General features: G+C 38.2%; 5 protein-coding genes across 5 annotated transcripts in view; 4 read left to right on the top strand and 1 right to left on the bottom strand.

The window, feature by feature from the left end:
- Positions 1–7,868, top strand: part of LOC306761607 (gap junction delta-2 protein-like) — a gene marked incomplete at its 5' end in the record, with an annotated part of 16,874 nt that extends 9,006 nt beyond the window's left edge. The window contains one exon of the mRNA XM_079247856.1: positions 6,801–7,868. Coding sequence (XP_079103982.1) covers positions 6,801–7,665 — 865 coding nt within the window. The 3' untranslated portion in view covers positions 7,666–7,868. The remainder of the gene's footprint in view (positions 1–6,800) is intronic.
- Positions 7,869–21,467: 13,599 nt separating this feature from the next.
- LOC306761018 (transgelin-like) lies at positions 21,468–27,036 on the top strand. Its single transcript, XM_079247091.1, has 5 exons — positions 21,468–21,603; positions 25,347–25,533; positions 25,648–25,819; positions 25,954–26,056; positions 26,179–27,036. The coding sequence occupies exons 2-5, from the start codon at positions 25,354–25,356 to the stop codon at positions 26,327–26,329; spliced, it is 606 nt and encodes a 201-aa protein (XP_079103217.1). The 5' UTR covers positions 21,468–21,603; positions 25,347–25,353; the 3' UTR covers positions 26,330–27,036.
- Positions 27,037–35,003: 7,967 nt separating this feature from the next.
- On the bottom strand, positions 35,004–41,227 carry pafah1b2 (platelet-activating factor acetylhydrolase 1b, catalytic subunit 2). The gene is made up of 6 exons (XM_079247196.1): positions 40,999–41,227; positions 40,237–40,318; positions 39,172–39,261; positions 38,354–38,470; positions 37,869–37,991; positions 35,004–37,060 (listed from the first exon to the last, which is right to left on the bottom strand). Exons 2-6 carry the CDS (start codon positions 40,315–40,317, stop codon positions 36,782–36,784), a joined length of 690 nt encoding a protein of 229 aa, XP_079103322.1. The 5' UTR covers position 40,318; positions 40,999–41,227; the 3' UTR covers positions 35,004–36,781.
- Positions 41,228–45,946: 4,719 nt separating this feature from the next.
- On the top strand, positions 45,947–54,743 carry LOC306761305 (myelin protein zero-like protein 2; the record flags this gene model as incomplete). Its single annotated transcript, XM_079247430.1, has 5 exons — positions 45,947–46,007; positions 52,314–52,483; positions 52,859–53,069; positions 53,400–53,565; positions 54,563–54,743. The coding sequence occupies 5 exons, from the start codon at positions 45,947–45,949 to the stop codon at positions 54,741–54,743; spliced, it is 789 nt and encodes a 262-aa protein (XP_079103556.1).
- Positions 54,744–61,494: 6,751 nt separating this feature from the next.
- On the top strand, positions 61,495–67,799 carry scn4bb (sodium channel, voltage-gated, type IV, beta b; the record flags this gene model as incomplete). Its single annotated transcript, XM_079247217.1, has 5 exons — positions 61,495–61,579; positions 66,000–66,163; positions 66,247–66,466; positions 67,346–67,475; positions 67,703–67,799. 5 exons carry the CDS (start codon positions 61,495–61,497, stop codon positions 67,797–67,799), a joined length of 696 nt encoding a protein of 231 aa, XP_079103343.1.
- Between the last annotated feature and the right edge of the window lie 4,290 nt (positions 67,800–72,089).

Below are 72,089 nucleotides of genomic sequence, written 5' to 3'. Positions count from 1 at the left end.
CTTTCACATTTTATTTGATGTATCTCATCTTATTCTTTCTGCACCTCCGTATGTTTATCTACATTTTATCATGAGACTGAGTTGCCCATCATCCTATCATTATAATAATTTCTTAGCAGTAAGGATTTAATTTATGGAATATTCTGAAATCATATTTTGATGCAATCAGCAAAATGTACTGGGGGCATCTGAAGAGAAATGCTGATGTGATTCATTTGAAGTTTTTTTTTTTAACTTTCATGTTGTTTTAGATAAACTTATGCATAATGCTTCCCTCTCTTAGCTGAGATTGAAATGAAAGGAAGGGATTTATATGAAAGGGTAATTTTAGATGACATAAAGACAAATGAGTTGAAGCAAAATACATCTGGTATGCGCTGCAATCTCATCATGGATGGTCAGGCTGTGCAGTGAGATGTTAGAAAAGCTGTGTGCGGATTTTATGTGATCACGGTCTACACCATCTTTGAGGGATTGCAGTACAAAAGGTGCAATAAAGAAAAAGAATGACAGCAAAACCCTTTTGTTATCCAGTTGTTTCCTTTCTTTATAATCTGAATTTAGATGTTGGTTTTATTTGATTGTCAGACTGAAGATATGATTGCTTCAGATATCTGTGAAGTCTCTCTCACTTAACTTTCTCTATTTCCTCTTTATCCTCTGAAATACAGCTAGAGACAATTTTCTTCAGAGATGCTGAATGAGGTAGTGACATAATTATAGCTCTGCACGTGTTGACTTTGTGATGCGGCAAAGGAAACAAGCAGGATGCAACGGCCTTTGTGAATTTTGTCAGAGATCTCCAAGTCAGCATCTTTTAGAAATATTTGAACAAGTCAGGGGTAACTAAACCTTTGCAGCCGAAGGCATGCAAGTTTAGCTCGTATTAAAGTATTCGTCACGCCTACTCTTAGCGGCCCTGCAGACATGCATGTCTGTCTGATACGTGGGCAAAGCTTTACAATACTAAACCAAGTTGAGAGAGGAGCTAGGATGAGGGGAGGGAGAAACGAAATGTCTGCACTCTGGTAATAAAGCTGCCTAATTTCAGGGCCTGGTAAGGTCTTTATTCATTATGAGCTGCCATCAGCAATCAGTGAAGCTTATTATTGAGAGCGTATGGGCGGGAGAAGTATTTTTACCCTCGGTTTCTCCTCACAGATAACACCATGATTATTCAGTCCTTTGGAGGTCTTTTTTAGTGCCCCCACATGTGCAGAAAAACCTTAATTTGTCCATTACTCATTAGACACTTGAGAAAAAATATATTTATTTACTTATGATCCATGTGTGAAAGCAAGTGAGTGTATTTTCTGATGCATTTTCTCATGTGCTCAGGGCCACTGTTCCCCCTGGAGGGTGGTGGCAGCAGCTGTTGTATGAACAAACTTAGGCATATATGTGTGTGTGTATGTGTGCATGAAAGCCTCTGGGAGAGACAAAGCTTGCATGTCCAGCCAACACACCAGCTGAAAAGCAGCTACCATTAGATCAGGCTATGCACACAGGTCAATCAGTTGCCTAGAGAGCAGTTTGAAGGATTATCCACGCAATGAAGCTCCATGTTCTCGTCATTACTTTGGCGTGTCCACGAGCTGCTGTCGGCCTTTGCCATTTCTATAAATGCCAGCCGTCACTGATGCAGAAGAGAGAGAGATGAAAATTGGAGAAGAAGTTTCACACGTGAAAACAATCCAGGGATGCAGACACATTCATTTTCTGTCAAATCCTATTAAATCTCATGAACAGCGTAAGTGCTTTAGGAGGTCTGTAAAACTGTGATCATTAGTCTTAACTTGAAGCAAGTCTTCTTGCGGTTAAATGAGGTGATGAGAGGGAGACGCGATGAGGGATGTGGGAGATAATTTTCCAGCCATTTAAGAAACTTTTGTTTAGAGGAGCAATAATTATAGAACCATCTCCTGTAGTGTCTGCAACTTTATCATTTTTATGACTTAGCAAGAAGATTTGTTTTCATTTCTCATCCTCAGATTAAAACCACTTAGAGTTTGAAGCTTTTTCATAATTTATAATAGGATATTAAATATTCTGCAGGTTCAGGCTTCTGGGCTGAGCTGCCCTGACCTGCTCTAACTTACAGTATTGGCTTGTTATTCTGCAGGACTTAAAACACTGATGTTTGCAGATAACCTCAGTGCACCGGTTTCTGCTAATGCAGCAATCTGCCTCATGCTGATTACACTGTTATCCAGCAGTTGTGTCCACACATACTCTGACGCACACAAACACACACAGCGCTCGATACATGCAATGCCTTGGGATTTTTTTAATGACAAAAATTGCTACAGTGCACACTGAATGGCCAACTATCCACAATACTGCACTAATGAAAGTCTACAAGTACATCTGAGAGCACCAACTACTGAGGTGAAAAACCGCAGTAACCAAACTGCACTCACAGAACGTGTCGCATTGCAAAATGACTCAGAAGATTGTCAGAAATATTATCAGAACGCACCAGGAAACTTCAGACATGTCACTGATTTAGTGAAACTGAGGCTAATTCAGCATTTGCTCCATTTCCAGAGGCAGCTGACAGCCTCTGCATGTACCAAGGTTCAAATATGCAAAGATGTTTTGTTCCCAGACAAACTGCAGAGAGAAGAATGAAATTAGTTTGATTTTTATTTTAACTTGATGTTTTATAGAGCATGAACAGGCAGGAGACACCAAAAATCTGTTGTAGCGCATTAAAAGTTCATGCTATCTTTAACATGTATTAGATAACAGAAAATCATGACGCCTGGAAAATCATTTTCTGTGAATGTAAACCAATTTAGATTTTATTTAGGGAAAAAAACACAGCTAAGTTCAACTTCCTTCTCACTTGTTGCTTGCAGGTAATCTGGAGTTTGCTTATTCATAAGTCAACACACATATTTTATATAATTTTATTTTTCATACTAAAATTAAAACACAGTTGAATGAGCTAAGGTTGGACTTAAAATAATTACATACAAACACAATGATAGTTTTACAACTTATGTGTTTTTTTTTTTTTTTATTTAATATGAAAACAGGGAATAAATCCTTTTCATGTATTTGTTTTTACAGGCTCCTGAGGTCTTTTGGTGATTAAATTTTTTTTTTATCTAGAAGACTTCTGCTCATTTATTCACTTATATAAAACGTTCTCAATCAGATTGACTTTGTTAATTTTATTCACTTTTTTTTAAGGTTTTCTTTACTAATTTGATAAAAGTTATAAAATAACAATGAGCATGATAAATATGGAATTATGATTCTGGAAATGGAGCAAATAAAATAAGATAAAATAAAATAAAATAAAATAAAATAAAATAAAATAAAATAAAATAAAATGATAAAGCAGAAAATGTAAACTTCAGTATTCCCACAGCCACTGACTGTTGGAGTAGTGGTCCCTCGAGAAGTGGGTATACTCTAAATTTTTCGCCCTCGTTTTAATAAACAAAACAAACAAACAAACAAAAAAATAGCCCAGAAAAAAAATTGTTTCATAAAAAGTGACATTTAAGACTATTCAGTTCACCCTAAAAATCCATCCGTATATTTGCTCACTGTCACATAAATTCTGCTCTTCGGTTTCAGGGAGGAAGAGTTATGAAATTACTAACCCGATACTGGCACATAGAGCTGGTGAGAGACAGGCTCAGAGACTTATGTACATATATCTTCATTAGGTCTATGTTCAAGCTAAAGTTCATGCAGCTGATGGCTAACTGCACCAGTGTAGCATCGGTAACCTTAGCTGAGCTGCTGGGCGACATAGTCTCATGTATGGGAACATTTGTAATTTTAAAAGCAGCATCACAGGGAGCTTAGAAGTTTAGAAGTGGGTATACTCTATGCTGACTGAAAAAGAAGTGGGTATACTCCGTATACCCGTGTATACCTTGGACTACACCACTGGTGTACAGTGTGCATTAGTAGAGGAATAGGGGGTTCAGGGCTCACAGATAACAAGGATCCTGCCTCACAGAACGTTTTGCCTGTTTTCAAGTTATTATAGAACAGTAGATGATTTGTTCAATTTTTATATTGCAGACAATCCATACTATATACATTTAAAGTAAAATGTGAACTATTTGTTAGACGATCTACAATAAGATAATTTTGGAGACAGTACAGTAAGTAATGCAATACTTTCGCCACAAACACCCAATCCAAACTGCAAGCCTTTGTCTCTATAGCAACATATGTATGACAGACAGGCTTCGTGACATTTAGTCAGTGTTGTTACTATGCAGTAACTCTCACTGGGCAGAGAGTAGCAGACTCCTTGTGGTGCAGAGAACCATCAATTTCAGCCCTGCAGTCAGATCCACTGCTGTCAAACCAGCAGATAATAATCGGACTCAGTGCAAAGAATCAGATTGTGGCTGTATATCTTCATGTAAAATACATGAACCATTTGGGAGTCCAAAGGTGTAAGAGAAGCTGCATTATGTTGTGTTTTAAACACATTGGGAGCCAGTGTAGCATACACATTTGCAGCTGTTCTGAACATTCGAACATGTTTGCCATTTTGCACACACATGGATGACTCTTTGTCTTTGTCTCCGTGTCCTCGCTTTGTGCATGTGTTCGCAGGTGGAGCAGTAACAGTCATAATGTAGCACTCTGCTCTATTTTAAGTTCCAGTTATGTTAGCACATTTTCCACAGCTCTTACCTTTACCTGCCTTCCACTCTGGTTTAACAAGCTGTCTGCTCAATCCCTTCATTTATAGACATTCATTTTTTCACTTCACAGGGAAACACTTGACAGTTCTTTTCTCCCTTCAAGAGTCTAGACCTTTTCTTTTTGGCTGCTAATTTGCAGGTTGCTGTGGTTACTGATCTTTAAAGGCAGATATGGAATTTGTTTGAGTAATAATAACAATAATCAAAAAAAAAAAAATAATACAAAATTATTTTCAATTTATTCATTTAATTAATTCATTAATATATTTGGCCTATACAGCTTAGTCCAGTCCCTGGTGACAGTCATGGGACACCTTGAACAGGTTGCCAGTCCATTGCAGAGTCCGATTGATTCAATTTATGATTAAAAACATCAAATAATGCATTAGTATATTCATTTTTAAAAATGCAAAGCCAGTGTAGCATTCACATTTGCAGCAAATGCTTTCTGTCTCTTCATACCACCTTAATGCCGCAGTCTTACCACAGTTGCTTTTCACCCCAAGTATCCTAATCCACCAGGTACATTTTTCCATCTGTTTCTGTCAATTCAGTTTTCCTGAGTGGCTTTTTTGAGCTTAGAAACAAGTGTTTTTAAAGTAATTAACTCCACAGAGGGAGCACGTTATTGTCTGCATTGTGGCATAAATATCGGGGAGCCCCCCAATGCGCAGGCTTTCCTCACTCATTAGAAAGAGCTGACAGTGCAGCCTTAAAGCCCCAGTCCTCCTCCGCAGTGCCCGTGCTGGATCGACACCAGAATGTAACAGTACAGCACATCAGTCTCTCAGAGGCTTTGAAAAGCAGCTGCACTGCTCTTTAGCTCTGCTGCTCCCTGGACACAGCTTTCTCTAACTGCAGCAACGCTTTAATCGTGATCAATGGGAGGTCCTAGCAGGTTTTGGTGTATACTACCTGTGTGGTTCAGCAAAAAAGCTGATCATAATGACGTGTTATGCTATAACCCTGGGGAGAGCACGTTGCTGTACTTTGATGTGGGTAACTCTTTTCTTTTTTCCATATCCGAACTGATTATACAGATCAAACCAGGGAAGCTCACAAACTGCAACAGTTGCCGCACCCTTACACAGTGTCTCTCTCTCTCTCTTTCCATGAACCATTTTAACACAGTATTTCAGAAAATGACACGATGAAACAAAATTGATTCGGAACATTTTTCTATATTTATTGAGAAAGTCGCCCCCTTTATGTCGTCCTACAAGCATTGAGTGTATTTATGTAGGAAAATTTTAATTATTTAGCATTTTTATGAATACTTCACGTCTCCTGATTTCAGGAGATGTGAATGTAGTTGGTGCTTTCATATGTGTTTATATGGTGATGGTCTGCAGTTTGACTTACAAAGCCAGTCTGGACTTCATGCAGCTATTTTTAAACACATTCCACCAGGTTTAGCCAGACTCTAACCACCTTTGACATTTGTGAACCACAGGAGTATTTAGATGTCTTTTTCAATTAAAAATACTCAGTAACTATGACCATATCTGTGCAATCACGTGTATTAAGGTAGAGCTTCCCTCATTTCAGTCTAGAAGTGGTGATGCGTGTGGAATCCCAGCTACCCCCTTGCAAACCCTCATGTTTGTAGCCTCTTGTGATGTGACACAGTATGTACCTGCAATGAAGCACGACTCCACTGTCTTATTGTTTTGCTGCAACAGCTGGATGATTAAAAAAAGTGCAACGTGCGTGCATGCACATGTACCCACACACACTGAAATACACACATGCAGAAATCTCTGCGCCTTTAAACAGAGCTAACAGTACCTAATAATGGTTTTTAGTCAAAAGAAGATTTTCTTTCAAAAAAAAGATCTGACCTTATAATATATATTTTTTTATATCATAGTGACTACAGTAAATTTTTTTTGTATCTTTTGTGTGAGGAACAGCAATGAAAAAAACATCCAAACAACACCCAATCATTTGTTAGAGTAAACTGAAACAGGACATGCAAGGAATTTGGATAGTCAAAGTAACACCCACATACTCCCTGCACCTTTCAGCATTGCTCTTTTATTAACTGATGCTCTTTTTCTCCCTCTCTTCGTTCCCTCCTCTGCCCGTTCCTTCTCTGTTTGTCTCTCTCTGCAGGATCCTGCTGACAGTGGTGGTGATCTTCCGTATTCTAATAGTTGGAATAGTGGGCGAGAAGGTGTATGAAGATGAACAAATCATGTTCATCTGTAACACCATGCAGCCCGGCTGCAACCAGGCCTGCTACGACAAGGCCTTCCCGATCTCCCACATCCGCTACTGGGTGTTCCAGATCATCCTGGTGTGCACGCCAAGTCTGTGCTTCATCACATACTCTGTTCACCAGTCTGCTAAGGCGCGTGATCGAAGCTACTCTCTCCTGCATCCTTACATGGATCACCATGGTCATGGTCACCATGGGCGCCATCATGACCATCACGCCCGCAAGCTTCATGCTCGCAACATTAATGGCATCCTGGTGCACCCTGAAAGCAGTAAGGAAGATCATGACTGTTTGGAGGTCAAGGAAATCCCCAATGGACCCCGGGGGCTACCTCAAACACACAAAAGTGCAAAAGTGCGAAGGCAAGAAGGTATTTCCCGTTTCTACGTCATCCAGGTGGTGTTTCGCAACGCACTGGAGATCGGCTTCTTGGCTGGGCAGTACTTCCTATATGGCTTCAACGTGCCAGGGATGTTTGAGTGTGATCGCTACCCATGTGTGAAGGAGGTGGAGTGTTATGTGTCTCGCCCAACAGAAAAAACAGTCTTTCTGGTCTTTATGTTTGCAGTCAGTGGCATTTGTGTGCTGCTCAACCTGGCTGAGCTCAATCACATTGGATGGAGGAAGATAAAAACGGCCATGCGGGGTGTGCAGGCCCGAAGGAAGTCTATCTGTGAAGTGCGAAAGAAGGATGTGTCACACCTGTCTCAGGCCCCAAACCTGGGCAGGACCCAGTCTAGCGAGTCAGCTTATGTCTGACAGAGGCTTCTCTGCCTGGGAACTCGAGGACCATTGAAATTTTGGAGAAGAGTTTTTCCCCGGCGTGCTCAGTAGAGCAAAAAAAAAAAAAAAAAGAATTGAACTTAAAAAAGATGAAAAAGAAAAAAACCAAATAACAGAGAGACAAACAAAAACTGGCCATTGTACCATTATTCAGGAGCACAGACTCTTGTGTTGCCACAGCTGGACATTATTACTCACAAAGCAGACTTTTTAACACTTTGACATGAAAAATTAGCTTCTTTACAAAGTGAGAACTGTGTTGTAGTCACACTTCAAACTCATAAAATGAGATTTCTGCTCTGCCTAGGAGACACTAGGTGCCTTCAAAGAATCTAACAGATGAAACTGAGCAATTACAAATGATATTAAAATACTGTAAAGATAGTCTGAAGTTGAGCTATATGAAGGTTTTTATTGTTTGCCTTTAATGTAGGTTGGATAAAGATTACATATAGTGTATATGTCCATATGCAAAGGGTTAAGCGTGTGCATGCATACGTATGTGAGCGTGAAAAAAAGAACTTGTGTCTGATTAAGTCAGACAAATGAATGCTGAACTAATCTGAGCTACTGAAAGATAAAGTTGTCTGTCACTGTCCACCATGTTTGAGAAAAATCACTTAGTTGAACAAACTAAAGCACCTTTTTTAAACAAACTCCAAAACTATCATCACTAAAAGGATCAACGAAAACTGGAATACAATATTTGTTGTTGGTGATGCAGATTTTTCCTGGAAAAAATGTTGCCGTACTCCACGTTTGCTTTGTGTCTTAGATTTTAGTTGGTTTTTTTTGGAGTTACGTGTCAGTCAAAGAGCTGGCATGTGATGCCTGGGAGCTTTTACTCAAACAGATGATGCACTGTCCATGAGTTTCATGTTGTTTCCTTCAATGTGTCATGTCTCTGCATTGCTTCCAGCACCTGTAAGACTTGCTTTTTACTCTCAGGAGCCACTGAGAAAAGTTTAGAAAAAGCGTGCCGGTGTCTTCACCTTAGATTTGTTAAATGATTGCTGTTGAAAGCTTATGAATGGAATAACTTACAGATATTTTCAGTAAAACAGGAAAAGTAATACAACCACAAATATTACATATAACCTCAAACCTTTTCTTTTTTCTTTCACAAGCAAATTTGGTGCCATATTTCAAAGTTACCTGTATATAGATGAAATGTAGTAATTACATTTAGCCTTTTCCCTATGCTGTGGAGATGGGCTTAATGTGGGGGGGGGGGGGGGGGGGGCGGGGGGACAAGGGTTTCAGAGGACCTGAAGATTAATTATAGATTTTCAGCTTTAACAAAATGTATCATTGATGTGCTTTTTGTTATGCCTTCACCCCCTAATGGAGACTCTATGTTCCAAAAAGTGTTTTCCCCATCTTTGGACTTGAAAAAGGCATGTTAATGAAGCATTAATAGAATGGATAGATTATGATATGTAACATAAAAAAGAGACTGTTTAATTTATTTGCATCCCGCTCCTGTTAAATGTTATACTCAGCATGCGTTAAGATGAAAAATATAAAGAGAAGTGAACAAAGAATCTTATTATGGGAATCCTGAAAGTGATAACTTGAAAGGTGCCACAATTGCAGCAATAATATTATATAGTATGTGGAAAAAATATGTAAATAAATGATTATGCAGTGACTTTGGTGGTGCAGTTTTTTCTTTGATTGTTTTATATGTGTATATATATATATATATATATATATATATATATATATATATATATATATATATATATATATATATGTATATATATATATGTATATATATATATATATATATATATATATATATATATATATATATATATATATATGTATATATTAATTAATATATATATATATATATATATATATATATATATATATATATATATATATATATATATATATATTAATATATATATATATATATATATATATATATATATATATATATATATATATATATATATATATATATATATATATATATATATATATATATATATATATATAAAATATTGTATCAATTGTAATTTTGCACAGATGTGCCATTAGTTGCTTTGAGTGGATTGGATCGTCTCACTCTCAGAATAAGTGCAAATACGTATGTGCCATTTGAATGCATTTTATACTTTCAAGAATCCAAGATCCAGTAGCTTGGCTCGTCCTCCTTATGTTGGTCACCAACCTGGTCAGATTATGTTGTAGGATGAAATTCCAGTCCTCATTAGGAGTTGTTAAAGGTCAACTGGTAGGACTGTGTTAGTTACTCCAGAAGGAGTGTGGAGTTGGGTTGAGGTCCAGACTCATGGAAAGCCATTCCATCCTCTTTGCTCCCAAATTCAGGAGGTGCTCTGTAAAGTTCCTGTCTCTCTGTGGGTAGAGTGTGTTTTCATCCTGTTGGGTCAGAGACTGGGATCACTCCTGGCTTTAAAATCTCATTTTGATATGAGCATCTATGCATTCAGTATCAATCATGTGTCAGCCATACATCTGTAACTTGCAAGCACCTGGCAGTACTTCAATCCCAAAACAAGAGTTGATAATGACAGGAAACTATGGAAGAGGATTTTGGTGCATTTTTGGGGGATATTAATGTTAAGCTGTGTTGCTCATTCCACAGAGGAACAATAATCACATATTATTGAATGTGAAGACTAATGAGGCCTTCCAACGACTAGTAAAACAGCAACAGTATTATTACAGTTGCAAAATAACTGACCAAACACAAGTTTTTTTCATTTTTTGTACCAAGTTTTTACCACCTTCCAAAGATGTGCATGTTTGTGCACTGTTATTTTATAGTAATTGGTTCCTCCAAACTCCAGGAGTGAGTGTGAGCATGAGTGGTTGTTTGTCTCTCTGTGCGATAGCTTGGCGACCTGTCCAGTGTGTCCCCTACCTTTCATCTTCTAATTGCTGGGATAGGCTCCAGCTACCCCTCAACCCTGAAGTAGAATAAGCAGTGTATAAAATGGATGGATGAATGAATGATAAATACCAGAAAAATGTTTTTGTATATTTGGTTAGCATTTTAGAAATCCAAATAAGGATTGCATTACAAGTAGAAATTGACAGGGATTAGGATTATTTATCTGATGTCCACGTACTAATTAGATATATTTACTTTACCGCATGTGTGGTACACAGCATGATACAGCTGTGACATAGATTATGCTATATGCTTTTATCTTGTTAGCCCAGTAAAGAGCGCTAAGTACAATGTTTTGCTTTAGCTTCACATAATAAAACCTGCTTTATCATTTATTATTCACCACAAAAACATGATACATGTCTGAGAACTATGTCAGTAAAACTCTCTGGGCTGGTGTTGATGAATTATACATAATTTATCAGTTCATTTCAGGTGATATAAGACTCTCGAGTAAAGTAAGTTTAATGTCGTGACTTCTGTTTTTACAGCGAACCTGTTTCACACTGACACTGCTTTTTCACAGACTCATTGTGACTCATATGGTAGGCAGGTGAGTTATTAGATGGGACCTGATAATTTCAGTAATGAGCAAGGTTACTGAGGGAGAGAAGAGAGAGGTGTGGGGGTGGTGAACCTTTTAGCGTTATTAAAACTTCAGTCGGTGCAGGCGGCAAGTGGCCACATCCTGGGAAATACTGAAAGCAAAGTGGGCCTAGAAGAAGAAAGAGACAAGGGTGAAGAGGAGGAGTGTTAATAAAATTGATTGTCTGATAGGACGTAAAGTAATCAAGGTTGTGGTTATTCATTCACTTAAAGGCCACACAGTGTTCTTATTGACATATGGATAGCTGTGATTGACTCGCCGTTGTACATGATACAGCCCAGAACAACGTTCAAACACGCACACACACGGTCCATTACCGCCTAAACAAAAGCACTGCTGAGGATGTGACCAGGCCGGTTGCTGTGGTGACAGGGGGGCAGTAATGATGTTAAGCAGCGCAGAGACAACAGCAGTAAAGGGCTGAAGCAGCACTGCACCACATCTCCTGCCGTTACTGCACACTGCCACATCAACCTAGAACACACTGGAGTGGTGAAAGTTAGACGCATGCTGTGCTTTGCTTTCTGCTGCAGTGCTGCAGCAGCAGTATGAGTGTGAGCTGAATAAAAGGTAAGTATAATGACCACCTAAAGATAGTCTCAGATGATGTATAACCTGTATTCAATCAAATAACTTGGCATAAAGGCTGGACGATTAAGCAGAAAGGGACAGTTTTAAGAAGGTATAATACTCATACGGAATTGATCATTTATTTAAAACAATGTGACTTACATGTGATTTAATTTTAAAAGCACTATTGTTATTAAGTGAGATGTTACTGAGCACTTATGTACAATCACATTTGTGTTAGCTACTGAATTCAACATAGCTGCCTTGTGCATTAAAAATAACTCATTAACAGCTCAGATCACAGGAATGATGATGAGGATTACAAGGTGTAAAGATTTTAAGAAAAGACTGTCTGGCACAGATGTGCAGATGTGCTAGATTACAAATACAAATTGTTAGATTCAGAAATATATGAAAAATGAAGTTAACTGTTAAAATCAATAACTTTCCTGATTTAAAAAAAAAAAAAGGTTAAAAGATTTGGGGTATCCACATCAAAATCACAGAAAGGATACAGAGATTATAACCTAAAATGTACTGTTGAACCCATACCGTCATAGAGCCCAAAATAAAGTAAAAGCTCAAACCCTAAATAAAGTAAAAGAGGTCATCCTTAAAAGCTGGCTGGAAGAGGAAAAATGATGTCGCTTCACTAGGCAAATGGACAATGACCCAAAACTTGCTCCATATGCAACTCAGGAGTTTTTGAAGTGGAAGAAGTGAAATACTCTTTAAAGGCAAGTCAGTCCATACATGATGGAGCTGCATTTTACCGGATGACAAAGTAAAGACAGAAAAACAAACAAGCAGAAAAGTGAAACAACAAAATCTTTTATCTGTGTTGTAAACTTGATGATTGATGTCACTAATTTACTTTGGACTGCAGTTAATGTAGTGGGAAATCGGCATAAGAAGAAGGGAGTAGAAAGCAGCTTCAGAAAAGCTTCAGTTCAGACGGAACATCTCCTCTGTGGCTCTAATATTGATTGTTTGGATCATCTGAAACGTGGATGAAATTAAGCAGAATCTCTAGTTAACATGTCTGGATATAATGTGTTAGGGTCAGATGTAAAGGTGGAGGAGGGGTGCTGCTTTATGTTAGGAAAACTGTTTTACAGGTTGCTTCTATCGATCGATCAATCGATCGATCGGTCGATCGATCTATCTATCTATCTATCTATCTATCTATCTATCTATCTATCTATCTATCTATCTATCTATCTATCTATCTATCTATCTATCTATCTATCTATCTATCTATATTTTCTCTAACTTTTTTCTTTAAAGGCTCCCAGTGGCTGTTTTATATTTCCAGCACTGTAACTTTTTTCATGACAATTCCTTGATTTTTTTTATTTTTTATTATTGTTGCACTTAGGTATTTCATTATTTACTGTGTAGCCATAACCATTGCACATTTGAAGAACACAAGAACATTAGCACTTCATTACAGAGACTTTAAAGTGGGGTTTATTTACTGTACACTGTTTTATTCCCCCAAACTATTTTATTACTGCTATTTTATAGCTTTTATTATTTGTAGTACTACATTACTGTTGTTGATGTTTTTATGTGTTTCTTTTATGGGATAGAAGTTGGCAACCTGCTAAATCCAGCATACTTATGGCAATATTGTACATTTATTAATATGCACAATTCTATTCAAATAAATGTTTCCATTAATAAATGATCTTCACGGTCTTTCTTCAGCATTGTGAAAGCAGCAGAGGTAAGTACTCAGACTAGAAATCACTGAGATGAGTCTGAGCATTGTAGCAGGGCAGACAGGTGAGTACTGGCATCTCATAAATGGACAGAAAGCAGGATTAACCTCAGAGTTAAAATACACACAGGATTAAGAGATGGACTTGGAGGCCACCTGTGTGCCGCTTGGACAAAGTGACAGAGTGGAAAAACTGACCAGAGTAGATAAATTGTTAGTGGGATGATGTGACAGAGTCAGGCAGACAGCCAGCTACACGTCGGAAAAGTGCAGAGAGAGGAGGGAACAACCAGAAACTAAAGGTCAAAAGGGGAAAAACACAAGCAGAATGGGAGAATATTTACCAGACCCAAACATGAACCCATTTTTTTGGTGATCTCCAGTCTCCTGGTGGTCCTTGTCAGCAAAAGATTCTTGATATTTCATTATAATTATCTGGATTTATTCAACAGCTCGTGTGCTCTTAAAAAAAAAAACAAGTTTCTGCAGATGAAAGAGTTTTCATTTCTATTTCCTCCCAATTTGGATGCAAATCCCCTAAAACAGAAGCAGTGACTTTATACTTCATTATTCGTAGCATAGATGTGGTTTAATAGCTGAAGTGACGCCTGAAGTGTCTGTCTCAAAATATGTTGGACTTTGCTACATATATGTAGACTACATGAATAAACTGCGTTGAAACTTTCTGAAAATCCACACATACATCTGCTCACCTGAAGGTTGGCCTTGCTTTCCAAAGCTGCAGCGTAACACCTTCTCTCAGGCAGTAGCATCCCTCAGCAGAGACCAAAATGTCACCATTTTCCCAGCAGACAAGAGATGTACAGTGTTTCTCAACACAGCTGATTACCACAGCAAAATAACATTACTGAGTGACAACGCCTCCTAAGAGGCACTGACTATGAACCCCAACAGGAAGCTTGCTATTTATGGACTCTCTAAGCTGCACAAGACAGGAGTCCCACTCACACCTGCCAAATATAGTAGAAACTAAACAACCACTTGACAAACTCATGACACAGTCAAGTGATTTTCTCAGGTCGAGACTCACCTCTCCTACATCTGCAGGCTGGGGGACACTTTTTTTGAAGACAGTCATCTAAACCCCATCTAAACCCTGGTTGTCAGGGACCAAACAGTAAAGTCATAAGGACACAGATGTAGTTAAAAAAAACCTGTTAAAGCTGAAAATCTATAATTAATCTTCAGGTCCTCTGAAACCCTTGTCCCCCCCCCCCCCCCCCCCCCCCCCCCCCCCCACACACACACACACACACACACACACACACATTAAGCCCATCTCTACAGCATAGGGAATGAGTAAACTAACCAATCTTTAAAAGGGGTCAACTAAACATAACAACAGTCAGTGTCGCTTAAACAGATCAACTCAACTGAAGAAAACTGAACTTCTAGAGCACTTTAGCCAAAACAAATTACACAGTGAGAAAAAAAAATGAGCAAACAAAGCTCAAAGACCTAACTAAGCTAAAAAAACCTAGCAGCACATGGTAGCGCTTTATGAGCTGGCGTTCAGATTTAAGACTCCTCAGCCACGCCTTTCATCCTCCAGGTAAGGAAACCATGTGGGCCTTAAGCCATCACAATGGTCTTGGGATTCATTTTTTATTGCTTTCACCACTAAACTATGTTCACAACTTCATCAAAGCCTTAATGCTGAGAGGAAGATTTTAAGTTTAAGACACTGATAACAAAAATAATGCACTTACATGTGTGATACCGCATCTGGAAGCTAATCTTCATGACTTTTTTGTCCAGTCTTCTTGTTTTAGAGTCTGAGGTCTGATGATCCCTTTTGCTGCACAAAAATGCTGCTGTTACAGCTGGTTGATTTTCTTTAGTTCACTTGAACTATCTCTTGTATGTAGATCTTGATTTTATTCATTTACTTTCAAAAGCAATTACAAAAATTGGATTACTTTTTTTTTTTTATGTCCATGGGGCAAGAATTTCAGCTATTTAGATGTTGTTTAAATAACTCCTTTACTTTCGTGTCATATTCTTAAGAGGCACCATCATGTTATATTTTAAGAGATTATTTTGTCACTCAGAAGGACCAGAGAGACAATTTCCTCTCTGAGGCAGATCAATGACAAGCTTCAAACCGTAGGCTTTACATAAGAGATGGATTTAGTGACCGTGACAACAGTTTCATGAATAAACTGCTGTGTTGAAGTTGCGTGATTGACATTTGGAGTCACCGTCTTGATGGGACAGAAGTGCAAATATTTGGACAGGATGCCAGAGAAGAACAGGAAATATATTTTTGAAGAGGAAGATATGATTTGATTTCCCGATTTGATTTCAAAACAATAATAATATATATTTTAAAAAAAGGCTAATAATTATTACTGCTGCGTACTGATCAGGAGGATTGGATCCAGCAAATGCCACAATAATAACTGGAGAAAAAATATGCTGAGATATCATGGAGGGAATTGTAGTATTTATTCCAGGTAGTACTTGTTTACTGGAGCAAAAGATGTTTTGTTGGGGGCTTCAGCAGTAGGACATCCTTGTTCGTTTCAGGTGTCCCGCTTGCCATGTCCAAATTTTATACACAATTCATTGTTGCCACGATATATATTGTCTTGATTTTCCAGTTCAATCTTGACTTTTTGCTCCGGTTATCATTGCTTCTCAGCTTTCCTCTTAAACAGTTCAAACAGTTCTAACAATGTTTGTTGATCATGTCATATTGATGATAACGTTGATACTTTAATTGTTTGTAGTCGATTGTTGAATTGGCATTGTTTAACCTGTTACAGACACTCAGCCTTGCCTCTTCATCAAATGATCCTCGTCTCTGTGACTTGCTCAGCTGATTGATTAATATCCCAGTGATGAAAGAGAACAAGGAGGGGAAGCATTTCATTATTCCTCTCCTGTGTTATTTTAATATTTCCCTCTGCCACTTCACTCACTCATAAAGATGAAATTGGAGTTGGCTGATTCCTCTCTGGAGCCTGCTCTGCTTCCACTCTCCTAATGGCTCTGGCCATCAGTTTGTGTCAGTCTTTATTTTGCTCTCTGCGAGTGACTCCTTTTGTGATATTTCTGCTTGGCACAGTGTCTCTCTTCTTCCTCCCTCTCTGTCTCCATCTGGTCCTCTCCTCCTACACCTGACACATCCCTCTTTCTTTCCACTGTTTCCTCCACCTCCATATTTTTATTCTGCCCTCCTGCCATCCTCTGACCTTCTCTGTCCTCATTCGTGTGGACCTGTTCTGGCTCGCCTGGATCCTTGGGTAAAATCACTGTTCCTTGCACACATTCCTCTTTCCCACCCAGTGATTCCTCTCCTCCCTGTTTATATCTTTCAGAGGCATTGGAACCAAATCCTGCCTTCAGATTTTCTGTAAGAAAATCCCCTCTTTGCTTTCTTCTTGTCTTAACTGTCTTTGATTCAGATTATTCTTTTTTTTTTCTCTCATCAGAAAAGGATTTTCTTGCTTGCTCACAAGAACTCCTGAAAGTTCTCCAGCATTAGTGTTTTTCTGTTGCTCTTGTGTTGATCTCACTTTACCCCCCCCCCCCCCCACACACACACACACACACACACACACACCCCACCCCACTTGATAATCCTTGAAATATGACATAAATAGAGCACACAACGTTTATACTTTGCCCAATTAAAATATTCAGAACGGCACATTTTATCCCTCTGCAGACTCTAGAGTCAGTCATGAATGTTCTCACTGGATTAACTGGGAGAAAGTTATAATGCATGACTTAAAAACACTCTCAGTAAACCGCCAACCAACCCTGAAGTGGCTGAAATGGTCAATATGGTCAACATTGTTAGGAGCCAACAACCGTGGAGCACTTACTGCATTGAAAATAAAATAAAATAAAATAAAATAAAATAAAATAAAATAAAATAAAATAAAATAAAATAAAATAAAATAAAATAAAATAAAATAAAAACTTAATTATGTGAAAATCTGTGAGTCATTTGATGGTGTTTAGTTAGTCCTACATGATATCTCTGCTTTCAAAGCCATGATAAACTGTTTAAGGCTGTTTCATTTTAGCCACTGCAGAGCAAACATGCATTAAAAACAACCGATCATGCTGCACCCATAAAGCAGCAGTACATTCTGACAAATGATGTGCCTCTGTTTTTCATTTGATTTGTGTCTGTGTCAACCAAGATCAGGAACAAAGGCACGGTAAAACAGTGCAGAGCTGACTGTAATAAACACTGTACAGACTTTTCTTTATCCCAAAATTTTTTATGCAATTACTGTAAACTGGACTCAGTCCAATACAGCAGATTTTTTACAGAGTTGCTTTACTCTATAGCATCTCCTTCCACGTCCACCCTACGGTTTGCATTTCTTCCCAAAGGATCAATACAGAAGTCATAAATTAGCTTTAATCTGATCTTATAATTACAACAGCAAACATGTAGCTGGCACTCATTATCTGAATGCAGTGTGTTTTGCAAGTTGAAAAACAGATATTTCCATAGCAGCCATGAAACAGACAATAAACATAATGGAAAAAAAACATGAAAAACGTATTGGTTTAACACAGAAATGGCAGGGTAGCATCGTCTAATTATGAACTTAACCAAGTAATTACTGCAGGGCAGATGATTATTTTCTGCACAACTGGCTGCTAAAAGAGAGACAACATAAGATTTATATGGACATTTAGGGGTCACAGCTTATAACGTCATGAGTGTGAATATCAGCAGTAACACCCTTTAGAGAAGACCAAACTGCAAACTGTAGCTCCAAGAAACAATGTAGTTGTAAACAACTGTTTAATCAAGCAGGATAACCATGTTTCTTCCATACACCTGAGGTCAATCTGTACAAATATAATTCCTGTAAGCTCCTAAAAGAGCTGGACAGCAGGCGGTGTTCACTTGGCAAAGATTCAAAGGCTTCCTTACAGCTGACAGTAATTCATACTGATGTTCCCCTCTGTGTTCTACTGATGTTTAGTCCTAATGGATCGAGCACAACTGGACCACCTGCAGCCTTAATCTACAACACTTTATTCATCCACATATCTTATCATTGAACGTACTGCTGCACACTACTAGATGAAAACGTGATCCTTTACACATTTGTTAATGCAATCAGCATGGAGCGGGCAGCTTCAGTCATTTTTTATATATCAATTATCCTGATAAATATTTATCAGTGTCATTTCTTTAAGATAAATGGAAAAAGGCAAAATGTGGAGAATTCATTATAGATTCTAAAATGATTTAAAAACAATTGTAGCAGTCGTTGCTACTTATTATCTCAGTACACAGCATCACTTCTGACAGTACAGTCATGTTAGCATTTAGCCTCATGATGGCACCTAGCCATTAGAACCATTACAGAAATATGCCAATAAAATAAATGTCTCAAACAATAAATGGGGCTAATGCTTATAAAAAATGTAAAAAAGCAAGCAGAATGCAAGTTGCAATGGTTCTACTCCCATGATAATCATAAAGTGAGTCATTATTATTATTATTATTATTATTATTATTATTATTATTATTATTATTATTATTATTATTTATTATTATTGTTATTATTATTATTATTATTATAAAGGTCTTTGCATGATACAGAAATATTGTCTTGTTTATATTTCTTGTTTATACTTTGTTAACAGTACAAAATATACCCTGTTTTTAAGGTTAAAGTCAAAATTTACCCATGGAAACTTACTAATTGATTTGGAAATAGTTATAACAGCCAAGTTATTAGTACTACACAGTCTGTAAACAAAGATGGGTGGCTAAATCACTCAATGAAAGTAAGCTTTGGTGATCACCAGACTTGTATCGTGAAGACCACACCATCTTTAGAGTTGTGCTGCATTGTCGCCATAATGGTTAAAAAAAAACCAAAAAAAAACCAACTTTTTATTATTTATATACATTCTTCTAGACTTTTGTCTCCTCAAAAGTCAGAAAGTACTAAGACAGAATTGGGATGTCAGTTAATGTTTTGGTTTTTGGTCCTAAAATAGCATTGCACTTAAATTATTTAACTCAGAGAATAAAACAACAACAAAACCCTGCACCACTTTTCTCTGACTGTCACCTGGTCAGAGGTTCACCCTTTCTATCTGTAAAGCTTTTTTTTTTTTTTTTTTCTGTTTCGAGTATTACACTTCATTGACATCACAGTGTCATGTCCACCAGGAGGCTCTTTTCAATTAGCCGTTTTCAGCTTCGACATCAACACCCAGCAGGATGTCTGTTTACCTGAAACAGGAAAAAAATCTCTGCAAGGGTAAGCATAAAGGGCAACTAACCTTGTTAAGCTGTTCTCATTTGAAAAAAATTTTGTAAGCCACATTTTTAATGACATTTTCACAGTCACAGTGTGAATAAATCTGCATGCAAACAGACAGATGGGTGGACACAGTGTATAAACACTGGCTAGTTCTTTCGCTGGTGGTTTGCGGTAGCACATTTTGCAATGATGACACACATAATGGGAAACAATTAGTGTTATCTGCCACCCTAAGCCACCAGATGTTGCTATAGTACAGGAACAACCTGTCAACCTGTCAGTGTTCAGCACAAAAAAGCTGAAAAAACAGCATTGGGCACTGAGGTCCTTGATAAGTAGAACTTTAGAGGGTGTAATCAAGAATCATATTGAGTAAGAAAGATTAAAAAAAAAAAAAAAAAAAAAAAAAAAGAAAAAAGTAATTGTTACCAAATACGTTGAATAAAATAGTGTAAATAAAGTGGTTGAAGGTGTTTACCTTTTGCTAACAGCTCACCAACACGTGGAATTTCTCATCTTTGTGTCTACTCAGCTTTTGCATGTTGCCAGATGAATTTTCCCACACAGATCTGAGTTTTTTTCTTTGCTTTAAGATTATTTGAACTAAAGCCACCATGAGGAGAGCCATCTATTCTGTTACCTAAACTTTTAAACTTCGGCAACTGAATGTTACAGCAGAAGCAAAGTTAGCAGCTGGCTGACCTTTTATACAGTTTCTAGACAGGAAAAAGGAAACGTTCCTTAAAAAAAATTTAAAAAAAAAAAAAAGAAAGAAAAAAAAGGCCTTTGTCTTTGTGGTTAGATATCAGACCCCTGTCTGAACTGAAAATAAATCACAGTACATGAAACCAAACTTATTTGACAGAAATATGTCCTAGCATTTCTTAACACATACATTTTTATGACTGATGGGCTCAGTCTATGACTTCACACGCTGCCAGCTTCTGACAGCGTTATCGCGTCTGATTCCATCATTTCATGTGAAAAGCCTGTCAGGTCCTGACTTGCTGCCGCCATCGGTAGTTGTCAAGGTAGGAATGCTTCTCAGGGAGTGTTTCTCCTTGTTGGCATAAAAAAAAAAAAAAAAAAAAACTGCCTGAAGCTTTTCTGCTTAAAGTCTGAACAAGGGCAGGAGTCAGTTCCAGCTGTCAGGATTTACATGCTCAACAATCAAGAACAGATTTCTGGTGTCCATGATCTACTCTTCCTCCCATGACCCATTATAACAGTGAGTAAAAGAGAGGATTCACACTTCACCGCAGCCTCTTTCAGTTTCAGGCACACTTAGAAACCCACAGCTCCATAAGTTTGAATAAAGTCAAGAAATAATCTGAAACAGGTGTGTCTCTGCTTTCTAACATCTGAACCTCGCTTCCTTGTGTTCCTCAAACTTCACTGTTCTGGGGGATTTTATCACCCGCTGCCTCCCCTCCTCCCCCATAATCCTGTCCTGTTCTCTAGTGGTAGAGGGAGAAATTTGAAGAATTCCTTTCAGTGACCACACCATACTCTCAAGTCACATGTCCTGTTTTTCCTTCCCTTCCTTCTCCTAAATAAGGAATTACAATTTAAGGGGGAAAAGGAGAAAGAGGATAGGGGCGGGTCATAGAGTGTAATAAGAGGGCCTGAAGGCGTATCTTTCTCTTGCTCCGTCTCTCAGTTGAACGTGGTGAAGTCATATACTTCAGACAGGGGGAGTTACTTACATTGGCTGAACACTCTTCACAGAGTTGTAGAGGAAGAAGACGAGCAGGAAGACTGCAACACGAGCCTGGACCCATCTGTACTCACCTGAAAGCTACTAAACAAAGTAAGTAAACTCTTCATATTTTCCTCCTGGTCTCTTCATCAGTCTAAGCTTTCATTTTCAGTCAAAAGGTTTCTTTCCTGTCTTTGGTACTTGTGGCCAACTCTATGCAGGAAGCATGAAACAGAGTATATCATGTCGCACACCCCACCCTTACTCTTGTCCTCTCTTCCACATGTTAATCATACACAGACTCCAACTAAGCACTGGGTTAATGTTTACTTGTTCCTGTCTGGATAAGATACCATCTACATCAGCCTTTACATTCTTGTGTTAGTGAATTTAGCTTCTTATCTACCTTTTTCTCTTATGGCATGTGGGGCCCAGAGGTTTCAGGGGAAGTTCTGTCTAACCTCATCTCACTGCTGTTTAATTATATACCATTTAGTCACTGGGAATATCTTCTAATGCCAAGCTGCTGGTTCAGGAAATTCTAATTAAACTTGCGGCATTTGACAGTCACGTATGTGTCGCATGTTTCAGGTACGGGCCCACATGACTCTGTGAGTTCTTATCTTGAGTGATGAGGTTGAACTGTACTTGAAAGGTTCGCTGTGAAAAGGGGGAAATTGTTCTGTGCTTGATCCGTTACATTGCAATGATAGAGCTCAGTCAATAATACTGTTTTCTGAGCATCTGTTGCAAGAAAAGTAAGTTGTGAAACACTTATCTACGGATGTTTCCCAGTCACCATGATGTGAAAGTTTGGGTGTGGTAATAATACAAATGATGTATGACAAATAGAAAGAATAATGAATTGAACTGCTACTAAGTAAGGAAGCTGAACAGTGAGTGAAGTTGAGAGATAGATTTTTCCAAAGCAACAGTAGATATAAAAAAAAAAAAAGTGCTACAGCATAAAGATAAAGCTGGGAATGAATAAAAAACTGTATAGATCAAGTTGCGTGAGACAGAGAAAATACTTTTGTGAGGTCAATATGAATGAATTTACATTGGTATTTGACTCGAAACAAAGAAACACATTACCATTGAGCACATGGTGGAGTAATACAACTAACAATAAACAACAAGGCATAAAAAAAATGTCCTGTAAGTTGCATGAGTTATGTAGAAAAAAAATTGAATTAATGTGATTATACAGGCATGTTACAGAAGCTTGAAATCTAATTTAGTGAATAGTGACATGTGATAGTATCACTGGATCTCAAAAGTCCAGATGTCTGCAGAAAAACTTTAGAATGATAATCGGATTCCAACACATTCAGAGACATTGTGGACACATCCAGCTTGGCTGCAGGGAAATACATTGAGCTTATACTCTTTGAATGAATATGTAAAAAATGTCACTGAATGCTTATTGATAGAAATCCCCACAGTGACCTAGCACACAAAGCCTGGTGTGGGGGTTGTAGCTGTGGTTACAAGATGTTCCAAGACACTATCAGGCCACTCCCAGCTGAATTTTAACATCCAAAATGTTATGTTATCTTCCAAAAAACTTGGGAATTATGCACCTGAACACATACACACACACACACACACACACACACACACACACACACACACACACACACACACCTGAGCACTGTGTGTCGCAAATGTTAGATATGCTTGAGAAATATAAGAATAAGGTATGATTATATTTGAAGGCTGTGGACAAAAGGGTTAATCTCAGTGAGAGTTTACAACCTTTCTTAGTCATTGCGGATCACTCATTCAGATATGGCCTGATGTTTGCAGCTGCAGGGCATGCCAGGACACCACAGATGGAGCTCCTCTGATTGAGAAACAGTTTGGATGTTTTGTTTCACTGTTGTTCACTGGAACAAATGGGTTTTAAATAACTTGGAGGACAGGAAGACATTTTTCCTCCACAAGTATACAACCCCTGCAAAAACAGATAATGAAAAGAGACAGTGTAAATATAAGCTATTGCAGCTGACGACTTGTCAGACTCTCAACACTTATTGTGCAAGACTGACATGCCTCTGTTTTGCAAGGGACAAAATAGGTAGGCTATTCTGCCCTGAGGGGATAAACATACCTCACACCTCACAGTGCATGTTAAGCTCAGTTTCCTGTAAAAATACTAAACATGCACAGTTTCTTATTCCTACAGTTCCAGTGTGTGTTATTTCACTGCATGGAAATAACTCAATTTTTAAACCATTTCTCAAAAGAGCAACAAAAGCAAACAAACATGAAAGATGAAAACATCACATCCTAAACATTTGTTGCATGCACACTCCTGGGAAGGACATAAAGAAAAATACAAGCTTTAAGATTTTAGTATTACTTAAGAACATCTCCATAAGTTATCTGCGTTTGTAAAAGCTTAAAGCATGCAGTACTGTGCAACGCATCCAATTGCATCCAAAGTGCATCACTGTGGTTAACACATACACTGATATCGTCGCGATTTAACTGGCCGGATTCAAGGTTTTTCTATTTTGTAAAGGCCCATAGTGAGCAACAGTGCGCCGTTTCCATGGTGAGCAATAGTGTGTTGTTTTGTTTAGATTCCTATATATACATAGCTACCTTTGTCAGGAACGGGGGGGGGGGGGGGGGGGGGGGGGAGTGACAGCTGAATGAGCAAACAGGATGCAGGGAGCAGGGCGGTTCTGCTGAAGCCAACAGGAAGTTCATACGGCATTAATAAGTGAGATAAGCCAACCAGTAATTACTTACAGAGAGCAGCGGGGTCATAATTCAGCAAGATGTTCAGCACTTTAATTTATTTGGTACAAAATGTCTTTGTTAGATAATTACACTGGCGTGGTCTGGATAATGGAAATACCAAACATTGGTCTGATTGTTGTGCGCAATATAATACAATAAAACTGAGTAAGTTCTGTGGTGTCGTAGAAAAGCAGACACGGCTGGTTATTCCGTCCTCAATTCTTCACCGGCTTCTTTCTCTATTCCTTAATTCTCTTCTTACAAAGATAGCTAATTTTATTACTCATAGTTAGCTTCATTTGAAAATAAATTGAAGAAAGCAGCTCCTGGCTGTACCTGGTGTTCAAAATAAATGCGATTGGTATCAGCCTCATAGCTCGCGATGTGCAAGAAATTTAATGGTGGTCCTAATTAGGCACTCTAAATTTGTTCACTTAAAATATATACCGTATATTCATGCACATATAAGGAAAATAAAGCCTAAAAATGTGTATATTTTGTATGTTGGAAAAGTGGGTTGGTATGAGCAGGGCAGGAATTGGCCTGTGAATGCAAATAAAACATACATTTGACTGGTGGTACTTTAAATATCTCTGTAGTATGTATGTAGTGTCATATCTCTGATTGTATTATTCTATTTACTGTGGATTTACTTTTGATTTACACAATCACTAACACACAGACATACACACACACCCACATGCAAACATTTTCTCTTTTTCTTTCATGTGCACACATTCGCAAGGAAGCTAATTCATTACGGTATTTTTATCTTTATAGTTTATTGTATGTTTTGATATTATTGCATGCCTGATTCTATTTTCAGTTTTTCTATTACATGTGGAATGTTTTTGTATTGTATATTTTTTAAATGTTAAGGTGAGATATCTCATAACCCTATGAGGTGTTTTTATCTTACCCGCACAATCGGTTTTCTTGTTGTTTTTTTTCTTTTTCTTAGATCTACAGTTTTATATTGTTCAAATAAATAAATAAATAAATAAAATGCTGCTGCTTCGATCAAATGTCCATATTGAATACTATCAGGGAGCAGCATTTACTAAGGTACTAGTCCATCTAACAGGAACATTCCCTCCCTACAGGATAAACATGGCAAATAGAGGTCCTGCTTATGGTCTGAGCCGTGAAGTTCAGAGTAAAATTGATAAGAAGTACGACCCAGAGCTGGAGGAGAGGCTGGTGGAGTGGATCGTTGCCCAGTGTGGCTCTGGAGTTGGTAGGCCTCAGGCAGACAAGACCGGCTTCCAAAACTGGCTCAAGGATGGATGTGTGAGTGTTGTATCTGCACTACCTGAATTATCAGGATGTGATTAGCTGAGTCTCATCATAGTTTGCATTGACTGGAGTGTATAAAAGATATTTGCTCATTCTGTGTGTTTCTAGGTGCTCTGTGAGCTGATCAACAGCCTGTACGGAGCCAATAAGCCAATCAAGACCATCAAAAGCTCAGGCATGGCGTTCAAGCAGATGGAGCAAATCGCCATGTTCCTTAAAGCTGCTGAAAACTATGGAGTCACCAAAACAGACATATTCCAGACTGTAGATCTCTTTGAAGGTAAAAAAAAAAAAAAAAGATTTCCATTCTAAGATTAGAGCAAGATAAAGTTTCTTGTTGATTTGCTGCAGAACTAATAAGGAATTGAGGAATCCCTGCATTTGTGTTCATACGAGGCTGATAAATATCCACAGGCAAAGACATGGCTGCTGTCCAGAGGACCCTGATGGCCTTGGGCAGTGTGGCTGTCACAAAGAGTGATGGGAATTACAAAGGAGATCCCAGCTGGTTCCATAAGTGAGTTTGAGCATTTTTACAACTCATGTACTACAAATCTTTCTCTGTCAACAGATGAAAAACAAAAAAAAGTGTGAGGAATGAGGCTGTGGATATAAAAATGTTTGTTTGTGTGCGTGCAGAAAAGCGCAAGAGAACAGGAGAGATTTCTCAGAGGAACAGCTGAGCGAGGGCAGAAATGTCATCGGCCTGCAGATGGGCACAAACAAAGGAGCGTCTCAAGCTGGCATGACCGGTTATGGACGGCCGAGGCAGATCATCAACAACCCCTGAACCAGAGCGGGGCTTAAACTGTCCTCCTTTTGCCCTCTCAGATGCATGTCAGCAGGGATGGAGAAACTCTGACTCTTACCCAGGCCGCAAGGAGAAAAATATCCTGTTTCTAAGACTTAACTGGACCAAAATAGGGACCAAAGAAAACATGTGCACATGAGACACAGACTTCAACTGAACAGCTAAAACATTTCGAAAGCTTTGAACATTCAATGTTTATGGCTACCACCGGCTCTGCTCTTTGTGAAATCTGTCTTATGAGCATAATTCCAGTTTTGCATACTTTAAGTCATTACCTTAAAATCTAATGTCCCTCAAACCATGAGACCTCATTGATTTATTTCTTTTCACATCATTTCAGCACAGATACGGAAACTCATCTGAAAAATCCAATAGTCATTTCTCTTTGTTCTCCCCTTCATCTACATTATTTGATTACTGTAAAACAATTAACAGCTCTTCTGAACTCTGAACTGTACAAGGTAGTGCATTCAAGGACAGTCCAGACTCTGAAATTTCCATCTTTTTTAATGGATGAATCCACAGCAATAGCCCTTATTTATTTCATCCAGCATTCTTTTTTGCTTTTCATTCATCTGCCCCGGTGTCGTCCTTCTGACAAAATGGCTATCAGTTCTCAGATGCCAAAGTGTCCTTGAACGCTCCACCAAGGATAATTATAGAAATGATACAAATGCAGCAATAAAACAACCTTGAAAGGAACATCATGTCAAGGACCAAACTGAGCAAATTATCACTTATTTAAGTACTGAGTCTGCTGGTTTACTTGAATGAATATGAAGAGTGGGTGTTTGGAAGGCAAGATGTGTGTGTGTATGTGTGTGTGTGTGTGTGTGTGTGTGTGTGTGTGTGTGTGTGTGTGTGTGTGTGTGTGTGTGTGTGTGTGTGTGATGTGCTGTGGTCTCCAGTAACACACAGCATTTGAAGGTAAAGGGTTACAAGTCCATCAATCAGCGTAGTCAGCTGTAAGTCAATTTAGAAAGTAAAGTGTTTTTACTTGTAAAGAATGAAAACAATCCACAACTCTTCATAACTCAATATAAAGTCAGTATTTTCTCAGTTAACAAATGTCTAATGAAATAATTGGAGAACTTTATTTTTAGTATCATAGATAATTTATAATCAAAATGAATTTGAAATAAAGTTTAATTAAGGCCTCAGAGAGGTGACTTTTTTAAGCATTCAGTAATCCACAGTGGCAAAGACCTAAAACCTGAACTCAATGAGAGATCAGCAGATGTGGTAACATTTTACTAAAAAAGCCAAACTGAGTGTTATGTATGAGTGTTATGATATACTGGTCGAACAGACCAAGAAAAACTAGGGGGAATAAAAGGAAGACCATTGTTATATTTTGTTAATGTGTTATTTATACTGCTTTTGCTCCTGATGCTGTCTAACTTGGTTATGCATGAACTGACCCAGAGGAAGACCAGAGATGAAAAGCGAAGCAGAGGAGAACATCGTGCAAAGTTGGGTTGATGATGATGATGGAATCACAGGAGATTAAGGCAACTGAGGTCAGCGGGACAAGAGGTTAAGACAGAGGAGGATTTAAGAAATGAGAGCGTTTCCAAAAAAGGAGTTCTTATTGAATAGAGAGGGTTAAAAAAGGCTTCCCCTTCCCCTTCCTCCTGACCCCCAGTCTGTTAACAGGATATTGTATAAGCACAAAGGGGTATTTTACTCTGTTGTTTAGTCATTACAAGCTACTATGGAGATGATAATGTGCATTGAACAAACAGTTTTCTGTCCAATGGCATGAAACATTCTTAAAACTAGGATTTTCTCCTTTAATAAAATAATTTTATTTCTTCATAATGTCCAAAATAATAAAACTTGCCCTGCTGTTGAAGAAGCTGCATCTGTTATTGTTGCAGTGGAAGCCCAGACTATTATTATGAATAAGTCTTTATTATTTCAACACATATATTTATTTCATCACCAGTAGACGGCCGTGCTTTGGCATGATGGAGTTGTGTGGAGTCTCATTGGTCTAAATATACACGTGGCCAAGTTGATCTCACTTTGGATTGTTGTTCACAGGGTTGAGCATTGTGTGATTGCAACAGGAACACTGTTTGTTGATTTGTCATGAAATCTGAAAGCTCATAGGATAAAATGTTGGTAAAGTTGTTGTAACAGAACAAAAAAGTGTAAAATGTTGTTAAAACAATACTTTAGATTATCTTATGAATGAAACGTTATAAACTCGATAACACGGAAGAGATCACTCAATCATTCCTGATTTTTCTCTTCTTATTTAAAATCTTATATAATGAGTTATTTTTTCCTAAGTGTGTAGGTAGAAATACATCACAGTAGAATGCACTCTGCTGCAATACAGGGAGAGCTCTAAGGTTAGAAAAGTGACCTTTTGACTGGAGAAAAGCCAGTTTAAGTCCTTAGACTGCCTGGGAAAATTAGAATGGGGAAGCCGACTTAATGTGTTCTCATCCTTCAGCAGCTTCCAGTGTGCTGTGGTGCAAGGCACAGCGCTGTTAGGGAGGAAACTCTCGTTGCTGCAGTGCTGACAAGTGAAGGCTGACTCCACTGATATGAGCAGGTCATTTAAAGGTTTTCAAAATCATTTAACTCAGAAGATTTCCACATTTTTGTTGTGTCTTAAGAGGAAGTGTGCAGCATGTACAAACAGTGAGTCCAAGATAAGCAACTTCTAACATGTGACCTCCATATAGTTTTCAGATAAAGCGGTTTCTCGTACTTTCAAAAGCATTTGGATTAGTTAAACTGCAGGGACAATGTTCAAGACTTTAAAACTGTTTGATTAGCAGACCAGAATTAATGCTACAGTTGATACAGTTAGAAAGGTCAGACATTGAGTAATGCACTGAAAGATGGTGTTGCACCCCAAATCCTGGCATCAACCCCATAAATTTTACCTGAAGTCTTTCAGTGTAAAAGACTGTATAGATTGACATTCACACCTTTGAAAGCAACTCAAACAGTCCTTAAAATACTGCCCTACAAACAGGGTAAACATAATGGGATGCACATTTTTTGTTATGTTTCCACATACCAGATAGCGTTATTTTCAAGTAATTTGTTTAAGAAGCCTGAAAATAATAATAAAAAAAAAAAGAAGGTAAAGGCAACTTTCAAACATGATTATTTTTTCTCTTCCTTGTCAATTTGCTGAAACTTTAGTTTTTTCACTTTTCAGCCAGTTTTAGATGATAACATTACTTGTTAAGAGTTAGAAAATGGTCATGGTGTATTATCATGTATTATTTTTTACAAAACGAGTGTCACTTTTATGACATTTAGCTGGTTGCTTTGGATACATGTAAACAAAACACATTACGACAACACTTTGCACTTCCTGTAAGCAATGACACCATGTATTCTGAGAAAAACTGGTACGTGCATTTTATTCAAATGTCGTTACAGATCCTGTATCTGCATGAATGAGCTTATGATTCATGGCCACATTCTGGGGAAGTGTGTGTGTGTGTGTGTGTGTGGGGGGGGGGGGGGGGGGGGGTCTGTGAAAGTGGATAATGATTAGATTCTATTGTAAGCATTAGCAGCTCCTCAAGTCCTTTGTTTTTGAAAGGGACAATAGTTAAAGTAACACATGCTGGAAGCATGGTCAACGAGGCCTTTAACCAGCTGTTCTTACAGTCTAACTAGCACAAATCCTTATGTTTCAACTGAAAGCCTCATAAGTATAGCTATTATGGTTGCTGTAGGTAGTGTCTGCCATGTTTCAAGATCTCAAGCACTGAATTTGATAACAACAATTCCTGTAACAGAACTCACCATAAACAATTGGTGCAAGTACTTTGTAGGCTTGTTTGACTTTATTCACAAAGTCAGGAAAGAACATGAAATTAAGAATGGCACTGCCCTTTAGAAGTTAAGTGTAAGTGAGTTATAATGGGTAGCAAAGAAAAGAAGTTCACAATGTCAGTGAATTACGTAATGTGTTTGCAGCAAGTTTAATCTGGTGGAAAAATAGAATCATTGCTATCATTATTATACATGCTGTAGGCATAAACTGGCAAATGTTTTAGATTGGAGAGGGATCAGAGCTCACAAAGTGACACCACAAAAGCTTCAGTAGAGAAACGATTACCACAGGCAAAAAAGCTGAAGAAGTGAACAGGACAGCTTGACCCTGACCAAAGACCTGCTGAATTAGCTCCAGGTCCAAGACAGTTATCGAGAGATGCAGCACAGAAATCAATGTGTGTAAATGAATGTCGATGTCCAGGTCACAGTGTACAAAGACCCTCTAGAACTCTTCTGGTGATCTTACATAAGATTTAATGCAGTTAATCTGCATCTATCTTGCAATCTGTGCTCTTAATTTATTAATTTGAGCAGATTTGTGTTTTAAAGAGTATAAATTCAGACATGAGAGACTTTTTACTTCTGATAAACACTGCATCCATAGCTGAGGTTAACATGGAAACTGCATATGTGTGACTCAGGCATGAACGTAGCTGATGACAAACCACCATGCTGTGATTGCCTGTGGGGTCAGCGCTGCGTGTGTTGGCATGTGAATGATGAGGGAGAGAAAAGGGTGACTCACAGGAGTATCAGGTGAAAGTGGTGGGTAATGTGTGTTGGGAAACAAGTGTTTTCCCCGCTGTTGGTTTGAGGCCAAATATTCATGTCAGAAAGATAATCCATCAGTTCAAACTTCATGAAAAGAGACAACAGTGCCAATGCAGAGGGACAAGTTGAAAGCTCAGGAACGGCATTTCCATCTTCTCAGCTCATGTTGAGAAATTGCTGCCCAGGCCATTTAACACTTTGTCATTAAGAGTTTCCGCTTATCACCTAATCACCTAGTCTTGCATCTTATTGTCTCCTGCTGTGAAAGTGTAAAGTGCTTTGTTACTGTAGAGGAACCGACCAGTTACAAACCAGTGAACATGATGTGGTGTTTTCTGTATAGGATTTGAAACTGGTGCCTTTTGCGGGGGTTTCCATCTCTCTGTGTCGGGCGTGTGATGGACTGACGACCTGTCTGGGGTTGACTTTGCCTCTCGCCTGATAGCAGCTGGGATAGAAGAAGGGAGGCCTTGGAAGAAGCAGACAATGGATGGATGGTCTGTTGTGGGGACAGAGCTCACAAGGGCCCTCATCTGGCAGATCCAGGTTCTGACGTGCACTGTAAACACACATACTGAAAACAGAACTGAAGGATCTCTAATGATAATATTTCCTCTTCTGTTAAAAACATAACTTTTTTTTAAAGTAATTGCTTTTTTTCTTTTTCAGACGTATTTTTTTGTGACAGCAGCTTCTGCTTTTAATTTCCTCTTGGATCCTGTAACCTTGTTGCAAAGTTCAGACATGTGACAGAAATCTTTAACTTTTGGAGCATTTAGAACATCACAAAGGTCAGAGCAAGATGACCAAACGAGTACCATTAACCCAAAGTCTTATCACGTCATCAAAAAGATGGATTCCTTTTGTTTGTTTGTTTGTTTTTTTTGTTATTATTTTGAGAATATTTTTCATGAACCTGGCTTTCATTTCATGCAAAGCAAAGGAACAAGTTTTCTGATTGCTGACAGTTGTGTATAACCATTCACATTATTTACATAATGTGACCACTATCACCACCATACACTCACACCTACCTCAGAGTCAAAGTATAATAACTTGTGTCATTGTTGGAATAGTGAAAAAATAACCTTTTTCCAAGATGAAATATTAAACTAATACAGAGAAGCTTATTGGAACAACAGCACCATTCATCACACTGAGCATCTTTGCACAACCACGGTTCACCGTGAATGATCAGAAGTGTAGCAAAGCATTTATCTTAGCTGGTTTTTAATTTTCTTGCCCTCCCAGTTCATGTATTCTACAGTAAGTGGAACAGTTCACATTTAAAAAAGGTAATCTGCAAAGTTTTCTAACACAATATGTTTCTGAAAAAGTTGAGAAACTCATGAAGCTGAGTCTTTTAGATTTCCTAAAACAATTCAACAACAATGTTTCTCAAAGCAAATTGTAAATAAGTTTGAAGCACCGTTGGCTTGGGACTGAGGTCATTTTAAAAACAAAGTGGAAAAATGTCCTCTGGGCTGGAAAATCATACTGTGAATGTCTTTAAAGAAATCACTAGTCCAGTATTGTATTGTCCAAGCTAACCATGAAAGGAGCCATTTAGCTTGTTATCAGTCACAAAAGTTTAATAACAGCCATGATTGTATGAGGATGTAGGCATGTAGAATTTGCACATCTATGAAGGCCACTAATGCTGAACAACACACACAAGATGGCCTGGGTGGTCTTGGTTGGGGGTAGCCCTTTGTGTAGAGGCTCCATGAGAATATCGTTTCCTTATCTGGTGCACATCTGGTGCAAATACACCTGGCCATTCATCTTCTTTTAACTGTTACAGGGCAAATAGGGCATGGGTGGGGGTGGTTGTGGGTGGGTGAAAGGGGATGTGTATGTGTGTTAGTGTTTTATCTATTTTTATCTATTTTGATGTAAATTGTTTTATAATGTAAATCATTTTGTATTGTTTTTAAGCACAAAAAGTGCTATACAAATAAAGTTTTGATTTGATTTGATTTTGACAAGTCGAACCAGTGACTTTTTCATTCGTCATTCCAGTAAGACAAACTACATTCTGCATGCATTAACACAACATGTCTCACTCATAAAAGCTGATTTTACATAAGATGATAAAATCAGAATATTGATTTAAACTTTTTTTTCCATAGGTTTTTTGTTCCCGTCCTTCTAATTTGAGTGCAAATCAATCCCCAAAATGAGAAAAGATTATTTTATTGCTTAATCTGCTTTCTGGCTCAATTTATCATTCTCCGAATATAGAAAAGGCAAAAAAGGCTTCAGATCCAGTATAAAATTAAAATAACATATTTGTTTCTTAGAAGTAAAGTTCTGGATCCTCCTTGTTGCCAAACACAAGGATCTGTTAAAATAAGTGTCAATACCACACAGCAGGGGTGGACTGGGACACATATACAATCATGTACACCGCTAATCTTTGAGCTTCCTTAAACATGAATATCAACCATGAAACTCCTAAAAGCCACTAAAACTAACCAGTTAGCACACAAGAATCACTAATAGTAGACATGCTAAATACTTCCTTAAAGTGGCATGAATGAATGAAAAAGTATATACTCCAGCACTGATATATGTTAGAGCAGCATTTCTCCTACTTTGTGGTAATGGAGAAAGAAAATAGATCTAGCATCAGAAACAGAAATGGATCAGGTGAAAACTCTTTCCAGTTAATGTGTAAAAATACCATACATGTGTGTCTCTTTTCTGCATCATTTGTATTATAATGATGCAGTCAGCTCCAGTTATTGGACTCTGGTAAAGAGGCAAACTGTTGCATTATGATTAACATTCGGACTTAAGTGTAGGCTGAATAAATAAACAATCTTAAGAGGTGTTTTATTCTGGTATTCTTCCATAACACATACACAGAAGATGCCATTTTGACATAAAAATACCCAGGCAGATGAATAAAAAAGAAACAAAAAACAATAATAATAATAATAAATAAAGAGCCGATCCCTGTTACTGTTAGTAATGATTGTTCATATAAATGCTTTCACTTTCAATGTGATGATTTAGTTCAGAAAGACATCAGTTAAACTTGCTGTTGACAGAATTAACTCGGTCATAAAAGGACAGTTTGGCGTGTTGTCATCAAAACTGTACACAGCTAGCATCTTTCCCTGCCAACTGGCTCGTACAGATCAGACCTACTGGGCTTTAGGTCTATTTATTCAGAACAAACCTGAGTGACGTGAAAGCAGTGCAGCTTTCATCGGTCTTCATCGTCATCATCCAGAGCAACTGATGGTCCTGCTGCCGCTGAACTGCCAATCATGTTTAGAGATTCACTGCCTTATCTGTCTATCTATCTACGCACAGAAATGTATATGCAAATATTTGGATATGTATCTGTGTGTTTATGGGTTGAGTATATTTCTATCTTTTATCTTTATTTCCTCACATTTAAATTTTCCCTATGTATGTTTTGCTTTTGCAAAACACCCATTCCTGTCAGTAACATGATCTCATATTGTGGAAAAAAAAAAAAAAAAACATACATGACCTTACATGTCCCTTATGTTGCATGTGATGACAGCTCTGTCCAGATACAACTTTTTATTTCCTGTCTGCTTGTTTAAGCTTAGATAAAAATCAATGAGAAAGATATATATGAGCTAAGGCTTTAGCAACCAAAGTGTTTTATAACGTACCAGCATTCATGTTCTCCACAGCAGGCCCAGCTGTTTAATGAGGGTAACTCAACATGATTCTGAATTATAACATTTCAGACAAACTCAGTATAGGCAAATAAATTGAGCAATAAGCAACTCGGACAAAACCACAAGAGGCAGTTGGTAGTTTTGAATTTACTTTTGATGAAATGCTTCCCTCTGTTGGTGATTGTGCAACACTTTCACACAGTCAGTAGATCCTCCCCTTTTCCTAAAAATTAAATCACTCAGTCATATGATGCATACTCATTTGCAAATGAGTTGGAACAGAAAACACATGATTCAGTCTCTTTTCCTTTTATTGGAATGTTTTATCTTCATAACATGTCAACAAGCCAAAACAGTGCAAATACTGTATTACAGCAAACAGACATTCACGATCTGACCCCTTCCACTTCCTACATTTCTCAAATTTCACATCTTATTTACAACTGGGGTCGTTTCTAAACACTCACACACCCAACTTACATTATCCAGTATCAGACATACTGTACACAGCCGTCCTCATGAACACTTAAGGCACACACATAAACACAATTTATATCTAACACGTCACGCGAATGCACAGAGCTTAAGACAGCAGCAACGATAACTTGATGCCCAACAAGACTCGAGATTCAAAACTCAACTGAGCCGTAAATTAGCAGCTGCAGCGTAAGCTCACAGACTAATGGTTGGCTTTACATGACCTGCGATTGCTTTGTAGAATTTAGCATGATAATATTAAGGATGTTAATTTTAATCATGTGGCTACGCTTTTTCCCTAAAAACATTTTGTGACTATATCACAAGGAGCAAGGAGAATTTCATGTCGCAGGGGTCGGTGTGAGTAGACAACAAACAGAACTGAAGAGGAAGTGGGAAGTTAAATGACAAGATGGTGAATTCAAGGAGAAAATGTCCAAGTTTTAAATGGAAGGGAGAGAAAGGAGAGCCTGTGAGCTAAAGTCTAAATATGTACGTGCCTGGCGTAATACTATACCATGGAGGAACAGAAGATGTGCAATATAGGAAGAAAGCAGCAATGTAGTCACCTTTAACAACCACTTGTTTGCTCATATTTCCATGAGTTGGCAGAACTCGGTTAACTGTGTAGCTCATTTTTTTCTGGAATTAAATAAAGAAAAATCACGACTGTTCTGGACCCAAATCTTCACATGAAATTCCACAAACACCACACTGAAACCACTTGACTGCTGGAAGTGTTTGGAAGACCAATAGATAATGCCACAAGTAGAATGAATATTGCAACATGAGTGAATAATATGCATGAATATGTAACACTTGTCGACTGCAATTAATACAGAGCTCTGTCCACAACAAAGCAGAGCTTTAATTGTGCATTTGGTGGACGGTAACGGCGAGTTTAAGTCGAAGCTGTGAGTTGCTTAGTATTTGTGACCTTTAGACAAGCCAAATGCAAAGCTCTAAGCTTTTTTTTTTATTATCATTTTAACTGGCTGTTGTAAAAGGACAGTTTTAGGACTGTACAGGTAAATATGTGCTTCCTTTGTGGATGTGAATCTGAAAGTACACAAAGATGAAACTAGTGATGCTTCAGTAAAATTGTGAGTTGTTTTTTTATACAGTGATACATACTATTGTTTACATCTCAGCTGAATTCCTCTCCAACCCTTTTCATAAATGGAGCCACATACTACTTTGTGACTTTTCTACTTTTGACTATGTTTTCTATTTGATGACTTGGACCTGAAGAAGCTCACAGGAGGTCATAAGCTTTAAAAATTTGGTGTTGCAGAAACATTTCTCTCGTTTTAAGCCTTAATTTATCTTTCAAACTCTAAAAATGATTGTATGACATCTCAACCTTAGGTGTGTTGTGGGTTTTGTGTCTAACAGCAGTTCCATATGATTTTATTCATATCTATGTGATCCAAAGAAGCCCGGCTTTGATTAATCTTTTTTTTTTTTTGCAAAACAACTTAGTGCTGCAACTAGTTGCCTGTGTCTGTGGTAAGGTCTCTCTCTCCCTTTAAGACATCTCCACACCTACTTGTCTGCTTATGACATTCCTCCTATATCCCAACAAGGACCACCCTCCAGTCCCAAAGGTAGGCCCAAACTCCTCTAGGTACCAGAGGCATGTCCCCCCCACACCAGCGGGTGAGACATATCTCTGGATCGATGTGCTTTTTGGCCACGGCCTTCAAACCAGCGATGGCCGTCTCTCCTCTGGCGTTTCTTCCAGTATCTGAAGCAGCAGGTCACTAAGGGGCTTGGCTATAGAGCAGTAGCCCGCTGATGTCAGGTGGAGGTAGTCAAACATGTCCTGTGAGCTAATGGTTCCATCTGAGTGGACAAATTCTCTGCTCACATCCAAGAACTGAGCCTGAGCCAGTCGTGGCACCGAGGCACGCAGTAGGTTGTTAACAGTAGCATTTTTCTCCCTCAGTGGATTGGGCCGCTCCCCTCGAGGCAACAAACTCTGAGGATCACAAAAATATTTCACCATTGACTTGTCAAGGGATTTTAGATGGTTGCTGTACAGCAAAATGTAATTGTTGCATTAATATTTTGCAGTGACTACTACATTCATTTACACATATACAATCAGGTGAAAGCAGCTAATTTACCACTGAATCATTTCTACATTTTTTTTTTAATAACTGAAAACAAATTAAACAGTTTTCTCATCTGATACAAAAAGTATGCAGACATTGTTTTATGTTTTTCCTTCTGTGCATTTTCATCTTAACAGGTGAATAGTAATTGATATAAGTGCAATTTCATCTGCGAGAACTTTGAGAGCCCTCATCCCTGATTCATTTATGATCCGGAGATCTGGGATTACATACAAGGATCAGGGAAATGTTTTACTTGTCTGGACTTGTGCTTATTTCTAAACGTGAGGCTTACAGCATAGAGCATGTATAAAATGCATCCAGAATGCATTTCCATCTTTTTATTCCAATCATTTTCAATCTAACCTCTAACACAACTGTAAATATGTTCACTTCAAGCAAATAACACAGAAACAGACGTCACTGATTCACTGTTCAGTGAGTGGGTAAGAGGGAAAACATGGTCGAGAGCAATAGAGAGTAAGGAGAGGAGGGCAATCATGAACATTAATTGGCAAATTATGTAAATAAGGAGTTATTTTAAGATTGTTCCAGAGCTGCCACACTAAAATATAATAAAAGCACCCATGTGTCAATGTCACTGTCACTGCAGTCTCCAGATCATTCCTCCTCAAAAGAGAAAGAAAACACAGGATGTATTACCAAACTTACCAGTACAATAATCTTTGCCTTGGGTAGACGGGAAGAGAGAAGTTGTGTGATGGCAAAAATTCCACCTGCAACCTGCTCTGCTGTGTGTTGATAATTGTTGGTTCCTACCCACACCACCACCACCTGATAAGAATATATACATGTGATTTACTTTCACTGAATACAGAACAAAGTAAATGAGACATGATAATAGTTGAAAATAACATTGTTGTGCAATTAAATGAAAGAATACTGCAGTGTTTGTACCAAACAGTGAGCATTGTTAAGTTGACTCCATTTACATGGTGCCTTTTCTGGTTTTCTTTCAGAGGAAAAACACTCTTCCTCCACCCCAGTTAGGATGAACTCACCCAGTGCTGCTAAACTTTCCTGCATGTGTAACAACTCCTTGGACAAAAGAGCACAGCACTATGTGCAGCTATGTTGTTTCTTAATTTAAAAAAAAAAAAAAAAAAAAAAAACACATCTCAGCTGACTGATCTCACCTTGGGACGGATGTTTTCCAGTTCTCCATTTTGCAGCCTCCACAGCACATTACACGTGGTGTCTCCCGCAATACCAAAGTTGAACGCATGAAGAGGAGAGAACAACTCCCTCCAGACCTGTGGATAGCAAACTATAAATCTACTTTTCACAGCACAGCAGATTTCACTGGTACGAAGAAAAACATGTAACCAGATGTCCTGCTTTGATTTGGTTCCAATTAATAATAATAATAATAATAATAATAATAATAATAATAATAATGCATTTTATTTAAAAGCGCTTTTCGAGTCACTCAAGGACACTGCACAATAAAAACAGGCATCAAACCAATAAGAAACAATAAAAACAACATAGAACTGTGGGACAGGGTGTTTACAGGGAGTATGCTTTCTTGAACAGGTGTGTTTTGAGGATAGATTTGAACAGATGTAAACAGTCAGTGTTAAATTACTGACATAATCAAATAATCCACTGATACACACTGATGCATCTGAAGAAATACACTGACATCTAAATGAAAATATAAAATAAAAAATGCGCTCTTATGTTATTCTAATTCAAATTGGGTACAACTTTACATATTTATCCATATAGCTACCTCATTATAACTGTCCCTACATTAAGAATATTAGAAAGGATGGAAAATGAGCGTAAGTGAATTAACCGCTGGGCAGTGTTTGAGATATTATGTAACAGTTTTTATAAGGGTAATAATGTAACTGTTAATGCTTTAGTCATGTCTAAAAGCTTGGTGAATATTTGGAGGAAAACATAAAGGAATTGTTAAACAGACAGCTATGAAAATGGCTTGTCTCACCTCAAACTGCTGCATTAGTTGCACCATAGAATCTCCTATGAAAAGCACATCTGGCTCACCATCTTTGCACTCCAGTACAAACCTTGAATGCTGAAAATACATGAGAACCAGTGATAACGAAAGGTATAATCATGTCAAACAGCTAAATAAAAGAGCATATTTGTATTTATTTATTTATAATAAAACACAGGAGCTGAAGCAGTTCCATACAAGCATTTACAGTTATATGTTTTGTAAATCTGACAAGAGGGATAACACTAATTAGCCATCCGACTGAAATCAAATCCCACAAGCTCATCACGGTCAAGACACGTCTGGTGGCCCGTCTGACGGAGAGCTTGAAGTAAAGCAGGCTGTCTCAGTCGTATTAGCTTTAGAGGATTAACCCTGCAAAAACCTCCTAAGGCCGCCACTAAATAAACTAGATTAAATATTGCACTGAGAACATACAAGACCTGCAAATGCTTACATTTTAACATTACGTTATTGCTATTTAGGCCAAGTTTCAGTCTTAAAAAATTATGTAATCATCACGAAACAGTATAAGAACAATCTGGGCTTCGTGGGATCACAGCAAGACACAAAAAAGAAGACATATTAATGCTCCCTTGTACATACAATCTAAATATAAAGTCACAGGATCTAGACAGGCACCCTGCATTAATATTTCATATAATTTAGATCAAAGCGACAGGATTTTGACTCATATTGGGATGAAATCCTCCCATTAATCTCACACTGATAACTTAATATAGATACCCATGATGGTGAAAACATGCCAAATTAAGAACATCATCACTGTACAGACAATCCTGCTTGGGTAGAGGTTGTGGCTACAACTCCATCCCAATACTATTATCACTGATCAGGGGTAACACACTGACACAGAGAAGAACATAGAAATATTTTACACTTTTGTTATTATTTATCTAGAATGGATATGCAAGAAAGTTAAACTAAAGTCATAGAGAAGTTTTGATATTCTTCCACAAATTCTATAAATAATTACAAGTGGTAAATGTATTTAACCTGTACTGTTGTTATACTGACTGTAACCAAGCATACCTGTGACAACCACCGTCCATCTCCTTGCACATCCTCCACAGGCTGAGCCACTGCAGCCGGGTTCAGTTCATCTCCACTCATTCTGGAGGAGACACCACCACTTATTCACTCAGGCATTAGCAGAACAAGACGTGTTTTGTTGTTACACATCTAGGTATCACAGGATTGTTGGTTTACTGGTGTAAAATAGCGGACTGGGGACAAGCTTTGGCAGTGGATATGGTGCTATGATGCTGCAGCTTCCGGAGCACACACACTGGCATAATACGGATCTAGGCCACTTTCGCTCTCAGAGCGGGTGTTTATAGACCACAGATCACATCGCATTAATCTCCCCACGTTACCGTTTACACGATATTAGCAAGTTAGCTGTTAGCAAGATAAAGACTCAACTATATGCGATAACAGTTTTAAAATAAAGTCTACCTGACTCAGTGCTAACTTCTCCCGGCTAGCCGCTAACTCTTCAGTCCAATTTCACTGTATCGTTGTCAGCAATAAGGACGCTCACTAAACTAGTTATTAGACTAGATAAACCATGAGAGCAAAATGTGTGTCAAGAAAACAAGCTGTAGAAACTGTGTTGGAAAGAGGACGCTCATGACCAGGCTGCTATCACGAGCTGTAACCATTAGAAGACGCTACTGGGAACCAGCGACATGGCTGAACGTACTCCCTGAGCACTGCCTGGCAGGCAGCTTTACGACGAAATTTAATTATGTTTTATGTAGCCATGCATATAAATAACACACGCGCTTTTACCTTTATTCTTGAGAAATTTTGAGAGGTCCAAACAGTTTCTCGGTGTGCTCTCCTGAGAAGTTACCGCAAGGCAAGAAAGACGCCACAAGGCTGCGCCTGCTATGAATCATGGGTAAGTTTTAGGTTTTACTGACGCGTTTAACGCAGGAACTTCAAGCCAAAGCATCAATTTGTACTTGAGAAAGTATACGTTTATATCAGGCAGCAGCCATAAAATAACGTTTGATTGACAATGTATTCTTTAGTTTGGCCAGAGAGGCCGACATCTTTGCTGTGATCTATCTCTTACTTCCAGTCGTGATCGTTGACCTATTATTGACCCAGTTAGCAGTCAGCTGATCAGTCATGTGGGACCTCATGAAAGCCCACTTGCTGTTTGTCAGTACTGCAGTAAACAGTGAAAATCTTATTGTTTAATCTTTACCACATGCACCAAGGGTACCCTACTATTAGAGTTGAGCCACTCCTCATTTATTCATGTATTGCCAGGAAAACACAAATAGGTGAATTACTGAAATATGGCCAAATTTCAATTTTATATACCGAAGTGTAATGGAAAAAGACAGTCAATGTTTTGCATAACCAATTAGTTTCTTTAGTGCAACCTGAACTGTTTCAGGCAGGTTTCTGTTTCAAGTGGTTCTGTTATTATCCAGTACGACCCCACTCTGCTGTACATCGGTAATGTTGAGATTTGGATTCTAGGGAGGAGTTTTCACTTCATTAGACCTGGTCCCACTGATTTTCTGTCCAGTTCTTGTGAAACCAGATTACTTTAGGCTGTTCTTTACACAGTTTAGAAGCTTTGACCTTCATCAACTCTTGTTTTCCACTATTCCTCTGGAACAACTAAAAATCCTCTGCTGGAAGATCTGAAATGGTTCTGAAAGATCAGATAGATAAAATGGGGGGAATGTTCTGTATGATCTAGGCTCAGTTTGCAAGAAAAAAATTATAAGTCGGGCATATGAAAATGTGTAAAATGTTCTGTCTTAAAGAGGTTGAAAAGAGTGTGAAGGCATGAAGATGAACTGGGTATTATAATCATTTCTTTAATTGGAAAGTACTTTTATTGCGACTTTCACATGTAAAATAATACATACAGTAAGTTTAAATGTGTTTGATCTTAACTTAATTTATATAACAAATATACACATATCTGATACAACATTTACGATGAGCTGTGTTTAAACTATATTTCTTCTTATTTTTAATGTAATTATTAATTTTTTTGTTTTTTCTTATTGTTTTTGGGTTTAGCATTCACGTGTTGTAAGATGTGCTGGCCAGTATCTGAAAAGGTTCATTTTACCAACATACTTCTGAGGATAGTTTAAGTCACCGATACATGTTCCACATTTTTTTTTTTTTTTGTACATGTTCAGACACGCTTTGACATTCCTGTATTTCCAAATTCTACACAACAGTGGGGTATGAAAATGCGCCCTTACTGGCAAAACACTGCTCTGCATATCTAGACATGAAAAAAATGTAGGTGCAGCTCTGATTTATTGGCTACAGAAGGGCCTTCAGTTTGTGATGAAATTGTGTTGACAGTCTTCTGATATAAAGTAAATATGTGTCTTGAAAGAATAATTTAAAGTCAGAATATTCAGCTTGATGATTTCCTTGTTGTTTTTCCATAAAGCATCTTAACATGTAAAACATGTATTATGAAGACATAGAGACACTCCCTGTAATTAGTGTGGGACAAGAAAAACATGTTTTGTTTAGTTCTTAGTTCTTTTGTGTTAGTAATCAATACACCCCTCCACCCCTCCACACACACACACACACACACACACACACACACACACACACACACACACACACCACCTCCTCCTCTCTATGCATTGAGCAGATCAGTGGCAGTTAGACCAACATCACAGAGGAGACCAGCTGCTTGTTTTTAGAGAGGCACATTGATGAGAAAATAACACAACTGAGAACCTTTAAGGATTTTAGAAATGACTGAATAATTAAGACAACAGCAGCAATTTAATTACAGTTATACTGTATAAAACTAAATATTTGTAAATCTCTGTTTTCCATCTCAGTAAGGATATAAGACAGTATGTATCTCAGCATCTTGTCTGAACCTCAGATAAACGATAACACAAGTAAACATGTTTTTTATTTAAGAAAAACAAAGCTGAAGTCAACGTAGCATTACTGTCTGCCTCTTTGTGAGGGATCTGTCCATGCTGTAACTGCATATTTTACCTGGATGGAATAAGCGCAAGTAGCTTTTTCCAGGTGTTGTATCGAGATGGTGCATCACCAGTGTCTGGCCTTTAGGAGGGCTAAATTTTTTCCAGCATATTAGTGTTGAGTCCAGTTGTTTTTAGTAGTCAAGCAATTTGTGAACTTTGGACCATGCTCTCTTAAAACTTCTACTTCAGTCCCCAGAAAGAATTTAATGGATTTGGTTCACTACTGAAACAAGGAACCTCTATGCACAAAATCTGCCACTGCCGAGGTAATGCCAAATTAAGATATTTAATATATCAAGACTAATAAGTTAGTTGTTTCCGATAATGCATTTAATAAATTTGAATTTGTTTATTTCACAAATGAATCTCTTTGCATGACTGCATTAATTATGACTTTCCTTACTTTTCTGGTTATAACAAGCAGACTTGATTAAGACTGGATGTGCCTAAACTTTCTTCAGTTAACCAAAAACATAACTGAGATGATTGTCTTTGTGGCAGCTGAAGGTCACCACAGAGCTTCATGCTTTACACATAAAAACCACCAACCAGGCCAGAACACTTGATATAGTCATGGAACTCAAACCTAAATTTTGAGAAACATGTTAAAGAAATAAAGTCAGCCAACTATCACCTTGAGAATACATCAAGGGTAAAAGATCTTCATAATGTAAGTTGCTTTGGAGAAAAGCGTCTACTAAATTACTGTAGGATAGAATAGATCTCATGTCATAGTCCTGGAAAATCTAGTCCATGCCTTCATCTTTAGTTGGCTTGAAATGGTAACCATCTTTACGGGTCTAAAAACCACCTGTAGCTCATTTAGAACTCTGCTGCTTGAGTCTGCACAAAGACCAAGAAAGTGGACCACATCAGTCCAGAGGTTTTTACACTGTCTGTCTGTCAGAGGATAGAGTTTATATATATATCAGTGACTTCTGGACCCAGTATGAATCTACCAGACCCCCAGGTCATCTGGATCTGGTCTATAATCATTTCCCAGAGTCAGAAATAGACATGGAGAAGCTGCAATCAGCATCCGTACCACGTGTTTGGAACAAACTCCCAGAAATCCCAGATAAGATGAAACACTCAGTTTATGTAAATCCAGGTTAAAGACCTTCTTTTTCCCAGCTGCATTGGAATAGTTTTTATTTAAAAGTCCAGCTTTGCACTTTTTATTTTAAGAGTAATTCTTTAACTTGATCATGTGTTTTAATGCTGTTTTCATACGTTTTTTTATTTTTACTTTGTCTTTTGTTTTTATTATTAAATTATACAATTTTTCTAAAGTTTCAATGTTTCAGTAAAGCACTTTGAAGCACGGTGTTGTTGAATTATGTACAAATAAACCTGCGTAGCTTCTCTCTATTTCTCCCTCTCTTCTCTTTTTCAAGTACAGCATGAAATGCAAGGAAACTTTTATAATTTTTTAATAAATATTTTCTTTTATTTGGACATTCACAAGTGTCTATGCATCTTTTTTAACTCTTTTTTATAGTTATCCAAAAAACATGACACGAAAGCATTTTCAGTTTGCAAGAAGAAAAAATGGCCTGTGATGCCAATAATAAGAGTAAAACTGCTGGTAAAAAATATTTAACTGAGGTCTCATATACATACTTAAAAAGTAAAGAACATGAACATGTTTGACAATAGTATGAGCAATCGCTTCATCAGCTGCACTCAATAAATTTGTTAACAAGTTTTTCTTTTCTCAGTGATTTCATGCTTTCTTTCCCATCCTGATCACAGTTGGTGACCTCAAGTCAAAACCTGAGTAGACTAAAAATATAGTCTAGTCCAAATGTTGGATAAGAATGACTGACAGACTTCATTTTCCTGCTCCTATACACCTGATTCAAATGAATGAGTATTTAACAGAGATTTGCGACTTCATGTCAAGCTTTGCACAAGTCTACTGATGTGTAGGGAATTTCTTAACACTTGCAGGACTGCGGCTCCCCTGTTGGAGGAGGTCATTTAATCATGTTTACTGATATGTAATAAGGATTGTATTTTTTGTATTTCTAAATAATCAATATACTGCTTACATTTAGTAATGACGGTAAAAGAACGTGGGTGCTTAAAGTCAGCTCGTGGTGTACCCCAGAAAGGCCATTTAAAAGTTTTGAGAACCAAACCAGTACAAAGTGAATGTTTGCCCATCTTGTCTAAACTATTTCACTATTATTTGTTCTTTTATGGTCCCTCACAATCTGAGGACGATAAAATGGCAAATCAACCTTAGTCTTGTGCTTTTAACCACTGAAACCTTGATGAAAGCTGTTCATTTTCTGTCCTTACAAGATTACCATTATAATGTCACACATAACCCGTGAATACTGGTTTGGATGGTGATGTGATGTGATACCATGGCCACAAGATGGTACCAGTTAGCATAGCGGACTGCAGCCAAACTTTTCAACCAGCTGACAGCTGTACACATGCTCTTAAAGCCAAACATATATGAACCTGTTAGTGCTGGTTTGGTGGAAACAAGCAAACACAAAGGTTCATGTGTTTCGTGTGAGGTTACGTGGTGTAAGGCGGTGAGCAGGTTTGCGCAAGGCACGTTAACACCGCCCCTCAGGTGGACGGGGCGAGTGAACCACACTTACTTTCAACAGGCGCTTCCCTTCCGTCTACGGGGACATTTGATTTCATGAACACTTTAAATAAATGTACATGAATTTGGACAATTAGGCTAATTGGCCGGAGGTGAGACTGTTTAAATGTTTTATCACATGAATCGGATATGGCTGCTCCTTCTTCTGGGTGGATTCTTGGTTCCAGGTGAGCAACGACAACAACTTCCTGCACAAAGTTCCTCATGTTTAGGGAGTTCAAGTTAAAGATAATAATACTGTTTGGCTTTGTTTTGGATTTTTTAAAAAAAGAAAAAAGTATAGCTTCAGCTCTCTATAGTTTCAACAAGCAAAGTAAAGGATGTGTGTTTGTTTAGTGTGAGATTTAGACCGACCTTTGGTTTTAAGGCAACACTAAACAGTCTTGTAAGCGACGAAGTGGGACAGTTTCAGGTGTCATGCCTGCAGTTCAAAGTCCATGAATTTGTGCGTACCAGCACAGTCTACAGCACTGTTATTTGGAAGTTTTAAGCTTAATTTCCTCATAGAATATATAATCCAGAAATGTGTAGAATGATTTATTAAAATTTAAGCCAACATATGTATACAGTGTGTAAAACAAAAGTTTACAGACTACAGTTTTAACAAGCTTAGTTTGGTGTTAACATTCTTTCCCTTGAACACATCCTGAAACCTCCTAGAGAAACTTTTTCATTTCATTTCTGTTTATTTAAACGACTCTTCAGGAATAGTTTTTGAGGCTTGCTGAAGGACATCCCAAAACTTTTCTTTGGATTTTGACTGCATTTTAATAAAATTTTCAGTCAAAAAGACTCCACACATTTTCACTAATTTTGAGGTTCATGTTCTCTGTAGGATTCATTCCTCAACCTGTTGCCATTGTTATTTTTTTCCTGTCCAGTTCTTTTGTCATCTGGCACACGGCTGTTTCTCCATGGTGGTCTTTAAGAATGGCTTCTTGACAGCCACACTTCCACAGGACCATCTAATGAGGCTTTGGCAAGCCCGTAACTGATCAACTGAAGGGTCAGATTTATCTTTCAGGCCATTGCTGGATTTTATTTATGTCCAGGCGCTTTATATGCAGATACTGTTTTTAGTTTTTAGGCTTGCCACTTTTTATTTTGTCCTCTTTGTTTAACTAATTACTGTATGACATGATGTTTCTGGCTAAGGCAGTATTTCATCCCTGTCAAACTCTTTTTCATTGACATTAAAAAAAAATAGAAACAAACCTGAGGCAGGGTGTTGGTAACAAAGTGACTGGATAGATAAGATACTATTTATAATGAGTCATTTTCTAAACTGTCTATCATATATATATATATATATATATATATATATATATATATATATATATATATATATATATATATATATATATATATACACACACACACACACACACAACACTGGTTCATCCATTGAGTTAGGGCGTCTTTTTAATCATTATACAATAATGACTCTTAGTTTAATGTAAAATGAAATGTAAAAAAAAAAATCTTCTGAAAATAAGGAGGTACAGAGATTTACATGGAAGAAAAACTTTCAAAGATCTACCAAAAACAACTGTACTTAAACTTTACAAAGTAATAGAAGAAAAATACAAATAAATAAGTTCTGGCTCAATTATTTAGCACAGTACTGTTGGTAAGACTTGTTGGCTTTAATGTCATGAGTTATTTATCATTTCAGACTGTTATTACATTATTAAGATGAATACACACATTGTACCAGTTTACTTGCAGTTTTGTGTTCTTCACTAGTAGATTTTGTTTACAAAGCACACGTTTATTCATGGACATGACAAACCATACAAACTGCAATCCTCCTCCTGCATATCCATGTAAAGATCCATATAATGATACAAAGAATACCTCATTCAGGTGTTTATTATTTTATATTGATCAAGTGTGTTTTTAGAAAATGAAAATAACTATCCTTTTTGGAATTAAAATGGCTTGTTTTTACTCTAGTTTTTTTTTTTTTTTTTTAAGTGTGCTTATCATAAAACTAAATGAGTGATTAGAGGCTGGTTTCAGCTGAAAATTATAAAGAAATATCACCTAAATTGACCCAGCTGTCTGGTATGTACATGCGCACTGACATTCAGGAGGCAGGCTTTAGATGAAACATGATTATGTTTTGCAGTTAGTGTACTCTTTTTATTTTCTCCCAACCATGCCTCAGTGAATGTTGTGAAGCTGTCTGGACAGGTAGGCATGCAATGATCTGGAGGAGGTGAGGCTGTGGTGTATATGACACTCCCATTTGTTGGAAAACTTTCTAACTTGAGTATTTCTGCAAATATCTGAGTGAAGTGTCAGGCTGAAAGTCTGATAAGCAGTCTCGTGTTGTCACAGTGGATAAAAGACGTCTGACATGCATTGCACTTCAGTGCTTAAGAGTGTTGTTCCGAGGCGCTCTGGACACAATTGTCTCCAAACTGAACACATCAACATGATTCATGAAGGTCTGTGTTTGCAGGTGTTTGATTTGTGGTCCGCTGAAATCAGTGCAACAGTGTGTATTTCTCTGCCTTCTGGACTCTATTCAGAGTCTATTCAGACATCTGAGTCACATAAGTCATTGTGTTTTCCAATCTTTTGTTATTAACACAGTCATTAACACAGTCTGTGTTACAGAAGTGTAATGTAAATGCAATGTTGATACACAGTAAAATAGTGATGTGTAAACAGTTTGCACCAGCATATCTTTGGATAGGATTAGCAATCCTTTCATTCAGCATTTTGATGAGAACTGCATGCATCTTATGACTTTCACTTCATTTTTTGATTCTGCTTATTCATCCCGTTCTGTAATTATTGCTTTCCTATGCAAGTTTTATTTGATTTTGTTATTTAGTCAGTTATGTTAAACCACATTATAAAAATCAGTACATTTAAAAACAACTGTGTCCACCAAAGTGCTTTACAAGTTCCTTTTTATAAGAAAAATCCCATAAAATGAAACATAAAAGTTAGCATATGAGGCAAAATTGACTACAAAGAAGTAAAAGAGAAACATCAAATTAAAAGCAAAGGTCATATAAGTATGTTTTAAGATGGGACTTGAAGGACAGTATAGAAGCGCAGATATTGAGTGGCAGGTTATTCCAGATGATTATGACCAACAAGGGCTGTAATCCACACATGAAAGCAAAAATCACTGCCTCTCTAAATTTAAGATGAGATTCAGAATTTACTAAAACAAATTAGCAATTCCTACTAAGCACTACATATATTATACAAACTAGATGGAAGAGGAACCTTGTAAAAGTGCAGTACTTGTATTATTTGGTACTTCTACCTGTGTGTATTCAGTTTGGAAAATATAATAAGATTTCCACCAGGTGAACCGAGTTAACTGCTGTCAAGAACAGCGATCGACAACATTGAATGTCTGCCATCTAGAAAGGCTTCAAATCCATAATATGACATTGATTTACTGCTAATATGATGTCACTGATGTTAAAATTTTTTGATAGTGAACACTTGCTCTGTTGTCCATGTTCTGACCAGAAGTTTGCTTGGCTTGCCTTTTAGAAGTCTTGGCCTGATTCATCAGCCTAAGGACACCAAGAGCACAATGACTGCTACTTACCGCAACATAAGTCGACTGTGTGATTTTCACTGTTGTTGATGCAGTCTAGATTTGATGTAACTGTGAATCTTCAACAGATATGACGCAATACAAAACTTACTACTCTGTAGCTACACTAAGGAACTAATTCTCAAACTAAAACAGGCACACAGTCAGTGATTTATAAATCTGGCAGCTGTTTCGGTATTCAAACGATTTGCAGTTTTTTCTGAGTGACATTCACGGGGAAAAGGAAAAAGCTGAAAATATGATCTTGAGCGGCAGCTGTGGGCAGTTGCCACCACAAGAAACTGACAAGTCAGATCTGAAGGAATAATGGGCTCTGTTTTGTCCTCTGTCAAGGACATTTTGTGTCAAATGATAGTTTTATCAACATAATGAGTTGATGCAAATATTTTTTTCTGGCCTTTTTAAGACTTTGCTTAAAAATTAGCCGTGCTTTGTTTAAATGGCATGATGAAACACTGGGAAAGCTTCTCAAATACGTTTATTTTCTCTCATTTACTCCACCAGTCTTTCACTTCATGCTGTTTTACCCTGGGGGCAGTGGCTCGGGTAGTAGAGCCTGATGGTTGGTAGTTCGAGTCCTGCTGCCTGCACTACTGCAGCCCTGAGGAGGCTTGTTCCCTGTGGGCCAGTCAACAGCCTGGATAAATGCGGAGGGTTACGTCAGGAGGGCATCTGGCGTAAAACGTGTACCGGAGCAATGATTTGTTGTCATGACCCCTTCAATAAGGAACAAGCCAAAAGGGAAACAGCATTAAGTCTTGTTAACTATTTCTGATGATCCTGCTTCATAATCATTCATCACTTCCTCTTTATACTTTCCTGTATGTCCTCATTCCACCACATCTCAGATTTTTTCCCTCTAAACTGTTGATTCACCCAATTCTTTTGTAGCTGTGTCTCACCACTGCTCTAGTTGCTCTGTCTTTACTCCTGTTTTCCCTCCAGATCTCCAGGGCCAGACCCCTGTCTGATACTGCCTACCCATGCTGTATACCTTTTTGTAGTTTATTCTGCAAAAGGTTCAGCTCATCTTAGCACATCTTCCTCCACTTATGTACACTTACCATTACCATAAACAAAACCTATGTGACACTGTCGACCCCTGTCTACATGGTTGTGTCTGAGATAGTGGTTGGCAACATAGGACTGCGAACCATTCCTCTTCACACTGTACATCTCAGACTTCCAATGTAACTCTGAGTCCTGACATTTACAGAAATACTGAGTGCTGTTCTGTGGTATATCAGTGATGGACAAGAAAGCCCTCCAAAGCGAGTTGGTCAGTCAGTTTGCATGCTGGTGTGAAAACAACCACCTCACCTTGAACTTCTACAGTACTAAGGAGATGATTGTGTACTTAAGGAGGAACAGGAGTCAGCAAAACACTGTTTCCGGTCCTCATGAGCTGCCATCCTGCAGGTTTTACTGTTTCCCTGTTGCAACACACCTGGCCCAAATCCATGGGTCATTAAAAGGCAGGTGCAATAGATGACATGTTGGTGGAGAACCTTTTCATTCAAATCCTGTGTGTTGTAGCAGGGAAACACTTAAAACTGCAGGATGGTAGCTCTTGAGGACCAGAGTTGGTGTCCTCTGGTCTTTGCAGCATGTCAACAAGCCCTTTATTTCATTCGGGTGTGTTAAGGTAGGGTTACCTATAAAGCATGCAGGGCAGGGGGTCCTGTGGACTGGAATTGAGAAACACTTCCCTGACTACACATCATTACAGCTTCCCAGCAATAGCATCTTCCTCCATCAGGACAGCAATTGCAGCATAAAAGGGATTTGTAGGTGCTCAAAGGTTGAGCCAAACGGCTCGCTCTGAACTTCCCAGATACAAACATATTGCATCTTTGGGAAGAAAGCTGAATCCACAAAGACCTCAGATAACAACCACAGGGCCCTCGGGGTCAACAGTATTGCTAACACTCTGGTACCTGTCATTATAGGACACCCTCAAGAAGTTTTTAGTCCAAACTGACTGATCAAGGCTGTTGTGGTAGAAAGAGGAAGACATAAACAATATCCTCCAACTATCTTCAGTTCTTTAACTCTACAAGTCGTCGTGCCAACATTTAAGGTTTAAATTCTCACTTTTACATGCCTGCCTTCATCCCTCTTTTCTGTCTTTGGATACAGCTTTTATTAGGGGTGGGGGAAGAAAATTGATTCACATAAAAATTGTGATTTTTTTTTTCTTTTCTTTTTGTTGCTGCTGTTTGTTTGTTTTCCAAATTTTAAATAGATTTTTTGGGTCAAAAATTTTTTTTTTTCTTCTCATGACATTGTCTGTAAACTTGGTCATGCAATTTTTTTCACATGGTCTGGTGTTTAAAAAGCAAGCCACGAAATGGCAATATTGAGAAATCACAATTTAAATCAAATCAGCACCCAAAAAATAGTTAAAAATCCAATAGAGACAAAAGCATATTGTCCCAGGGCTAGCTTTTATACTCCTCCTTTGCCCAGTATTTGCATAGTATCCATCTATAGAGACCTACAAAGCCCTAGAAAGTCATTGTCATTATATTAATCTGGTACAATATTCTAGTTAATGATACATCCCCTCCCATCTACCTTCAATTGAGTTGTGGCTCAGTGAGTAGACTGTTTGTCCTCTGACCAGAATGTCCTGACATCCTTAGGCAAGATGCTGAACCCAGCATTGCCCCCAATATGTTCACTGATGTGATTTAAAAGAAATAAAACTATAATGCTGTATGAGTTGATGTTTTTTGAAAAGGTGAATAAGAAAAGTAATTGTAAAGAACAATAATTGTAGAGAACATTGTAGAACCTTAAAACCAGCTTAAAGAATTCACTGTGCACTTAGCCAATGTCTGTCTGAGCTCATTGTCTGACTCGCTCTTCTTTATTTCAGGGGTTCGTCATGTTTGTGGCATCGAAATTTACACTCCAAGTGAAGTGGAAGCAGTCAATGGGACCAGTGTGAAACTGAAGTGCACCTTCAGCTCTAGTCACCCGGTGTCCCGTCAGTCGGTCATGGTGTCATGGAACTTCCGACCTCTTAAAGGAGGAAAGGATGAGTCGGTGAGTAAAAACGATCTTCTCCACAGTTCATGTTAAATTCAGACAAGTGGAAGTACTCCTTGCCTTTTTTTTGTTTGGTTTTCCGAGATAAGATGAATATTATCAAATAATTTCTGTCATCCTTTTTTTGCTAAGCAAAATAAATGATTTGCTGGTATTTTCAGCCACTATAAAAGACCTTATGTGGTCAGTGTAGCAAAACCATTTTACTGAAATATTACTATAGACATGGTTGTCTGTGTACCAGTTGGCAGCATATTAGCTGTATTTTGATATTGTATGTTTTGCATAAACAACCATTTGTTTTGTTTATGAATTTGTTTAGATTTCTGCACTGAAGTTTCATGTCTGTGTGTGTCTGTTTGTGTGAGTCAGGTTTTTCACTACCAGGACATTGCATACCCTCCACAGAATGGGCCTTTTAAAGACCATGCTGTGTGGTCAGGAGATATTATGAGAAAAGATGCCTCCATCACTCTGCTTGAGGTGCCTCCGACCTTTAATGGTACCTACATATGCCAGGTGCGCAACCTTCCAGATGTGCACGGCCAGAGTGGAGAGATCATTCTCAAAGTCGTCAGCAAAGGTCAGACTGACAGCTGAGCTACTTCAGGATGCTGTCTCTTTAAAAATAAAAAACAAAAAAAAAAAAAACTGTGAAAAGTGTGCCACTTTCATAAGATCAGCAGTGAATAAAAATCGAAATGTTTTTAGAGGAACCTTGGTTTTATTGTAGCTTATCTGATGTTAGGTCAGTATTGATGTTGAAGGTGGCATGTTACTGAAACTAGCTGAAAAGTGAAGATGTAATAAAACTTTAATCCTCTTGTAAATTTATAACAGCAATGTTTGCTTTATGAAATGGAGAAACAGCATGTTTGATCTTTTTTTTTTTTTCCTGCTTTGTTACCACTAGCGTCCGTCTCTGAGCTCAGCATCCTGGTGACGGCAGTTGCAGGTGCCTGTGGCGTGATTCTGATCCTCCTTGGCATTTTTGTGGCAGTAAGATTCTTCAAGAAAAAGCGAATGGAAAATGACATTGAGCTAGACACAGGAGATCACTCCAAGGACAAAACTGTGTGGTGAGGACCAGAGTACCAGAGCCCTTGTGCTCCTCTTCCTCTTGGGGTTGGTATGGAGTCTGGCTGGCTGTCGGGTCCATTTTCCTGGAAGAGACAAATGAGAGGCCTATTTTTTTCCTCATGTTTGCTTCTCCACTGTTAAATTCTCTGATATTACTGCAGTTTATTTAGGATACTTCAGTATTAACAATGTTAGATACTATCCTTCTGATTTGTTCTACAAAATATACATACTTTCGCATGTTTCACACAAAAAAGTTGCCCCTGATTGCATCTGCTAAATTCATTTTTACCAGATTTACTTGGAAATGTAAAGATGGATGGATTTTTCCAACATTGTTTCACGGCAGCAGTGATGACCTGTACCGATGAGGTAGTCCCCTCCCCCATTTTTCTATATTAGTTTACTTTTTGACAACATAACCCAAAAAAAAAATATATACCCACCACAATTTGATTTTTTTTTTAACTAATTGTCAAAGTTTTGTAGCTGTGTATAGTCACCATTTGATGGTAAAACTTAAAATGATGATTGTGAGTTGTGCCTTATGAGTGATACTGCTGCAGTGAATTGATTTTTTCCCCCCTTCTTTTATAAATATAATATATGCTTGCTTGCCCTTGTCTGCTGCTGTGCGGTTCCGTTTAGACTGTGCGGCAGATAAAAGCAACTTTTCTGGGCTAAAGCTTTCCTGTCCTCTGTGAGCAGCAACTGATGCCTCACAACCTGGACTGCTCTTTGAATACAGGTGAGGGTTTTTAAATGCAAGAAAATAATGAGCTGTCTTAAGTAGAGAAATGCTGTTTTGGTCCAAAAGAAAAGAGCACATTAATTATTTGCTCTAGATATTTCCATTTTCTATTTTTTTGGTAATTGCTGAAGTAAACTAGAGCCCGTTGTTAAACACTGCACTGTTCATGTCCACATGTCTACAAAAAGTCCAACTAAACTGTTGGCGTCTGTCTGACTGGATGTGTTTGGTGGCGGTTGTACCAGTTCACCGGCAGAGGCGGCTTATGTCATGTATGTGACAAAGAAAATAGAAGCTGTTAGTTCAGACGACGAAGAGTCCGAGCCAAGCAGCGGGGATGATGATAATGAGGAAGACTGCCTTAGTGGAGATGATGACGACGACGATGATGATGATGACATTGATGATGATGATGATGATGACTAGACAGCCAGCTTATCCAATGCCTCAAGCAGAAATCCTGTGGAAAGATCATGTCTTTCTGTCTCCATGACATTCTATAGATCAACACAGTTAAAGTGACATCACAAAACTTTATATATATATATATATATATATATATGTTATCTTTTGATAACATCTATATTTAGTTGTGCTTTCAAACATTCGGCAAAGACTTTTTATGTGTAAAATTTGTAAATTTCCCCTTAAATATTTGGCTTTTATGAATGCTGGTCGACAAATGTGAGTATTTCTTGTACTGCATGAAAGGACTGTGCTGTTTTTGTTCAATTTCCACTCATGCTTTCATGCAGTATTTATTTCCCCATATCAGTATTCTGTAAGTCTGTAGTGCTGCATAAATGGATTTTTATAGGTTTTAAAAAAATAAAAAAAAAAAAATTTTAAAGAGCAAATGCTGTTTATTTAGCTGCCTATGAACACATCTTTACCAGTGTAAATGGTGCTTATCTTTCTGTGCTGCTGCCACCCCAAACATTTCTCCTGTTTATTTCCTAAAAGTATCAGCTGGCAGTAAACAAAGCAGGATTTTCAAAGAATATATCTTTAAAAAAAAATTCTATTGCTGAGGTTTTTGGAAATATCTGGAACTGAAAACGAAAAACTTTTGCTTTTAGCTTCTACAAAGATAACCAAGGGATGAGTGAGAAACAAGTCTACTCAAACAGCTATGTTGCACAAGTGATTTTTATTTTCACATTTGTGTATATAGTGTAAAAATGCAGAGCTTTACACTTCTTTGTTATCAAATAATGAAATGTGTATTTTTTACTAGTTTTGGAATAAAGAACTACTCATTTGAAACCATGAATGATTCTCATTAATGTTAATAGAGAAATGTTTTGGCGAGTGTGAACAGAACAACTGTTGGCATGAACAGAGGTGAGGACGTGTGACATACCAAACAGTACACACCTGTACATGTCACACATGTTTCTCTTCATTTCATTGTAACTGAGAATAGATTTACAGTTTGCATATGCCTTCATTTGTATTGTTCAGTTCTTAGATGTCGGGTGGCACCCTCATCTTGAAATTAGGTAATTCCACGATACAAAACTGAATTATTACTGAACAGTCCGAGCACTTAAAACTAACAGATATGTCTTACATGGCCGTTGCAGAGCTGAGACAGTAGTTTAGCTAAACTTACCAGTCATGTAGGAAACAAAAAGCTGGTTTATTGTGGATACTCATTTTCATATTCCTGCAGTGGAATTTTTTTTTAGGTTGATTCAAACACAATGCATGCTTTTGTTCTGTCTTCTTTCAAGACTGATTAAAGCAAAACTTGTTAAAACAGTAGTCTGAGGTCAGTATTAAGACTGGAGGCAGAGAAACTAATTTTTTTGCATTTTGTAAGAACTTTTCTGATAATAGTTTATTTAAAAATAATATTTCCCAGCTAAGCACTTAGCTTTCTTCATTCATTCATTTTCCAAACCGCTTAATTCAATTCAGGGTTGCGGCGAGCTGGAACCTATCCCAGCTGGCTTTGGACGAAAGGCAGGGTAGACCCTGGACAGCTCGCCAGTCCATCGCAGGGCGTATTTAGCTTTGTTTACATTATAAATACTTTTTATGGATTGAAAACATGGTGTTCACTTTTGTTTTTGAATAGATTAAGTGATGTTCATAGGGACATTTCCAAGAAAGATGATAAGATAAGTTTCTTTTCCATACTGCTCCTTTGCTAAAACCATAAAACTTTGTTTTTAAAGGAGCATGAAGGACATAATTGGTGCAAAATAATGCAATTGGGGACGTTTTAGTGTGCTCATAATGTTATATTTTCCAATTGTTTGAAACAATATGGAATTATTTTAGAATAATTTAACATCTGAAAGCATCAAAGCATTTTTAATAGACTTGTATCTATACTTTTGTATGTAGTTGTATCACTTTAAGTTAGTAGTAACAGCTGCGGTGTGTGCACTTGTCTGTCGCTGGGTGCAGTACACATCTTGCTGCAGTAAACCGAGAGGCCTATGCAATTTTAAAAGCTGAGGGTGCATTTTAATGGCATGATATAAATATAATGTGGAACACATGAATACATATCTGGAAAGTTTATTTTATCTGATTACATTTCTGTGAATGTGAACAGAAATGTTGTCTGCGTAGTTGCAGATGTCCTGCAGCAGCAGTCTGTGTTTCTGCAGCAGAATGCTGTTCTTTTTTTTTTTTTTTTCTTATTGCAGTTCTGGAAGAGTTCCCACTGCTGCTGCATTGATACTCCAGTGGAGGGGCCTGTAGAGGAGGGCTGAGCCTGCAGCCCAGCCATATTATCTCTCCCTTGATGTTGACTCCACACCCATGAAACTGCCCATTTCCACACCTACTCTTTCTTTGGAGCCCTTAACGTGATCAGCCGTCCTGATCAATGGATTATGGACATATTTTTGTAATCAACAATTCTTTTTCAAGAAATATAGATTTTTTTTTACCTTCACTTGTAAATCTTATTAGATTTAGTTTTATATAATGACTTTTTGTTTCAATGTTACCATTCCAGGGTAGAATGATGCAACTTTAACTGGCTTTGGGTAGAGATAATAAAGAGATAAGATATAATAAACTCTAAAAATGATGGAAGATTCATCAAACAGTTGGTTTTCTTGTGTGCATGTAGATGTCTACAGACATCAACTCTTGCCTGATGTTGCACTAGGAATTACATGTCAGTTCCTGCAAACACAATGGTTATAAAACCTAATAAATGCAAGCTGCTGCATACGGTAAATATTATGGAAAGTAATGTTTGGTAGAAAAGACTGTCTCCTTGTTGCTAGGCGTTCTCATTACATCAGAGTGCAAACTAGCCAAACTGGATTATTTGAATTTTTCCTATCTTCCTCTTTCATGACATCACAATTTGGATTTAACAATTAAGCAGTAGTCATGCTTTGATCCTTTCACAAATGACCACTTTCCATCATCTGTTGTCTGGCAGATCCACCCAGGCACCATTAGCGAAAGCTTATTGTATCCACAAGCATGTTTTTCGGTCACTTCTTACAGCTAATGTTTACTGATGAGGAGAAACAAACTCAGCCAGTAAATCAACAGCTTTGATCATCTTCTGCTCTCCCCTTTGCAACAGGCTAGTTCAGAGTCTACATCTTTGCTAAATTTGCCCCATGCCCCATTAATTCCTCACACGTGAACATCACCTCAAGACTATGAAATCCCTGTTCCATATCAAAGACCTAGAACTTGTCTGTTCAGAAAAGTTGTAAACAATATTTTCACATTTGTAACGGGGTCTTTAACACCTACATGAAGTTAGTTCAACGCTCTTTCAGAACGAAATCATTGCTTTTATCCAGGGACTCATAGTTGGTATCAAGACTAATTAGTTGTGTGTTTTGCCATTATGTGGTGCAGCCATTACTGAGGTGACAAGTTCTGATCATCTGGTATCCGACCCTCTCTTGGGGAGAGGATGCGTCTTTCACTTGCACCCACTTGGTGATTTTTAGGGCAGATTTTTGGGGTGCAGTTCAATAGCAGTATCCACTGATGGGGGGAGTTGTTATTTTTCTTCATTAGGTCACAAAGGGAACAATGACCTATTGCTGTACACATTTACTAAAAAGCAGAGCAAGCAAGTAGAGTTTTATTATTTTTGGGACTGATACTAGGCTTTGACGACAGATATAGATTAAGAAACCTTTAGAATGTGAATTTTATATAATATGGGACAGTTAAGATAATTAAAATTAATGATAGTTTATCATTTCTCCCCTACTCTTTGTGTGACTGTTGGTCCGTCCCTTTGAATACACCACCACCAAGTTGCCCAACAATGTCCTCCACTACCCCCTTAGTGTCATACAGACTTCATGTAGTGAATCTGTGTTCTTTACATTTCCTTTTTTTATTTCCTTTTTTTTTTTTTTTTAAGTTACAATTAAAATTTCAAGTGTTGTTTAAACAGCCAAGAAATGTTCCAGTTCTTCCAGATTTCCTTGATGTTCTCCAGAAAATAATCAGATTCTGATCTTTTCTGATCTGACATGCACAGAAACGGCACTTCAGCAATGACATAGGATCTGTGTCTGGTGTTTGCCCAGATTAGTCTGTACTAAACACCTACCTGTCATTAGGAGAGTCCAAAAACACATGCAAACTGGTATGGCACATTTCAAGGAATGATTCAATATCCATCTGAGGTCAATAAAGGTGTTCAGACATGATGTCACTAAAAATGAGAAGTGTGATCCTCTTGTAGATAAAAAACACTCCATTCTACTGAAGGGGAATCCTCACACTGTGTTGCCCAGTAAGGATAGCTATTTCTGAAATCCACCCAGTGTTGCACTGGCATCAACCAGAACAGTCCAACAAGAGCTAAGAACTCAGGATGATCCTAGGTGTCTGTTTGCAATGCTTTGCTAGTGTAGCACGAACCCTGCAAGGCTGTAGGAAGTCATGCTCCATGACCACACCAAACTTCTCCTACATGCAAAGCTTGCTTCTAAGCCAAATCAGCCATAATCAAAATTTTAGCCCAAGTTGTATATACAGCAAGGTGCTGCAAGTGCAAAGGTACAATGGTCAATTTACAGTCATATTGTCAAATTGTTAAACTGAAACACAACCTTCAACACTGTGAAATGAGGCTATTTTGGTAGGTTGTCTTTTGTGTCGAGCAAAATTTAACTGAATTTAAACTTGATCCAGAAATGTTGAGCTGAAAAAATTTTATGCACACAAGTAATTCAGTCATTCTAAACCAGATTTTAGGATTTTCTATATTGATTTGAAGACGAAGAATATTTGAAAAAGATTTTATTTAGAGCCTAACCATACCAGATGCTTTGTAATTGAAGTTTAGTCATACATGATTAAGTTGAAAACATTTTCATATGAGTTACTTTCAATAAATGCCAGCCCTAGAAAAAAATGTCTGGAGTTTCAGTCTGTGGCATCCATGAGTAGCCGTCTCTGTGTGTCCTCTGCTGTGTAACTGTACCTTGCCTCAGATTACAAGTGCAGTCTCATCTGCAACCTTAATAGGATTCACAACTTTCTTCTTTATTTCACTCCATTTAGCTGTTTACCAACATTCCCTTGCAGTAAATGAGCCATCATGACTTCACAGCCACCTTATCTTTACAGTAACTGAGGGGTTTGACAAGCCCACAGTCTGAATCCAGCGTTTGTTAGGTCTGAAATTGACTAATCCACTCTGGAAATACAATACTAAGCACTTTTTCCATTAAGTCCTGCTGTAAATAATGCAGACATAAGACACTGCTAAGCTGAATAATCATTTCCCACAAATTGACAGTATTCACTTATTTCATTATAAATGTATGATATATAGTATGTTGCAACACGCCACTATTTGATATTCATGAATGTTTATTTTCATAAGTAACAGAAAAATTAGTCTGTGTTTGGCCCCGGGGGAGAAAAAAGAGGAAAACCCTGAAAAACTGTGACCATCTGCTCAAAAAACGAAGCACAGAAATAAAATAAAGAGCTTTCAAAAAGCTTTCAAAGGTCTGTTGCAATAAAAAGTTATAAACATTAAATGGCTTCAGTAGAAATCAGATTATCTCTGTTTTCAGGTTTTTCCCTCTCCTGCTGTAGCTGTCTGATGCTGAGAAAGGTGACGTTATCAGCCAAAGTGCCCCCTACTTTTTTATGAATGGAGCATTTCGACATGGGACGGGCATCTTGGCAGAGGACCTGAGGCTGTATTATACATCCTCCCCCTCAACCTGCACTGCAGAACTTTTCTCCAGTCTTCATGAACACTCTGACAAAAGTGCCTGAGTCTGCATACACGCCCCTTGTCAGGAGATGGGGAGCAGGAGGAGGGTGAGGAAGGGAGGAGGAGTGACTGTGGCTTGCTGGTGAAGAGAAGAAGAAATAAGGGATGTGGAGGCAGGTGAGGGAGGGGAAATGGAGAAAGGTGGCGTACAGCCAACAGGGAGGATGAGGAGAAGTTGTGAGACAGCTGGGGGGGAAAAGATTTACTCTTCCTGTGGATCTGCTGTGGAGGTATGAGAGCACTGGCTTCTTCATGTCTGTCTGTCCGTGTTTATCTTTCTTTCTGCTTGTCTCCACCTTTCTTCTTTCTAATTGCCTCTCATCCTGGCTGGCGCTGCAATGTGGCTGTGTCTGCAGTGAAAGTGCTTGCTGGCAGATTCTCCTTGAGTGAACCCTGACTGTGCGCAGTGAGCGTTTGCCCCTCTTCCTGTGTCCTGTCCACATTGACTCAGCTGTGCAGGCAGCCGGCTGGCTCCTCACTGAGCACCGGCTTCAGAAGCAGGTAGGCATGACAAAATCAGACTTTAACTCACTATCAAATCCTTTTTCTTTTCACTAAAATGGCAGATTTTTATATTTAGGCATGGTTTATGCAGAGACATGCAGACATAACACAACTAAAACTTCGTATTGTATTGTTTGTGTTTGTTTATAGCGCATGACTTCAATGAAATCGATTAACTTTTCCTCTCTTGGCTTGTGTCTTTCTCCTTTCCCTCTCCTCCTCTGCCCTCTGTCTAACCTACAGCCTCATCCACTTCTGTACATTTTGAACTCTCAAGCAGATTTGATAACACTGTCGGTCCATCACTTTTCCATCAACTTTAATTTTACTCATCATATCAGAGGTGTGCTGAGGGATATTCCTACAGATTTGCAAGTCAGAAATAGATCCTGCAGCATTGTTTGATTGGGGGTAAAGCTTGCTGCCATGGAGGTCCGGTGGATTAGGGTTGAACCCTTCAGGCTGGAACCTCCACACACAGCCTTCAGCTTGGTCTTCTCGTTGCTGCTTGGTAAAGTTTATTTTTTCTTTTTCTTGTTTCCTTTCTCTGTTTAATGTGTAAAGAGTATCCTCTTATTATCTTTTCCCCCACATCAGGTATATTCTTTTGTAAAGTAAGACTGTGATGCAGAAACACTGCTATTTGATTGAACACAGACTCTCAGCTTACCTGTAAGACAGTTCATTTTATATGCAAGTGTGTTCACTGAATGTGTCCTCATTCTACTTTTCCATAGAGATTTTCCTTAGTGAAAGGACTAGTTGACTGGGAAAGGCAACATAGTTTTCCTCAAGGCATTGCATTGCATCCTGTGAGCAAACTGGTTTTGGTTTTGCCTTGACACACAGTTGGATATAAGTGTTTAGGTTTCACAGAAATCACTAAAAGTTTTGATTTAAGTCTGATTTTCCTCTTACAAATATAAAAGTTGCATGGTTGGATGTCATCTTTGATCTATACTGGTTTTGATTAGTGCATCTTACGTCAGTGGTAGGAGATAGAATTAAATTACTGTGTGATGGAAGAGCTGCGTCACACACTCTAGGCCCAGCCCTTAAGTATATTGTGCTGTTCCAAATACTTATTAGCAGCAGTAGAATGACTGAGTCATTTAGAGAAATGTACAGAAAATTATCTTCAGCTTCATTAATATTAGTCTTTAGCATTTTAATAGAATGTGGCAGAACAATTGTCAGGATTTGACAATGCAATTGCATTGAAATTTGCTTTGAGGTCTGAGACTGATAATAGTGTCAGCGAATAGCTGAGGAAGAGGGTGGTGGTAAAAGGTGTGAATACAAATTATGCTAACTGACACTGATCAGTATTGAGTAAAACAAACATCTGTGACTGGACAGTCACAGATGTTTGTTGACTTTTTAAAGATAGTCTTTTTTTTTTTTTTTTAATTATTTTTGTTTCAGAATTTTCTAAATCTACATATGGTTGTGGAGCATTAGTCAATTAATAATAATAATAATAATAACAATAATAATAATAATAATAATAATAATCAGCTGATTCCAAAATATCAAACAAAACATTAAGAAAACAAAGACATTCTTTATTCTAATAAGTCAAACTCATAATATTAATTTGTGTACTAATAGCAAACCTCCTCATATAAATCATTTGCTGATTATGTAGCCGTTTATTTTGTAATAAGTGAAGCAGGTCCTTGAAGTGAGGAATTCTTTATTTGTAACACAACAGTCCTCTGTGTGGGAGATTGTGGAACCTAGCTCTGTTCATATAAATAATTGCAAAGATTCTTTATAAGTATGATAAGGGGTGTTTTCTTTAAAATTCGTATTTTGAGATTCAGTTTTAGTATAAAACCTGTCTGCAAGATGCTGTGCAGAAACTACAAGCTACAGAGATAAGCACAGTGTTGCCCGGTAATACTAATTTTATTTTACTTTTGCAGTACTTGAAGAGCTTCTAAACACAGGTGATGTCTTTATTTCGAATAAATCATACATATTCTGTCCATCTGAAACAAAAACTGCACAGTAGGCTAACTTAGCGGATGCAGGTGTTCATGCAGTTGAAATAAAAATGCTACTACAGGTAAAAGGTAGCGTCATTGTTTATATTAGCTGTTATGTAATGCCCTTGTGGTTGTTACTAAGGTACTTTAGTTCATGTTACACATGGTGTGCTGTAAACAGTGTTCAGTTTGAGTTAATATGACTTGAAACAGAAAATGAAGGTCAGGTGATGAATCACGATTAGATCATGATGTTTAATAGAGTGAGACAAGAGTTGGAAACACGAAAAATAATTTAGTCCTGTGATGATTGTTGGTGTCTGAATTTCGACAGAGACATATATGTATATTGCATACCTTTTGATGAAAACACACTTGGGAAAATGCAGTTGTGGTTTTGTTTATTTTCCTAAACACATTTATGCGCATTTCTTTGAGATTTAAAAGAAAAAAAAAAGCATTGAAGATTTGACATATATGGGTTAGAAACTGGAGCACCACTGTTCTACTTTCTTCTCAACCACCAAGACTCACAAATAGAAATAAGAAGAAATGGCACAGGGAGGTGTACAGCAGGCTTCAGAGTTGTGTTAGAAAACACACACAGGTGATACTGTGCTATCATATTTCTTCCTTGTCAGCGGTTTTAGTGGCCATAGTGCTGAAAGCTGGGAGTTCTAATGGCGAACAAATTTGTTAAAGACGCACAGGAAGTCAAAGAGCAAGAAGAAAAAAAGAGAAATATCGTCAAAAAGAGAGGATGAATAAACAAAAAGGATAGAAACTGGATGAACAATGCAGCAGAGTGATGCTGTGGCCCTCTGGACTGCATCTGTAGGTATTTTTGCAAACTCACTGTGCTGCATTGGAGCGGTTGAGGAAAAGATTTTTCAAGATAGCAGCAATGAAATGAGACAAATCAATAACATTCCCACTTTTAGAACGCTTTCCTTCACTAAGCTTAGTCTAAGCAGTATCCTTCCTGAACGCTGCAGCAGGATGTTGACCTTGACCATGTTGACAGTGTATCTCAGTGTGGACAAAACACAGGGCAGAATCACACGAGTGTTAGAAAGTACATTGTGTTACAGCTACTCCTGTAGCCACTGTCACCACTGTTCCTAGTCAGGTTCATGCCTGCTGCCTGTCCTTGAGCTGCTGAAATCGTATACTTTAGCTCTTTGTTATCTGCGACTGAACACATTGGGCCAAATTATGTGCTAAACCGTTTTTTAATAAGTAAAAGGCAAAATTTGATTATTACTTCATCCTGATGCTGTCTGACCCTAAAGGTCCACAGCATCGAGTTACAGTTTTCACAGGGACCAGCAACAGATTGCATCCTCTCTTACTGACTGTAATGTCACAGCAAGGACATCATGGTGTTATGTTTCAAAGACTGAACTGTCATAAGCCAATAATAGCATGACTATAAAGTATGGATGTGATGGGATTGCAGTTTTTGTAAGTAGTGAATGTTTTCTGAAATGTGGTCACACTTATCAAAAAGCTCTAAATCCTCTGGCAAGTTCAATTAATAGTGTAGAAACAAAATTCACATGCATTGTACAGAACAGGGAAGGGAAGTTCGGCAAATGGTTGACCAGTTTTATATGAGACAGAATTACATATCAACAGATGGTGCCCCATTTAGCATGTGCACATACATGTAAGTAATCATGGAGGAGCGTCTTGCAAACTAAGCATAACCTAATGCATAATTCCTACACCAGTAAAGTAAAGATTTGTGTTGTCGGATTTACTCTTCTTTAATTTCCATTTGCATTTTTACATTAAATAAATAAATTGATAAATAAAGCATTTTTCTAGTTGGTATCATGATATTTTGTTATTTAACAATCTTGCCAAATTAACAGTACTTCAGTTCAATTCAGTTCAGTTCAGTTCAGTTCAGTTCAGTTCAGTTCAGTTCAGTTCAGTTCAGTTCAGTTCAATTCAGTTCAGTTCAGTTCAAGTTTATTGTCATTCCAGCATATAAATACAAAAAAACGAAACACTGCCTCAGGTCCCAAATGTCAGCAGAAATTCTAAAATTCTACAATCTACAATAAATACACAATAAATACCCCCCCCCCCCCCCCCCCCCTTCAATTTATAAATATTGTATAGAAAGTTATTTAGCACATGCAAATAAGTGTAGGTCAATATTAACGCGCTTTGTCTGCGTTTATCTGTCTCATGGCCTTCTTGCATGAACTGCAGTACCTCTTATTGATATTCAGTCTTTTCAATTGTAACTAATGAATTTAATTCTGTCTGAAGGAAACAGAGGCTTAAAATAGGTCATATTCATGTGTGCATACACACACACATATATGCAAATATGTACACATACACACACAGATATACGAATAGACATAAATACACATACAGAAATTTACATAGTGTATACAGGCAGTATGGCTGCTGTAGACTGCTGATGGCAGAGGGAAAGAGTTCCTGTGTCCGGATGTCTTGCATATCAGACTCCCGTACCTCTGACCTGAGGGGAAGAGGGCGAACAGTCTGTGTTGAGGTTAGGTGTGCTCCTTTGATGGAGGGAGTGATCCGGTGGACTCTGCATTGGTAGATACTCAGCAGATAGGGCAAGGCAGTCGTATGAAGTATTATGACAATAACTTAAAAAAGGAAAATTCCTAAGTATTTTCTGGCATAAAATCACTAATGTAATTTTCACACTTTGGTTTAAAAGTTAAGGAAGAAAAAAACCGTATCTGTTAATTATTAAATTTTTGAGATGCAACATGCTCTAGGTTAGCAGTTTCACTGTTTTCTGTCTTTATACTCTTTTAGTTCCTGTGCATAGTGTCAGTTTTCTGCAGTGAGGAGCCCTTGGCTGCATGCTGACTTAGTGCTGCAGTGCAACATGGTCCTTCTCAGGGGTGTTGTTTTGTCTTGAATGTTGCTCAACTCTTTCAGGCGTGTGGTCTGCTCAGGCCCTGGAGATGTCTGTGGGGAAAGTCCCCTTCCTGGAAGCAGTCAATGGCAGCACAGTCATGTTGCCTTGCACATACTCCAGCTGCATCGGAATCAAAAACCTCTACTTCAGCTGGCAGTTCAATGACAATGGAACCATGCAGAAGGTAAAATCTTTCTTGTGTGAAAGATTTCCACTCATTTGTAGGTGGGACGTTTTAGGTAAGTGACAGCCTGTCGATTCCATCAGGTGTGTGATTCAGTGATACCGACAGAGGACGTGGAGCCAGATGTTAAAATACATAAAGAACGAGTGGAGTTCGTGGGGAAGAACATTAAAAACAACATCTCCATCTTGCTGTGGAACATCACCTTCGAGGATGGAGGCCAGTACACCTGCTTTGGACGCAATCCAAAGGAGATGAACAAGAACCACAGTGCCATCTTCAACCTGATTGTGGTGGATGAGTGTGAGTGCTCAAATTTTGTTCCACTTTCCATTTTCTTTCCATTATACTGATAAGTATAAAAGGTATGCTTCCGTATTGTAGCATTAACTTTAGGCATAGCATCTAACCCCACCTACGTGATACTAGGTGAGCTGTTGTTAACACTACCAGTTCTTTTTTCATTCTTACAACCACAGACACATGAAAACTGTCCAAATATGGAGCAAATCACTACGGTTTGCTTAATACCTCCATAGCCTTCCTGCTACAGTCTAATCAAACCAGGTTTTGTACTTTTCATATGTTAAAGATATGTTTAAAATATATTATCAAATTAGAAGTATACTACCCGCTCTTGTTAATCAGGCAACAATGAAAGACTTAATTGGATTTATGGTAAATTGAATTTTTTTGGGGACTGCATGGTGACATAGTGGTTAGCACTGTGGCCTCACGGCAAGTCACTGGTTTGATCCTCGGCTGGGGCGAGGTTTGGACAGTGGCCTTTGTGTGGTGTTTGCATGTCTCCCTGTGTAAACGTGGGTTCTCTCCAGGTACTCCGGTTTCCTCCCACCATCCAAAGACATGCATGTTAGGTTAATTGGTAACTCCAAAATTGCCTATAGGAGTGAGTGTGAGCGTGAGTGGTTGTTTGTCTCTGTGTGGCCATGCGATGGACTGGCGAGCTGTCCAGGGTGTACCCTGCCTTACACCCAAAGACTGCTGGGATAGGCTCCAGCTTCCCCGCGACCCTTCATCAGATTAAGCATGAATGAATTTTTTGAGATACATTTTATGTCTTCATATGACCAATTATTCTATAAAAGCTCAAAACCTGGTTTCCTAATTCTTGCTAGCTTTCCTTCTACCATTGTTTCACTGGTCTGCTAATATCTGCAGTGAGGGTGGTGGACAACACGTTGACCATCATCATAGCCTCAGCTGTAGGTGGAGCCATTGCGCTGCTGATGGGCTTCATGTTGCTAAAGAACTTCACACTCTTTGTTCTTGCCAAGCTTGAGGAGAAAAAGTAAGTTTTCACAATTGCTTGAATATGTTTTATCACTGTAACTGTTTCATATTGTTTCATCAGACTCCTGAGTTGGTTCTTGGCAGCACATCATTTCAGAGACACTACACACACTGGTGTCTGATTTTTTTTTTTTAAGTGGCAAGTTTGACGTGTGCCTTAAAGCTGCTGTGCTCCTCCACTTCTAACACCCCCTTCCTTTTTTACTTCTTACAATTTTTCTGCAGTAAGGAGTGCCTTGTATCTTCATCAGGGATCGACAACACAGAAAACGGCCTCTCAGGATCCAAAGCTGACTCAAAACCAACACCAAAAAAGAAATGAACCTGTGCATGTAGAACAACACGAGCACGCATATCTTTTTTTTTTTTTTGCATATTTCTGCATATGCAAATATATTTGCACACATGACAACTCTTTATGTTCTGTCTGATGACTCTGGTTGCCACTTTTAATCGGGAACATACACATGTGCTCTAAGTTGTAACTAAACAGATGATCAGCTTTATAAAATGTGCACATCATTTGTACACATACAATTGAAATCTTATTGAATAATTGCACCTGCCAGGGGCATTTCAGTATAGCCTAGTTAGGATTCTAGCTATTAAACATTTAAAGTAGTCAAGAAATGCTAAAGTGTGCTGAATGATATGAAGGCTGGTGGTGCACACCAGGTGAATTAAGGTGTTTTTTCCTTGGACTTTGTGGCAATCCATTACTTAATAGTCACTCTAAAGCAATGAAGTAAATGCAGCTTTAAAGAAGCACTATGTAATTTTCTGAATTTAAATATTTGTTTCTGAATTTTTTGATGGCACTGTGGCATTTATTTTGTACATGTCTTTGCTGCCCCGCAGTATCTCAGGGCTGAAACGTCAAACTTCACAAGGTTGGGTTGCAGTCTGGAACTACTCGTCACAGCTGAGTTTTGCTTCATGCACCACATCACACGTCAGCAACTAGATTCAAAACACTGGAAGTTTTGTATGCGGACTGCAGGCTGACTGCAGGCATGAGGAGATTATTCATTCATTCATTATCCTAACCGCTTAGTCTGATGAAGGGTCGTGGGTGAGGACATTGTGAGAGGAAAAAAAGAGAAAAAAAAAAAAAAGGGACAGAGCAAGCAATAAGTCAAGAGCCAATATTAGTTAGACGTTTACTCGCTGGAAACACCTCAGACCACAGTTAGGATGCGAAATTGATGCCAAATTAGCTGCTGTTCTGTGGCGAATCACTAAGAAAAACTGCCAAAGTTGCCTAGTGCTTCTTTAAAGAGAATATTATATGAATTAAAATTTCCACTCACTCCTAGAACCTAAACAGAACTAAATGATGTGCTAATTTTATTACACTATTATTAATGTTTGAGTTGATGCCTGAAAATTTAGTGTTTGGGTTAACTGGTAAAATACATGTAGATAGACAGTATTTTGCACTGATACTTTGCTTTTATTTTATATCCGTTATTTGCTTATTTCACAGCCAGTCATCAAAAAAAAAAAAAAAAAAAAAAAAACTTTTGACTGTTTTTCATACAAAATAAAAATAAATAAATAACTTGAAAGTTTAAGCGCTTAAAACAAGGAAAATGCAAAATAATTATAGCTGGGCTGAACCCTCATTTTTACACACATAAATTCCCATACTAATAATGGTAATTATTGTTCTTTCCAGCCAAGTCTCATGGAAAAATGTGAAATAGTCACACAGCAGAGCACCATGCATTTACTTGTGCTGATGAAGGAAAACAAACATATTTTTTCATGCTGCCCGCCAAAACTTTTCAAGTAATGTATTTGAAAAGGAATTTAAAGAGTGTACAGCGTGTTTTATTTGTTTAGTTAAGGAGGCATGATTCTTCTGCTGGTAATCTAGAAAAAGCTTTTTTTTTTTAATACAATGAGCCACTACAGAATCAAATTTAACGTAAATCATGATGTTTTCCTAATCTTAACCAATGTTTTAAATAACTTAAAAACAAACTAGTTAATTTTATATTTGATTTTGATAAAATCAGAGTAAAGTTATAAGGTTGGGACTTAATCTTGACTTAACCATTAGGCTGCTGGATGACACCACCCTCCATCCCCATCTTATACACTACTCACAAAAAGTTAGGGATAGTTGGCTTTCAGGTGAAATTTATGGAAAATGCAATATGTTCATGCTACAGTGATATAATATCATAAAAGTAAGACATTTAAGTAGAAGGATGCACTACTGATTTCCTCATCTAAAAAAATTCATTCAACACAAAAGGTAACAACAATGGTAGTTACACCACAACAAAAAATTTGAACGTCTCAATATCTCGTCATGTGCCCTTGAGCATCAATTACAGCTTGACAACGACGTCTCATGCTGTTCACAAGGCAACTTATTGCCTGCTGAGGCATGGCATCCCACTCTTCTTGAAGGGCAGCCCTCAGGTCATTGAGGTTCTGGGGTGCAGGGTTTCGAGCCTCTACACGACGGCTCAGCTGATCCCACAGGTTTTCAATGGGATTCAGGTCTGGAGAGAGTGCAGGCCATTCCATTTGAGGTACACCAGTCTCCAACAGCCGTTCCCTGATGATGCGGCCTCGATGAGCAGGAGCATTGTCGTCCATGAAGATGAAATTAGGCCTGTGCTGTTCATGTAGGGGCACAATCACTGGATTAATGATGTTATTCAGGTAGTATGGGCTTGTCACTGTACCATTCACAAAGTGTAGGGCAGTTCTGTACCAAGTGGACACCCCTGCCCACACTGTAACACCGCCACCACCAAAAGCTGGCCTGGTGACAACAGTGGCTGATGCATAGCGCTCTCCCTGACGTCTCCAACATCGTTGCCGGCCATCATTTCTGCTCAGTGTGAATCGACTTTCATCAGAGAAACAGCACTGAGGCCCACTGGTTCCTCGTCCAGCGTAAATGCTCCCTGGCCCATGCAAGACGATGATGCCTGTGCCTGGTGGTGTGGTCAGGTACCCGTGCAGGTCGTCTAGCACGCAGACCACGCTGATGGAAACGGTTTCGAATGGTCTGACGTGACACTTGGGTGCCTCTCACCTCTCTTAAACCTGCCTGGAGTTGAGTGGCATTCATCATCCGGTTTCTCAGGGCAGCATTCACAATGTAGCGGTCATCAGCAGGGGATGTGGCCAAAGGACGTCCACTTCTAGGCCTTTCTGTGACTCTTCCAGTCTCTCCATATCTCTGTTGCAACCTGCTGATGACACTCTGTGACACTCCAAGCTCAGTGGCCACTTCTGTCTGAGAACGTCCTGTTTGAAGCATCGCAATGGCAAGGGACTGTTGTTCCATTGTTAGGTGTCGTCTTGGTCTCATGATGTCAAAATGTGAACAGCATGATGAGGACAACTGTTTAAACACCAGCTCTAATTGAACCAGGACATTTATTGGTCAATTCAAGGATCACACACCTGCCGTGATTTTTGCCGTTAAGCTCCTTGTTAGAGAACAGCAACTTGTGCAAAATTTATTGAAACATTTAACAGTTGGACATGTGCATTTAAAAGCTGAGAGAAGATCACATTAAGTTCACCTGTACAGGTTTGAATGCATTTTAGGCTTGTTGTGAAATTTCACCCAAAAGCTGAATATCCCTAACTTTTTGTGAATAGTGTATTAAGATGTGAGATTTTTGCCTTTTAAATGTGATGATGACACGAATTGTTAGATCAGACCAGAATTGCTATTTCACGTTTTGCCATGGGACTGGGTTTTCTTTCACTTCCATTTACAGTAAAACAAAAGTGTATTTAAGAAATTCTCACGTAGAGATAACATTAGTGAAAAGTTGTTGGATTCAGCCCAGCTCTTTATCCTGTACCTTCTCCTTGCTTGACAAAAAACACACGTGCCTGTGACTGTATCCACACTCCCGTGTCAGCTAGGTCCGCTGCTTATGGCAAAACACTTTCTAAGAAAAACTCAGCAAGCATTAACATCACAATGAGCTTTTGAGCTAAAAAAAAAAAAAAACCTCTCCAGAAAAAAAAAAATCCCTCAGATGTTGCTGCTTTTAAGACAAATAACCAATGCAATATGAGCATGGGCCAGATTTTAGACATAATGCTTGATACAGATGCACTTTTGGAAACAAATTCTAATGTACTAACACCGGTAGTATCACATCTGAGGATAACTTAAAACCTCATTTTATGCCATGCTAATTCCATTGTGCGAACTCCGGCGAAAGAAGAGCATTAGCTGGTGACCTTGGGAACTGTATTCCTGGATTAAACTCTAAATATTGCTTAGTATGAGTCTCTTTGTGAAAATGGCTTTTTTTTCCAACTTAATACTGATAAGCATTCATTACGTCACGCTTTACCCTACGTAACACATAAATCTTTTATTTACTGCTCTGCAATGGAGAAAAAACAAACCCAGGCTACCCTTCTCATATATGCATACAATACACCTAACAATAAATGATGGGTTTAATGACTATGATATCAGGTCTCATACAGCAGGCCGAGTAGGGGGGCTGTAGTTCAAATACATACTCTGCTCCATCAGAAAATACTGGAAGTGATGCTCTCGATGTAGCCCAAAATCTGTGCCAAACAGGGATGATCATTACAAAACATCACATCA

Source organism: Telmatherina bonti (assembly GCF_933228915.1).
Source record: "Telmatherina bonti genome assembly, chromosome: 10".
Lineage (NCBI taxonomy): Eukaryota > Metazoa > Chordata > Actinopteri > Atheriniformes > Telmatherinidae > Telmatherina > Telmatherina bonti.
This window is presented reverse-complemented; position numbering and strand designations above follow the sequence as displayed.

Excerpts from the sequence above, each read along its gene's own strand:
- LOC306761018 (XM_079247091.1), top strand. The coding sequence starts at position 25,354 with ATGGCAAATAGAGGTCCTGCTTATGGTCTGAGCCGTGAAGTTCAGAGT. Across the intron at positions 25,534-25,647 it reads ACTGGCTCAAGGATGGATGT|GTGCTCTGTGAGCTGATCAA; the intron begins GTGAGTGTTGTA and ends GTGTGTTTCTAG. Across the intron at positions 26,057-26,178 it reads GATCCCAGCTGGTTCCATAA|AAAAGCGCAAGAGAACAGGA; the intron begins GTGAGTTTGAGC and ends GTGTGCGTGCAG.
- pafah1b2 (XM_079247196.1), bottom strand. The coding sequence starts at position 40,317 with ATGAGTGGAGATGAACTGAACCCGGCTGCAGTGGCTCAGCCTGTGGAG. Across the intron at positions 39,262-40,236 it reads ATGGACGGTGGTTGTCACAG|CATTCAAGGTTTGTACTGGA; the intron begins GTATGCTTGGTT and ends ATGTATTTTCAG. Across the intron at positions 37,061-37,868 it reads AGGCAAAGATTATTGTACTG|AGTTTGTTGCCTCGAGGGGA; the intron begins GTAAGTTTGGTA and ends TGTGATCCTCAG.